Raw genomic sequence first — 72,089 nt, 5'->3', positions numbered from 1 at the left:
TATGGAGCAAATGTGCCCAGGCAGCGGTTTTTTTCCTCCGCATGGTCACACGATACTGCCTTAATTTTGTCTCTAGCCTATGACAGAGGCAAGCTTAGGTTATCCTTCACTTTTGGCTTTAAAGTTCATAAATTTCCAGCTATTGTGGTGCACAGATATAGGTATATAAAAGATTATTTATAACTATTACCTTGGAGGGAAATCCAGTGACTGGAAATGACTGGAAATATGACAAAAAAACATAGAGCAGAGATTAGCAATGACATACAAGGGAGTAGTTATTCTATCTATCAGTTCAAGGATAGGAAAGTAGCATTTCAACTCAGTGGTGGGGAAAGCCCATGAACTATCCGGTCAGTTGTTATTCTAAAACTGCAAAATAAAGAGGTTTCTTATTATGGGATGAAACTCGCTCATTCATCACTTGATTTATGTCATTTTTTTCCTCTTATATGCGTGCTTGGGAGAGAGGCCTTGAACTAGAAGATCCAGTTGTTTCATGATTTTTTTTAATGGAAAAATCCCTGTGAAAATATTTAGAATGGAACGCAGAAGCACAAGCCCCAGATCATGTAGACTATGATGGGTCAGTCTTGGCTATCATCCATCGACTACAAAATCTACTTTATTTTTTTGTGGGACTTTTAAATTATTTTTAACATCCTGAACTACGTTGACCTATCTTTCCCTACAGTGAATGTTTTTTGCCACACAGAAAAGCAAATTTCCTAAATGAAATCAGACCAGTTTACTGGGAAAGCAAAAGTGAGGGGAATTTCGCTTCTAGATTTGGATTTTGGTCAGCTATACATAAAGATAGGATCAATCTAGTCTAATAAAGGTCTCGGTTTTCTTCTTTTCATAGAAATTCTGGATGGTTCCAATTATGTTTAGTTCCAAAGTATTAGGATTGGGGAAATATCTTTTTCAAAACTTAAGTAATGTTCTGTTGGCACAAGAAGAGGACCCAGGTAGCACATGGAATGAATGGAGGAAGACAAAGGAGCATTGATATAATGGGAAAAAACAAAGATAGAATTTCATAATAGGTTAGAATTTCATATACAGGATCCTAATTAAAAAGAACTACAAGTTACTTGGGGAGTAATAAAATGGAGTCGATTCTAAGATCTTGGCTTATCAAGGAGTTTATTCCCGCAAAAGCTGCTGCTATCGTCTTGGTTTTTCCTTGGCAAAGAACTAGCTGAATTTGGGATGGGCTTAGTTGATTCTTAAGTGTCAGACCTCAAAGAGTCACAACTCCACACAATAATGCAAGGCACTTTAAGGTACTCCCTTACATTAATTAATTCCTTACTTGCTATGCTATGCTGACTGCCTTCTATCAATGAATCTTTGAAAAAGATTTGAAGATTAAAAATTGAGACTGGGTCAGTTGCCACACTGAAAATAAAAGAAGAGGTTATAGAAAAAAAAAATCAGATCTGGCAAAACGAAACTGATTTATGGCATAGCTAAAGACCATAAAAATTGCTTTAGGAACAGTAAAATGGTGACATTAATTAAGCCAAGTGCTTGATTTCATGCAGCTCTTCCTGAAAGGTTGTAATATAGTTCAATAGCTGTAGCATAAATGATGAAAAAAATATGCTACGGCTTTAAATGTGGCAGCATAGCAGCTCTCACAGAATTAGCTTCTGGGTATCCAAGCCTTGTAGCTTTATATATAAGAATTGTGACCAGCAATTATTTTATGGTTCTCATATATAAGATTATTAGACCCATGCTGCAGATCTGTCATATAGGACTGAGAGAGAGAAAATCTCACTTTGCTGACACTTGCAACTTGTCCAGATTTTCACAGCTGAGATTGAGTGGATTTATAGGGCTGCCTAACTCTCAAACGTCTCAAGGAAGTATACAAGGAAAATTTAAAATTCAATATAACAATAAAAGAAGAACCCAAGCATCAAAGAACAGTCCCAGAGAGCTAGATCTTTGTGGTGTTCCTAAAGGACTGTATTGTTGGAATCTTGTTCCAAAGGATAGGAATGACATCATAGGTACATTTCTCAACTCCCATAGGAGAACAGCCCTTCATTCAGGGGACTGTCTGGCAACTTATTGACCCTGTCATATCTTATAGGATGACCAGAGACAATTGGAGAGAGGAAGTGCTGCAAATAATCAGGCTTAAGGCACAAAAGGCGTTAAAGGTGACCATCAATACCTTGAACTATACTTGGGAACCAGCTGTCCTCCAGTGCAGCTCATATGTACAAGTGTCACATTACTAACCTTCAAAACAGGCAAGATTAAGAGGCGGGAGTAGCAGAAGTCTTAGGAATCTCTTTACTGTTTTAGGCATAATAATGAAATCTTGAATGCCTGTCAGTCTTTCTTTCTCATGCCATCTTTCCCAGGATTAAATTATATTTTTAGAAACACACACACACACACACCCTTAACAATTTGTTCATCCCTTCCCCATTTTTAGAGCCAAGTATATATCCCATCACATTCATTAACATACCAATATGTACCCATAACTACTCATATTCGTCACATTCTGAGCTATTTGTCACTTCCAAGATAGATCCACATGGAGTGCATTGTTACAGTCCAAACAACAGATTACTGAGGCAGAGGTGTTCCCCAATCCAGAAAAATGCGCAATTGATGCAAAAGGGCCCTTTTAGTCATGACTTCCACCTGCTCATCGAGCAAGAGTTGTAAATCTAGGAGAAACTCCAAATTGTGCACCAGCTCTGTCTGAGAAACTGATCCATCGAAAACTAAACCTGAACAAACCCTGTCATCTGAACCTGTGTTTGGTTCGTGGTTGCTACTAGAATGGTTTTTGTTTATAATAGAGTTTTTTAAGACTTAGTCATATTTGTGGTGATGTCACAGTAGTCTACTTAACTTTGCCATCCTCAAGGATTATCTGACTCCACTGGGATTATTCACCCTCCCCATGATCTAGGGGCTAATTCTTAAGAAAAGTGGAGTAGCATTCATTCATAATCAGCAAACCCAACTTCCTATCCCAGAAGTGTGTGTGGGTGAGTTGCCATTGTTCAGTGATGAGAAAACTACTTTGGCAGCCAAGAGTATTATGTCTGTGTGTTTACCAAGTATTAATTTAATAATGGAAAATCTGGAAATCTGATGTACTCTTAAAGAAGCCATAGACTTTAACTAAGCTAGGATCCCATTTTTGGTGTTCCTGAAAATAATGCTGCCAGAAGACAATTCTAAGTATGTTCAAAAAATCAGAAGTATCATAGCATCATTTGGAATTTATATAGCATGTTTTATGAAGTACAGCTCCATATTTTAAAGCAAAATGTATTAGTTGAAAAGATACTACCAGATTCTTTTTGATTTTTTTTTTGTTGCTGTGATAGACTAACACAACTCTCCTCCTTCAATGTCCAACTCCCTTTCCATGTTATCATTTATATCAGGGGTGTCAAATTCACATTGTCACAGTGGTGTCACATGACATATCAGGACTTTTTTCCCCTTCGCTAAACTGGGTGTGGACGTGGCCACATCCGGCCCATGGGCCAGGAGTTTGACAGCCCTGATTTATATGGTGAAGGGATCAATTTATTTTCATGTGTCTTTCACTTAAAGGTGCAGACATCTAATTTCCTTGTATAGGAAATAAGATGCAGATGCAATATGGCTATGATTTGGAAGAAGAAAACCATTGTACTGGTTAAGGTGCTGGACTAGAAACCAGGAGATTGTGAGTTCTAGGCCTGTCTTAGGCATGAAAATCAGCTGGTCCAATTACTGTCTCTCAGCCTAACCCATATAACAGGATTGTTGTAAAGAAAATTGGTAGGAGTCTTAGGTATGTTTGCTGCCTTGAGTTGACCACTTTTTTTATTAAAAAAGGTATAATAATAATAAATTAGGCACTACATTAACCTATCACATCTCCTTTACACGGACACTCTGAAGCTTTGTGGAAAAACATCTTCTGAAATAGAATTGCTGCTCAACACTGTCCATATATATGGTACATGTGTTCACTCCATTGCAATATCTTAGCTGTAAAATACTACTTGCAATGGAGTGGACAAATGTGCCAACCTCTTCACCAACTGTTCTGACCCAGGCTTCATCAAACGTACTGAAACACAAACTTGTTTCAAAAGCAAAACCTAATTTAATGCAACGCTGGGAATTACTTTCATTTCCAGCCAGAACTCATTATAGACAGTTCCCCAAGATAACCACACGCTTGTCAGTGCTGGGGAATGCTGCCAAAAACAGAAGTCTTCAAAGTAATTATAACAGAACCCACCCAAAGTATCAGAAAAAAACGACCAGAGCATGCAGAGTTTCACAAAGGACTTGGAATCTAATTGAACTGCTTTACTTCCTGCAAAGCTTTCGTCATTGGGGTCTGACTTTTGTCCCTTATGGGAGGGGCAATCACCTCCCAGCCTTACTCCTGAGTCACCCCTTCTACTTCGGCTGCTCTAGCCTTCTAGCAGTTCTGCGCACACGCGCACTGGGAACAGGCCCCCCTGTTTCCTCTGCTTCACTACTGCCAGAATCTAAAGACTCTGAAGGCAGCACCCAATTCCCAGATGGTCCTGGCCCCATCCCTGCATCGGATTCAGGTCCCTCGTCCAAGTCCAAACTCCCTGACTGGTCCCCTTTCTTCCTCACTATACAACTCCGCTGCCGGAGAACCACAACACCAACTGACAAATAGTGAAAACAGAGGGAATCAAGATGGTCTATGGAAAAAAAACATCAAGCGTATGGACAACATCAAGCACACTGATGTCAAGAAGTAAGTTAGAAGTGAATACACCATGAGAGTGAAAACGTTTGTCCAAACTCAGTGGTAGAAATACCATCAATGTGATTAATACCTGGACAACTCCAGACATTACAGCTGGAATAGAGAATTGGACTCGGCAGAATCAAAAGCCCTGGATAGGAAGACTAGAAGAATAATGACAATGAATAATGGCCTTCATCTAGACAGTGAAGTTGACATACACAACTTACCAAGGAGCATGGGAATAATGTGGAATGTTGTAAGTACAAAAGCAAAATCACAATCAGTCAATTGAAAAAGGCAACTTTACTTGGAACAGCTTACTTCCTCTGATATATTTTAACACCATCAAACAACGTCTGCCCATCCAAGATCGTTGGGAAGGACTCAGTAGGTGAATAAAAATGCCAAAATCAGCCTTAAATATTAGGCCGACTGCAACCACACATAATAAAGAAGTTAAGTCTTGCCCTAATATTTCAGTGAAGACTTGCCAGTGGAAGATTCTTCTCCAACGCATTCCCTGTTGGACTTTGCCAGAACAAAGGGAGATAAATCAGAAAAAAGTTGAAACCCTTTCGGTGTTTTATGGACATTTTTTATATTGTCTTTGAAGATTTGTTTTCTGGTATATTTACCTAGTAACATTTTTCTGCAAAATGCAGTTGCAACAACAGCCTTTTCAGAACATAAGATCCAGGACCTGTTAGACCAAACAGTCTTGGCTGGAGATGTTAAAAGCTGGGGTCTGATACATATGGAGAATGGCAGATTTGGGAAGTCTAGTTTAACTCTTAAGGAAAAATGCTACTTCTGCTGAAAGTTTTAACCCATTTTAGTTATTTCCCTGCCCAGAATTGCTGGAAGGTGTGAACTGAACTGCCTGATTTTATTTTGCTAGCTTTTATTCTCTTTATGGGGAGATTGGTCTAAAATCACATGTTTTCCTTCCTTTCTTGTTTATTTTATAACTAATAGAAATAGATCAGTACTGTACAGTGTCAGTACAATAGTACTGTAATGCATGCAGATATTTAAATCTGGTTAAGCGCCTGATAACAGTACCTAAAAACTCCACTTATGCATGTGAATACTCCAATGTTTTTATACCCAAAGCTCTTTCTGTCTTACCATTTCTTTTGCATAATTAAGCTCTATCCTAATTTTGGCACAGCTTTCTCCCAAACACCCTACTTTCAATATAACTTTGCTGAAAACAGGGCTTTCCTTTCCAGCCTGGGGTAATGGGTGCTAGCTGATTCCATTTACTGATGCTGTTCTCTGCTGGCAGATTGTGATAAATTTCTTGCCATTGTATCTTTAGAAATTAAGTAGTACTTAAAAGGCAAACCCAATGCCCACATTGTGTGACAGGTGCTAGGAAAGCTGCAACCTGCCTGTGGATCTAACACAATTGTACCAAGAGCTGCTTTAATCATGTGTTCTGATATTAAAAGCAGATCCAGCGTTTTTAAAGCCATGGTTCCCTGCAGTGTGTGACCTATATTTGAGGAGCTATTTTTCAATTTTAACTCTGTTTAAAACCATGTTATCAGGTTTGCCTGTTGTGTATCCTGCCCTTTTTGAGCAATTTTATATCTCATTTCTTAGGTACCTGTTTAATGCACTGTTGGGCTAGTAGGCAAATCGCCCACCTACTTAGCAGCTTCATCTATTATTGATAGCCAGTTGGGAACATGGTGGTTGTTTTGCATTTGAGACTGTTATTCCTCCCCACTGTGCTTCCTTAAACATCCTTGATTGCACTAAGCTAACTTATCTCCTATAAATACAGGCCAAGAAGAGACTCATGTTCTGAAGTGTGTACATGTTGATGGATCAAACAGCCGTGTGCTGTGCTATCACATACACCAGGCCAAAAATAAAACATTTTTTAAAAAAATTGTTTGTGCTACTTTTTCCAGTGAATACTTTTTAAAACATTGTAAAAGATTTTTAACCTTTTAAATGTTGTTTCCCCTCCCGAATTACCTTCCTGTCTGAGTGTTGAATGGTAGAGATGTTTCACAAAGGGAAAAAGCATATCTGTTGGCCAACATAGATACACACAGTATTAGAACATTTAGAGAAAAATGCATTTTCATGAATATAATTTACTTTATTTAGGATAAGAAAGCCTTCTATATCAGAGACAGAGATCTTCAATTAATATTGTATCACTTTGGCAAAAGACAGTCAATGTACTTCAGGAAACTGAAGGATATGTCTAAGTGACCATAATTTTACTTTGTTTTTGAGTACAGTATGGCTGGATCATATTATTGGTGTGGTAACATTCCAAGTTACATTGTGGGAAAATAAAAGATGGGTATTTCTTTTTCTTAACTCATTTAATATTAATCAATTTCATGTAGTGGTTTAAACTTTAAAGGCACTAGTTTAAAAGCCAGCTGGTGACTTTGGACCAGTCATTCTTTCTGAGCCCTAGGAAGAAGGCATGGTAAATCACTTATAAAAGTATTGTCAAAAAATTGTAGGGACTTTGTAAATAGTCATCAGGAGTTTTAAGGCCCCTCTCCTCATAAAAGTTAGTATGAGCAGCACCTAATGACTTTCATGCCATGCTGGCTTCATATTGTTTGAATCTTCAAGCATTATTGAAACAGTAGGTTATGTCTAGTGGTTAAGGCACCAGGCTAGAAACCAGGAGACTGCGAGTTCTTTTCCTTAGCCAGGAAAAACAGCTGAATGATCTGGGCCCAGTCATGCGCTCAGCTTTACTTACCTCACAGGGTTCTTGTGGAAAAAATAGGAGGTAGAAAGTAGATATGTTTGCTGCCTTGAGTTATTTGTAAAATCAATCAATCAATCCAGTTAAAGAGAAGTAAAAATCCTCATTAAGGATTTTTTGTGTGGCACTGTTGAATCTCAGATGAAACTCCCTCATCTGAGAGTACATTAGATTAAGTTCAAATCTAAGCAGAAGCGTCCACAGAATCCATGTTATCATCAGGATGAGAAAGCAACATCATGACATAAGCTCCACCCCTTTTATACCTACCTGAGATGCACTAATGGCAGGACGCTGCTTTCTTCATCCTTCACCTCAGGGATCCTGCGGTTCAAGAAGGCCTTTTCTTCAGTGACCCCAGAAATTATGGAAGAGAGGTTCAAATCTGACTTTCTTTTTTTTTCCAGTTAGTAATAGTTTTTTAAATTATTCCGTTTAAAAGACCTCTTGAATTAGGGTGGAATTAAGTGTCTTTAACTGGATTTTCTGGTGTCCCAAATTGTTAATCATATATTTTTTAAATGAAAATCCTTTCATTGTATTTTTGCCCATTTTGTGATTATGGAGTCTGGTTCTTTTATGTTTTCAGATGTTGGATGGCACCATAGTAGCAAAAAAATTACAAGTCATAGGACAATTTCTTCAAGAGCTGTTATTTCTTCAATATTTCCCTCCCTTCCTCCAAAAAAAGAACTGGTATAAAGTCTTTATTTTCTTTCAGTTTGGTGAAAGTACTAAAGAAAGTGCTGAATCAGAGTTCCCAGGAATATTTTCCCCTGAAATAAAGTATTGGTATTTACCTTAATGACATATTCACCCCACCCATTTGTCCTTTCCTCTGGGTTCAACTTGCTGATAGGAAATACGTTTTCACTGATTTTTTTTCACCCTTAATGTTTTTATTCTGCTGTTCCTTTTACATTGTATGATGCTGATTTAATATTGCTGTGTGTTTTTGCAGCCTTTTTTATAATTGTATTTCTGCTTACTATGCTTTTAGTTATTCTGCATAGACAGGCTAGAAATACTGTAGCTGAATAAATAAATACCAATTGCACTTCAGAGACCAAAGGAAGATAATTTGCTTCTTGGGCATGTCCCAAGCATGCCAAACTTCAAAATCTGTTTTTGCCTCTATTATTTTTTTCTCCCATATTTTAGTATGAGAAGAACTTACTCAGAAGTATACATTGACTGTCATGGGATTTTTAACTAAGACACCTGAGTCTTCCTCCCTTCTTAAGGGTTCTGGAGCCTTAACTGCTACAAATAGGATGATATCAAATTTGTTTAAAACCAGGGGTGTGAAACTGAAGGCCCACAGGCTGGATGCATCACATGTAGGCCACACCCAACCCTGCTCCGCAAAGGGGAAAAAAAATCACAGAGTGTCATGTGACGGCAATGTGATGCCGCGAGTTTGACACCCATGGTTTAAACTGTTCCACAGTCTTGCAAATCTTGAATGTAAAACTGCTACAAATAAGTTTGAGATTTGGAAGCTGTAGCCTCTTGATGCAGAACCTAATTCATTTACACACACACACACACACACACCAAAAAAACATGTTTAAAAACCCATCAGCCGCATTTTATTTATAAAATTGGAGAGGGAGGAGAAAAGAGACTCTATGGGCTTGAGAAGGGGGAAAAAAGCGAGCACAGATGGTGCAGAGAAGAAATTGTGAAAGTTAGATGGCTAATCAGGTAGATGAGGTAGAATTAAAGTGATGGGAAGTGTCAAAAGCCACAAAAAGAAAAACATTGTGCAAGAAGACATGTACAGGGCTGTGATTTATGTAACACATTTCTGGGAATAAAGCATTTAGGACTTTTTTTTTCTTTTACTGAAATGAAAATAGGGATAGTTCCCTTTTTACACAGCTCTCTTTTAGAAGGGATCATGGCACACATCTCCCTTCCCTGTGACATATTCACGGTCCTATAAATTCTCTCTCATCCCTATGTTACCTTGACTGTCACAGGCCAAGAAGACAAAGGAATTGGCTTGAGGACACTGAGTTGCTACACAAGTAATGATGTCATCCCTGAAATGACACAAATCCTGGCGATTTCTCTTTAAACAGGGTGGCTTATAAGGTAAATTGTCTTAAGCAAGACTCAAGGTTTGAATGTCAACTGGCAGAATAGGTGGGTGTGTTTTATCTGGGATGTAAAAGAAAATAACAATATGTTCAAAAAGGTGAAAGGGATCAGAGTGTAATTAATAAGACAGCATTTCCTCCTTGTTTTGCTGATCATTGTTTGCTGGAAGTGGGAGGACTTTTACAGCATCATTCTCCAAGGGGTGGCGGGGGGGAAATATCCTAATGTTGCAACAGTGATTTGCATTGCCCTTTTAATCCTGCTACTTGGATGACTGTCAAAAAAACAACACTCCAGATACAGCCAATTCATGCACTAGCCAAATTCTTCTTGGTGAGATGATGGAATTAGAAACTCAGACTTTCCATCCTAACCCATGCTATAAAAATTCATATTAAAATTACAACATTGTGAAAATTCTGCTTATTTTTGTCGACGTGGTCAATTTAAGGCAAGAAAACCATAAAAACCCACAGGGGGAAAATGGAAAATAATGTTAAAAAAAGAGTACAAGGCTTGGTAAGTAAGGAACTGACCCAGTAAGACCTCTTTCACTTACACCTAACCATGGCACAATATGTTCATACCTTATGACAATGGTGGCTAAACTTTTCGGGCTCCTCCAAAATTGTGTGCGTACTTGCACACTCATGCTCGTGTGCCAGCACCCAGAAGGCAATGCGCCCCCATGCCCCCTATGCAGGCGTGTGCAATCCCACCTCCACCCCCTGCCACCCCCTTACCTGCACTGCACCTCACAGCTGATTTTCGGCTTGAGGCCTTTTTCAGCATCCCAGAGACTTGAGGAAGGCTTCTGCAGGCTTTGCAGGCCAGAAACTAGCCCTGTTTCATCACTTCCGGTATTTTCAGTAAAACAGGAAGTGATGCAACGGGGCTGGTTTTCGGCCTGCAGAAGCCTTCCTCAAGCCTTTGGGAGGCCGAAAAAGGCCTCAAACCAGCCGAAAATCAGCTGTGAGGCACGCACATGCGCAGTGAGGTAAGTTTGCCTGCAGCTCGTGTGCCGGCACAAATTGATCTGCGTGCCACCTGTGGCCTGCATACCATAGGTTTGCCGTTACGGCCTTATGATGTTTTCATTGATTTTCTTATCTTGTGATGTTTCATTGATTTTCAGATACCCAAGGCAGCCTTAAGTTTTTATTAGCTAGACATCTGTGACAGTAGTGTTTTTCCTTTTACAGGTTAGTCCTCAGCTAATGACCACAGAATTTCCAGTGCTAAGCAAGATAGTTAAGTGAGTTCCGTCCAATTTTATGATTTTTTTTTTTTGCCATGGTTGTTAATGGAATCACTGGAGTTAAGTGAATCCCTTGATCGTTAAGTGAATCTGGCTTTCCCCATTGACTTTGTTTGTCAAAAGCCAGCTGGGAAGGTCATAAATGGTGATGACATGACCCCAGGAGGCTGCAACCATTGTAAATACATATTGGTTGGTGAGCCCTTCACTCTTGCTAATGTGACCATGGGATGCTGTGATGGTCCTAAGCGTAAGGACCAAGTATAAGTCACTTTTATCAGTGTCACTGTAAACCATTACTAAAGTAATGGTTGTCAAGTCAAAGACTATATTCCTGCACAGCTTTTGCCATTGTTATATTCTGATGGACTCCATCTACTGCTCTGTTGGTGGCATCGTCCCAACGAAGAGGTAGAAGCAGCCAAGAACTTATTGGTCCCTTGAGATTAACATAGATCAGAGGTCTCCAAACTTGGCAACTTTAAGACTTGTGGACTTCAACTCCCCGAATTCTCCAGCCAGCTGGAGAATTCGGGGAGTTGAAGTCCACAAGAAAGTTGCCAAGTTTGAGGACCCCTGACATAGATAGATCTTTCCAGTCTCTGGACACTGATTTCCTGGACCATACTGCTTTTGACAGCTGAGGAGTCCAACTCTCAAACCAGTCTTTCCTCCTGAACCTTACTTCTAAGCCACATTCTGTCATAGAAGCCTGCTTCTGAATTAGAGCAACCCAAATAGCAATTGAACAGATGTGTGGACTGCATCCAAACAGGAATCATTGCACCAGGGGTGGTATTCAGCCGGTTCTGTCCGGTTCTCCTGAACCGGTAGCAGAAAGTTTGAATAGTCTAGAGAACCGGCCCCATCTGTTCTCTGCCTCCTGAGTCCCAGCTGATCGGCTGGGTTTTCTTTTGTTGCCCTGCGCAGGAGAACGGAGCTGGAAAGCAGGTTAGTGTGGTGGGGAGGGAATGGGGATTTTGCAGTATCCTTCCCCTGCCACACCCACCAAGCCATGCCGACAATACCAGTAGTAAAAAAAATGTGAACCCCACCACTGCACTCCACCCAAAACAACAGAGAGACACTCGTTTGACTGTAGATTGCCTGTTATTCAGGCTTTTTTGTAGAACAGATTTAATGCTCTTTTGGAAAGACTGATCAACAATAGAAATGGGAAGGTTGTTGTATTTCAGGTCCTAATACTGGTATAGGTAAGGAGATGTCCAGGTCCTAGCTGTAAAGCATAGAGTCTTCACTTATTGTCAATTACATGTCAGTTGGTTTCCTTTTTCAGTGCATCCATGGCCATAGCCAGGAATGAATTCTGAGAGCGGACTAAAGCCATTGTTTAGCCATTTATCAAAACTCACTGCTTTCTCACCCTTCAACCCTTGTGATGATCAATGGAACACAAACCCAGAATAATCCACTGGTCTCTTTTCTCAATGCATCCTTCACTCCATAAGAATAGAGTAGAGTAGAGTAGAGTAGAGTAGAGTAGAGTAGAGTAGAGTAGAGTAGAGTAGAGTAGAGTAGAGTAGAATAGAATAGAATAGAATAGAATAGAATAGAATAGAATAGAATAGAATAGAATAGAATAGAATAGAATAGAATAGAATACTTTATTGGTCAAGTGTGATTGGACACACAAGGAATTTGTCTTAGTGTAAATATTGTCAGTATACATAAAAGAAAATACAAATTCGTCAAGAGTCAAGAACCATAAGGTACAACACTTAATGATAATTATAGGGTATGATAAGCAATCAAATCATACTAGGAAACAGTCAATAAAAATGTAAGAATACAAGCGACAAGGCTACAGATATACAGTCATAAGGGGGAGGAGATAGGTGAAAGGAAGGATGGGAGGATCAATAATAATAGTAGTGCAGACAGTAAATAGTTTGTCAGTGTTGAGGGGATTATTTGTTTAGCAGAGTGAGGGTATTTGAGAAAAAAACTGTTCTTGTGTCTAGTTGTTCTGGTGTGCAGTGCTCTATAGCATCATTTTGAGGGAAGGTGTTGAAACAGTTTATGTCTGGGATGTGAGGGGTAAGTAAAGGCAGACCCCTTAATGGCAATCATTGTACAGGCATGATGGCACTCAGCAGTGATGCTTGCATCCAAGGGAAACAGACACTGTGACAAATGTGAGTTCTGACTAATCTTGTTTGGAAAACATAAATGGTGTTGGGAGTCAGATTCAGGAGAGCATTTTCTTCTTAAAGTTGCAGCTGATCTGTCTGAAAATGCAAGCGTGATATAACTTTAGCTGTTTGATGTGATTGCTTAAGACGAAGGTGATATTTTATATATTTTCTAAGGCTTGCTGGCCTGTTTGTCATTACTAGCTACCAGGGCAAAGCAGAATAACAGAATTGGAAAGAACCTCAGAGTTCTTCTGGTCCAATTTCCTGCTCAAGCAGGAGACCTTACATGTGGTAGAGAATGTTGGACTTTATCAGTTAGTTGGTAACTGAAGAAGTAGTTCTGCTATCACCAGGCAGAATGGTTTAGCTCCAGCATCCACACATATTTATTACAGATCTGGATCCTCAAAACTTGGAGAAACTCATAGAATCCCATGATGAAACAGTGAAAATGGAACAATGAATGTTCAGTCAATAAGTGGTTGTGCCTCTGTCTTCTGTTTTCGGAATATATTACATGGGTCACCCTAGGGATCTCAGAAATTAAATTTTCTGGGATCGAATCTGGAAGTAGAGCAGATTTGCTTCTGAAGCTGGCAGCTACTGTTTCAGTGTTCCCCGCCAGCTTCAGTTACGGTCCATTTGACTGATTGAAAACAAAGGAGCACGCTCCAGCCTCATGTCTCTGAGTGAAATAATCCTTCTGCTCTATCAATTCACTGTGGTATGTGGAAGGAGATTGCTAAAGTAGAAATTAGAATTACAAATGAAGCTATAAAAATGTCTAAGCTCTTTTTTTAAAAGAAATCCTCCTGATGTTAAATCCTGATTATAATTGCACAAGAGTAATGCTTTCCATCCAATGTTTTTCAGAAATACGATTATATGCAAGGATCATATGTCCACTAAGATGAAGTTAGAACCTCCAAATGAAATCTAAATCATGGGGAGGAACTGTTTAAGGACCGGGATTTTAACTTGCTCTTCTTGGAATTTCAAGTAGCCTGTGGTAAAAATATTTTATTATTTATTAATATATTAATATATTCTGAAATATATTCTGAAACATGACTGGAATTTGACCTTTGGGTTGTTTCTTTTTCATTTTTCCCTCTTGCCAGTTCAATAAAACTCTGGTTCTTCCCTACCCCCATTTATTAAGTTCTCCACTGATTTCATCTTTTAAAAAACAAAATTGTTGGTAGATTGAAAAAGCACACAGAACTCTTCTCCTAACTGCTTAAAGTCCACCAAAGACCACCAGGAGGGAATATAGAGCTACACTGTTAAAAGGAGTAGACAGGTATGAAAGAGTGGCAGGATTCAATTTTTTTTACTACCGGTTCTGTGGGCCTGGCTTGGTGGGCGTGGCAGGGGAAGGATACTGTAAAATCTCTGGTCAGAGGTAGTATTTGCTTGTTCTCTGAACTACTCAAAATTTCTGCTACCGGTTCTCCAGAACTGGTCAGAACCTGCTGAATACCACCTCTGGTATGGAAGTTAAAATTTCTGTAAATTTTAAGGAGTGAGTCTATGATGGCATCATCTGTTCTGCATGATCTCAGGATATATTAGAAGTAGCAGATAGTTGCATTGTCTGCATACATGCCTACCCTGAAATACTGTTTTCGCCTTTGAATCTAAGGTGTTGTGTGACTCAGTGGAGCAAATTCAAAAGCTGAATCAAAAGCTGCTGCTTTTTCCATTTTCAAGGAACCTGAAGACATAGACATTACTGCTAATGTTTGCCCATAAATCTCAGTGGTATAAGTCCATTTCTACAACTGCCCTTTTGTCATGCTGCCTGCTAATATCAGCTGGGATTGGCGTGCTATTGGTCCCATCTGCTAAACAATTCACCTTGAGGCACCAGGAGGTGTGGCTTCTGTCTCTACATCTTCTGTCTGGTTCCTCCAGGATCTGAACACTCCCAATCCTGCTGTCCTTCAAGAGAGACTTAAAGTGAGTTAGGACATTATATGAACTGATCATTAAGAATGTAGCATTGGTGATTGATGTACTCCCTTCCACTGGCCCGATCATTTTTCTTTTACTTGCTGTCAGTATATTGTTTATTGTTTACTTGCTGACGATGTATTGTTTGGTATAGTTACCAAAGATTTTGTGGTCACAAAAATTGAAATAGTAAATAAGTAACAGTGAAAACAATGGCTAAAATTGAAAAGCCAAGAAGATGGTTTTGTCAGTGTCAAGAAGAATCCTGTAATCATATATAAAGTATTTAAAGACAGGAAGGCAGATAAGATCAAGAAATATAGGGATAGATTAAGAGGAAAAGCAGGGAGGAGAAATTTCAGAACTGACAGAGACAGCTTTGGTTTAATGATTCCAGCCCAAGGAAAGAAACTGGGTAAGAGGAATTTTAAATGAAGCTGCTATCTTCTTTGAAAAGAGCAGCTGAATAATTGAGAGTATGCAGATTCACAAGGGAAGAAAGAATTCTGTGTATCTTGATGGGATATTGATAAAGGCTTCCCATCAACTAGTTTGTTAACGGATGGTAGGTCAGTCAGTCAAGAAAGAAAATTTGTTCTTCTTAAAGATGTTTTCCGGGTGCAACTTACTATCCAGAGTTAAGATGGATAGATGGCAGACCCTATGTAGCATTCCATGGATGTTCATAGTCCTCCTACGCAGTGGTGGGATTCAAAAAATTTTTTACTACTGGTTCAGTCGGTGTGGCTTAGTGGGCGTGGCAGGGGAAGGATACTGTAAAATCTCCAGTCAGAGGTGGTATTTGCTGGTTCTCTGAACTACTCAAAACTTCTGCTACTGGTTCTCCAGAACTGATCAGAACCTGCTGAAAACCACCTCTGCTCCTGCAGCTTCCAATTTTGCTGACTACTCTTTCTAGATACTTCAAGTGCTGACATGGCTGCTGGTTATGTGAAATTCCCTGTTTCTATAAGTCCCACAATTCTACCAGTTCGCACCTATTCGCTAGAACCGGTTGTTAACATTCTGAGCAGTTTGGAGAACCCGTTGTTAGAAGAAATTACTGGCCAAATCCTGTAAGAAAGGCAGGAAGGAAACATTCTGGTGTTGCTTACAGAAACTGCCTCTCTGTTAACCCTTATTACATTCTTGGCAGGACTAGACTTCCTGTCTCAGGAATGTCTCTGGAGTTTTTTCCCCCTCCTTTGCTGGTACTTTGCTTGTGTGGAGTGACCATTCAAAGTTACAGTGGTACTGAAAAAAGTGACTTATGACCATTTTTCACACACTTACGACTGTTGCACACTTATGACTGTTCCACAGTCATTAGAGGCCAGGCGAGGGGATGTGTGCCTCGATGTGAGTGATATTGAGTTGGCCACGCCCAGCCAATAACATGACCACCAAGCCATGTCCACCCAGTCACATGACCACCAAGCCACAAACCAACACCTAAGCCACACCCACAGAACCGGTTGTTAAAAAATTTGAATCCCACCCCTGATGATCACGGCAATACAGAAACCAAATCATTTGATGCTAGGCTCTGAGTGGGCTCTGTGGTGAGAGAACAGAGGTTTTCATGAAACTGGAACCTTCCCAAGATCCGCCCACCCCAGAGCCTTCTCAGAACAGAAGACAAAGTATCTGCTATGACTTCTTCACTACGAAATCTCGACGGTGACCAGACCCACCCGCCAGTTGCACACCAGCAATAGGTCAAATAAAGCGTAAGAGTGAAGAAAGAGATTTTAACCATGTGACGTCAACAATCTCAATGGCATTAAGAAAACAAGGGGAAGAACAGTTATCTGAAGCACCCCTAAAAGTATTAGCTCTAATTTATTGTAAGGATACATTAGCAGAACTTTGCAAGCCTGAAAGTACATCTCTTTCCACCTCCCCTCACTCACAGAAACTAGGAAGGGTCCCTACTTTGACATTTGCCATGCCCCCCATTCTTTCTGCAGACATAGCTGCTGCTTCTCTGACAGTTTTTTTGTCTAGTCGGCAGCTCTTTCTCTTGGCTCCCAAGGCCATCCCCCCATATCATTACATGATCCTTTGACCTCCATTAAGTATCACATGCAACTCTAGAGCAGCGATCCCCAACCTTTCCGGCTTTGTGGACTGGCAGAGGGGAGAGGGGATGGTTCCACGTGAGTGGGAGATCAGCAGCGTGCACATGCAGTTCCATTTGTGAGTGTGGTGGGCATGTTCGCCAGCCGCTTGTGCAATTGAAGCTGTGTGCTTATAAGGGCTTGCCACTCATGCAAATAGAGCTGTGGTTGTGCGCTAGCCTGCCACTTCTGTAGCCCGGTTCCCAATGGGCCATGGCCCGATAGTGGGCCATGGCCCAGGTGTTGGGGACCCCTGCTCTAGAGACAAAAAAATTGTCAGGCACAGAGATTCTGTAATCTTACTTTTAGCCCCATCCCATAATTTTTTGATGAAGGTCCTTGGTGCTTTCTGAGCTTGGATGTTTTCTTGCTGATGTTTCATTATCCAGACTTAGTAACATTATCAGTGCTAGTGAATTTGGTAAAAATTGCTTTTTCATAAATACATTCCTGGATGCTTTTTTTCAAGCATTGTGCCTTCCTGCTCTGATAATTCCTGAAATTTCTGCTTAGCTATCTGTTCCTTTAGGATAGAGCTGTTCATTTCCATTTTATCAAATATAATTGAGTGAATGATCACTGATTAAAGTATTCATTAAATAAAGGATAGGAAGCATCAGAACAGGGTCTCAGGTGATTAATGCAGATGTTCTACCGTACAGTCTCTTGAATTTAAGTCCACCTTACTCTCTTCCTATCTTTTCCATGGTAAAATGAAAAATCACCCTATATTTCCCACAGTCGGTACGAAGTATTAGTTGCCTATTTACATTCTCAATATTTCTCACTTGGAAAAAAATCTATCCCGTAATAAAATTATTTTCATTTTCATGGTATCTGGAACTTCTAAGAGATTTTCTATCCTTCTATTCTTATTTGGGCCAGTCACTACATTTCAACAAAAATTATCTTTGAATAGTAATCACAAAGATAATTTTTAATGAAGAAGATGGAATAAAAACATACTGCTACATATTGTCTCCAGAATGCCTGTATTTTTCAAGCGTGGTACTCTACACTCATGTCGCCAAGGAAGCAGATGAAATGGAAAATAAGGAGATTTGTGGTGTTCACGTGAAGCTCTGGTGGCTCAGCTGGGCTATTTTTACTTCATCCTATGCTTGACTAAACTGGATAGCTAGTAAAGTTAGATTGCTCCCTTGCCACCTCATTTGCTCCTCTGATTATTCTCTCCCGAGCAACATCTAGTCTTTATAGAATGTGTTACCTGCTTCAGCAGATGTAGCAACTGTCCGCCCAATGAGGTTTTATAGAGAGTAAGCTAAGCAAACAGAGGGCCGTCTGTTATTCTGGGCTTCGTGGCTCAGATGTAGGCTATATCATTACAGTCCATTGCCATTCACCAACTGTTCTGTAAGTTAGATGGTGCTTTCTTTTCAAGTGAAAGAGTGGAAGTTCTGCCCCAACCTCTTTCAAGCACATAGCTTTCCAACTTTCTACTTATGGGGAAAACCTTTTCACAGTCCAGGCAAAGACAGATCTCTTATTTAAAGGTTAGTCACAGGTGAGTCTTCCTACCTGGCAAGTTCAGCTTTGAGATGGACACATGGATGGAATGACTGACTCTTCTCCCTGTGAATTTGTTACCATCTGTTATTCATCCACTGTAGTAAAACCAAAAAGCCAACATAAACACTTACATGTTTGTGGCTTGGGGATTCAGATGGAGATAATGAGTCACAAAGGATAGATTACAAAAGCATATCTCCCCAATCAGTTTTTCTCCCACTTAGGGGAAAGTTTCACCTTCCTGAAACTTCAAAACTGGCTCAGAGTGCATTTTAAAGTAATGAAACTGCTTGTTCAGGAAATAATATTTCTAACTCTGCTACGTGTCCTACTTCACGCTACCACCTTCCAATAAATCTGCACATATGCTTCTCAAGAACTTAAGTCACATTCCAGTTCTAGAAGGGCACTGGCCAAGGATGTGAAACTTCATCTGTAAAAGGGTATTTTTATCGTAATATGACATGACAGACCAGTAAGCTTCAATTGAAGGGGGAAACTAGAAATGATAAATGTTTGCTAATGAAGTGTATTTAATTTTACAACCCCCCAAGTTTATGAACATTAAATAAAGTTTCAAGACCTCTCAGGGTTACAAAAATAGAGCAACAGTATAAGATTCACAAATCATTCTATGGCACAGTTTGCTGATTCATGGCTTAATGAATACAGCGCCTGGGTAGAGAGGTACAAGAAGATGGCATGTAAAAATATTTGTAATAAATAAAATGTTATGCCAAAATTTGTCACAGCATCTCTCAGAGGTGCCAGAGAGATTTGACACCTGAAAAACTTTTATTGATATCAGTCGCACTAGGTAGATTTGAACAAGAAATGAAAGCTAAAGATACTTTTATTGACATGGGCAATAATAACAACACCTTGGAAGTCTGATTGTATTAGCCGTCTCTTTCTTCTCATAATCCAGTGAATCAGGGAAGTGACTTTTACCAAATTTTATCTCATTGTTCTGGCCTTATTAAACATTTCAGCCTCTTTTGCCTATGGAATTGTCCCAGAATAAGGAGGGTGTTCTGATCTAGCTCCCCAAACACAACAAACCCGCTGAAGTTAACTCAAAGATTCCTTTATTAGGAGCCCCAGCAAAAAGTTTCTCTCTCACCATAGGCTAACAAGTCTGTCTGGCAGGGAGATCAGTGGTAGGATTCAAATTTTTTTACTACCAGTTCTGTGGGCGTGGCTTGGTGGGCGTGGCAGGGGGAGGATATTGTAAAATCTCCAATCAAAGGTGGTATTTGCCAGTTCTCTGAACTACTCAAAAGTACCACTAACGGTTCTCCAGAACTGGTCAGAACCTGCTGAATACCACCTCTGAGGGAGATGAATAGTTGTCTGCCACGGGTGGGATCTGACCAATGTAACTACCAGTTCGGTGATTTACATTTTGCGTGCGCGTGCATGCTTTGCATGCATGCACACCTGATGCACACTGCGCACCTGTGCACGTGAAACATCATCAGCTTGCTGCCTAGACAGTTGAGCAGCGCTGTGCGCTGGTGCGCAGCGTTTGAAAAAGAACTTTTTCCTGTTTTTTCAACCGCAGCTGTGCCGCGCAAAGCAGCTGAGGTTGAAAAAGCAGGAAATAAAGGTCAGGTAAGAGCCCGGGCAGGCAGATGGGCCAAAACAGCAGCAGACATAGAACCGGTTCTATGTCTGCTGCTCTTCAGAGCTACTGGTTCTACAAAGCCAGACAGAACCAGTAGAATCTTACCCCTGGTCTGCCACATCTATTCATCTCCGCCCTCTGCCTTTTATCCCCAGAGCTATCAATGATGGCTCTTCTTTCCAAAGGATCATCCCATGGATTTCCATTGCTCTCCTCTCCTTTCTGCACATCCATGCATCAGGCACCGGACCCAGCTGTTCCTCTTCTTCCTTATCAGCCACCTCCAGACCTGAGGGCTGATGACTCTCCATCTAAGCACTGGCAGAAGGCCTATGCTCCACCTCTGTCTCTCTGCCAGTTCCATTTCCTCTTCCCCCTCAGAGTTCTCAGTTGCCTCAATGCTGACCCTGACTCCCACGCCACCTCCTTATCTGATTTGGCTGCGGGAGGGACCAGCGGCCAATCGGACACAACAGAGGGTCATCTTTTTTATTGTCTACAGTCAATCCCTCCCCGCCCCCAATTAAACAACAATGTGAGCTTTCCGATGGGATTGTATAAAATATTGAAGTTGAGAAGTTTGTTGAGGCCTCGTGTAAAGGGATGATTTCACAATATTTTCCATTTAAATTGTGTGTGTGTGTGTGTGTCTGCTCTATCATACAAGACTAACTAATAATTCAGGATGCCTGAAAAGTCTCTCAGTCCCTGCATGGGAGCTTTAAACCACAATTTACAGATTACAATGGCTGGATCCAGGCAATGCACCAAGGCAAAATCAAGCTAATTATATTGTGGTTTAGCGTGACGTGTAAACCCATCAAGTCTAAAAAACACTGTTTTATATAATCTTCAATCAACCAGGCTATGCTTTCTCTATATATAGCATCCATTCTCAGCTAAACTTAGCCCTGTTTCTTTCTGCTTTTAAGTTTGCTTCTCTTCCTTAAATTCCTTCTACTTTCAGTCTTCTACCCCACATTTCTCTAGAGAAATATAACAGGCGTGAAATAGAAATTGCTGACTCATTCTGGGAACCCAATCTTAAACCAAAGAAATATATTCCCCCTCCCCCATCTTTACAATAAAAGTCAAATAACAATATTCCATTTTCATATTTACAAGACAATTCCACTGATGATGTCAAAGATGTTTTCAATCATATAAAGCATACATTGCATGAGCCATTTTACTGATATATTAAGGAGATTACTCATAAAATAAGCACAAAAATAGCAAGCAGGAAGACATTTCAGATAGCAGCTGTACTCCCATCCTATTTCTAACTGTAGTATAGCTGCTTGTTAGTTTTGCAGTGAACAATTTGCTTGGCAGTTTTGGCAATCAACAAATGCATGCAAGAGAGAGGTGGAGACGTTCTGGAGAAGTTTGAGATGCTTCTCCTTCTCAAGAGCGTTAAATGAAAAAGAGGCACATTTCCCCTTGCTTTCTTCATAACTGGCAGGGAAATTTAGAGGGCTGGGGGTGGGGAGGAAAATTATTCTATTCCTCCAACCTGAAAACACTTTAATAGAAGTGTCCTTTAAGAGACTTTGGAAGGGACCTTGGAGGTCTTTGGGGCCAACCTTCTCCTCAAGCAGCAAACTCTATACCATTTCTGCAGTTCTGCCATTCCAGCAGTCAAGAAGCTAGAAACCTGCGTTTCTATCTGGACTACAAATTAGGGACTTCTTGTCTTTCACAACAAACATGAATTACAAGGTCCTACTTTTGCAACAGACTTGTAATTTCTGTTGGCTTATTTGTAATGCTGCTCAGACAGCCACTTTCATATTGTCGCCAGTGGGTCTTCCCATTTTTTTTTCTTAAATGGTGGTTTTAGCAATGAAATAAAGCAATATCTAGAACATTGCAGTCTATGCACAACTAACACATTAAAAGTTGTTTTTCCCCCAATCTGCACGAACAGCATTTACCTTTGCTCTGTAAAAACAGATGAGGCAGACTAACAGCACCACTGTTAATAAACTGCTCAGTTTGTTCATTCTCATAGGGCTTTACAAAGCCACGGGCTCACTCACTCAGTCTCTGCATGGACATAAGTGCATTGATTGACTAATTGATGGATGGACTAACAAATTGAGTTAGCTGTCCATGTGAGACAAGTGTTTTGGTTAACCTGAGAACATAAGCAGTGCCATACTGGATCAGAATCCTGGTTCATCTGATGTAGCAATCTTTTCTCGCTGTGGCCAAACTACTGTACCAGGAAATGGACGGTGGCCAAACAACTGCACAAGGAGATGAAGGCAATCCACTGCCTTCAAGGTTAATAGCCACCGATTTCCATGAATTGGTCCAACCCATTTTTGAAGCCAACCAAACCTGAAAACTGGCCTATGACCATCAATTCACTTCGGTCTGTTCTGGCACACATTCCACAAAATCAAGGTTGGTAAAACTTTTTGGCGCCAAGGGCAATAGATAGTTCATGTAAAGAGGTGCATATTGTAAATTCATGCACTCACATAGAATAAGCATGGTGTACATGCAGACATAGCCATACATAGACCTTCCTATCTTCCTCCTCTAAAAAAAAGCTACATTATCACACAGCCTGTTAAACTGCTAAGTGGTGGATGTCCAGAGCTATCATTAAAAGTAAACTATTATACTATTATAAAATAAAATGAGTATAACAATTTAGCATTATACAGTATTAGTATTTCAGTATAATGTTTTAGCTTTATGACAGTATAAAGCCATATAGCACGACTCTCTTCTCCAACAGAAGTGCATTTCCCTTTTAAATAGCTTACTAGGGATGCTACTATGATGAGTTGCTTTAGTGTTAATGGTATAATAACAAAATAATGTTACTGTGATACAGCACATAACATGATGATGAAACATCTGTTCATCAGCTTTTTAATGTGCTACAGAGTAGGGCTGCCAAGCTGGGGGAAAATAATAGGTGTGAGAATTAAGTTAAGTGATTCTGGGCTTTGAATAATCAACAATTCCCAAGTCAAGAAGAGCAGAGAAAAGGCAATTAACATGGGAAGGTGGGAGAAATGGTAGGAGTCGCTAGAATTAAAGGACAGTAGCTAGATAAAAGAGCTGCACTTACTTCCATGCAGATTGCTTTAATAGAGTCATCATAATAGGCAATCAAGATTGTGTCGTGTGTGTTGGGCAGCCATAAACCAAATACAAGCCTAGTGCCTAAATGGAGAATCTGGTGTGGCCTCTTGCAGTGTGGTTTAATTATATCCGTTTCCAGTTGGGTGCCAATCAATGGCTAACAAATTCTACAATGGTCTTCCAATAAGCCTGACAATAGTAATGTGACATAACCTGGTTCCTCATCTGTGAGAATGAGATTTGGAAATGAGCATAAATGTGACATCTGCTTTTGCATATTAGCAAATCATATTTGCACATTAGCAGTAGCCTTTTCTAGAAAAACCTAACTTAGATATGGTCCTGCAACGCTTCAGATTTGGTTATTTTGATATGCCACAGAGCTATCGTTAGTGATTATTCAAGACCTACTGGTAGTTCAAAATATTTTTATCAAGACAGGGCATTTTATTCTAATAGTAGTCAGTTTTATTATCTCACTCTAATCCTAAAGGTTTATTTTGGGCTACAATCCAAGCTTTTAAAGCCTTATTCCTATCTGAAGGTTATCTTAGTTTATTAAATTTTATCCACCAATTGTGATTATTTGAGAAGGATGTTCCAGGGTTCTATTCCTGGTTGAAATGAGATCAATAAGTACATCGGGTAAACTTTGGCTGTAGACACAGAACTCCTGCATTTTCTGAATCAGCTTAGACAAACTATCTGCAGGCAGCCCTGATACATTTTTAGTATGGAATAATTTACATCCTGACTGATTTTTTATTACATATGCAGGCTATTTTTTGCACGAATGTTCTTTTTTATTTTGATCTGATGCAGCTTTTCCCCCCATGTCGTTATTCCACTTACTGGTCCGGGGGCTGAACTTGGCTGAAAATCAGCAGAAAAATAAGCTTTATTGCTCAAGCTCAATAATTTTTGCTATAATATTCTTATTCTTATTTTGGTTTAATGTAACTTATTTTTTTCATTTCAGTATTCTACATGCTGGTTTGGGGGCTGAACACAACTGAAAAGCAGCATAAATATTAAAGCATTTGTCACCAGCCTTATGTATAACAAGGTAGTTTTGCCCAGGGGTTTTGGACCTATCTAAAGTATCTAACAATTATCTGTTTTAGTTTGAAGTTGTGTAGTTAAAATTGTGTGCATTGACTTTATGAGCTTAACTTAGTTGCTAAGTTGGATCTTGGACCATTTTATCTCAGCAAGAGAAATAATAAATATCTCTATGTTTCATATGGGAATTTTATTTAAAATGTAAATTGTGAGGGCCAAAAGAGAACAATAATGTTTACATGTTTATGATCTACCTGTTAGCTGAAAAGAATCCAGAGTTGTACCAGGACTGTTTCTTTACTTGCATTAGTACACAACATTCCCCAGCAACCTCTATTTTCTGCTGTGCCCTCAAGTTATTGCCTTCAATTAATCTCTAGTCCATGTCTGAGCCAGCCTTAAATCATCCTTAGTTGTACTGGTGATAAGGTAGTGGTTCCCCCCTATACTGAGACATATTTTGTTGTTGATATAATTCAATGCGCTACACCGCCATTTTATTTTGTTGGTTCTTCAGTCAGCTGATCATGGAGAGTCGGATCATTCTGGCACCTTTTGACATGTGCAGATAGATTTGTTTCCAGATCCATTCTGCTTTGGACAAAGTGAACCACTGTTTTCAAATCAGCCTTTTCTTCTCCTAAAGAGTTACATTTCTGAGTTGTTCCCCTGGTTCAAAGACCCCAAACAACAGCTGGTTGTAGGAACTGCATGGTGAAACAAAAGATAGTGAGTGAACCCTCTTTCTAACTGCTGTTTCTATAATGCAACTTTTCCCATGCCTGTCAATTGTCCTTCAAGCTGTTTTTGAAAGTGATTTTATCACTCTTCTGTAATAGCTGTAAAGCTGTGTCCCAAAGGAGCCCAATTATTACGCATAGTTGAGCTCCCTTTGAATGCATTTGTTTAACTCCCACAGATATGTCCATCTGTCCAAAGTCACTTTCTCTACCAATCCCAGCCCATACAACAGGTTTTCCATTCCAGAATGGAACACCTCTTAATGTTTACCTCTTTTTGGACTCTGTTAGAAAGTCATGCTTGTTTCTTCTTGGCTTTGGTTTGATTATTATTTCATGTGGTACATTTAAAGTAAGCTTTAATTACTGTGGTTTTAAATAGTTACATGATTCATCTCTGTTGACTTTTTCTTTCAGTTACTTTTTCATCAATATCTTATATTTGAGAAGTTTTCCTTTTAGAATCAAATGTAACTATGTTGCATCATATTGGTAGGATTGCATACATTTGCCAAATGTAACAGGAGGGGTAAGGATTAATTAATTAATCTCTTTTTGGTTTCCCAACAGTCATGTCTCATGTTATACTAACTACCCTGGGTGTATTGGATCCATACTCCTCCTGGTTGGTGAAAATTTCCAGGGAGAGCATATGGAAGGAATTATGCAATGGTAAATGTCTCCTTGAGAGAGGGGGTGGTTCACCATCTCCAAAACAAACCATCATGGAATCTATGGACAATTTTTGTCCAGGTTTTCAGTCTTCCTCTTTTTAGGCAAGGTTATTGAGGTGATCAGCCTTCAGTTTCAGAGAACCCTGGGGCAAATAGAATGCCTCAACCTTGTCCAGTTATATTCAAACCATGACATAATACCAAGACAGCTGTAGTCACATTTTTTAACCTGTTTTAAATTATGGGGTGGGCATGGTGCATCCATCCTGGCCCTCTTTGATCTCTCAAGAGCATTCAGTACTAACCATGATATTCTTTTGGAATGGTTTAGTGGTTTAGGAATGGGAGAACCATTTTATGATGGTTTTCCTCCTTCTTCCAGGCCAGTGCTAACTGGTGTTTGTGGGAGCCCACAGTCAGGCCCTAGGCCCCTGTTTTCAGTATCTACATGTAACTGCTGGAAAAGGTCATCCAGCATATAGGGCAAGCTATCATCAATATGCTGATGATAACTTTACATCTCTTTTTCTGGTTGTCCAGGTGAAGCTGTGAAGATTTTATACTGTCTGGAGATTGTGGGGGGTCTGAATGGGAAAGATCATATAGCAATGTGATGTTATTTTTCCTTGAAGATTTGATCAGTTTTTTCACTAGGGACCTAGTCTCTGGATCGAATAGGTGGCCTAGACCATTCATGTGCTTGTTTATAAACATCTTTCCAGCTCTATGACTCTGAAAAACAGAAAGCACTGAAACAATTGGTTTGATCAGTTGTTTAGTGGGCAATTAGTGTTAGGACTCAGATGAATATTATAAAACACTCCCTAGAAATCCCTCTAGAACTCAGCTGGGCAGCTTATGGACATCTTATTAGTAGCCCTGAGAAATCTCTGATTTGCTAAGGTCACAAATTACGTCATCTTTGTAATGCACTTTGTAATGTACTTTCCCCTCTTGGGACCACTGCTGTTGTTTGCATTCTCTACATTTCAGGAGCCAATTCTGCCAAACATTTCCCTCAGCCATTAAGGAAATCTATTATAAGCAATTGGTTCACTGAAATTAGATGATAGAGTATTTAGCAGATAATCACCAGCCATACTTAGAGAGCCAAACATAGCAAGCTTCAGATCTTTTAGGTTCATGCTCATGTCTTGTTTGCAATAGCGTGAAAAGACCTTACTAACCTTACTTTTAAGGATGTGCTACCATGACATTATCTATATATTACCCCTACATGCTACTGATGACCAGGCTGATGATGACTTTTGGCTGCTTAAGTCCTCTGTGGTCCATTTGGTTTTGGCTATGAGAGAGACCAGACATCTGGATTACACAGTCTATTTCTGTTCTTGTAAGAGTTGTTAATTGTATCACTCTTACGAAAGACCAAATATGGCTTTTCCAGAAGATTGAAATTCCTATATCCAAATCAAAAAAGTCCACCCAAATATTTGAATTGACAGATGAGAAGACAAAGATAGACATGGTAATTCCAGGCTTGGGGCCTTCAGCCAGTAAAATTTCCACCTCACCATTGTGAGTGATCACATCCTATCTTAGTTACCATTGGTAGACTCTCAGTTCTGTCAATTTCTTCCTTCTGAACAAAGCAATTACAATCAACAACTGACTTGGTTTTCTTGCAATTCTGCTGTTCAAATTGTAGATGAAAGATCGGATCTAATATACAATAGCCCTGCTGAAAGAAACCTGGTGTGTGGAGAATACAAATTATCACACTTCCTGATCTGTAGTTTTTCCATATGCAAGGATGTTGTTAATACTGTTTATTGTGATCAGATATATAATCAGAACATTATGACATATAGTTTCCTACATGTTTTTCTAAATAAATACACAAGCTTAGTTATGAGCATACAAATAGTGTTTTCCATGTCCTCTCTTTAAAGGTTTTGTACATAAAATAATAACCCCAAAATCAATATGGATGATATCCTGCAGCTTATTCTTTCTCAGGACCACAGGCATGCACGGCAATATGTTCTTGCTGATGTGGCAGCAAAATCATGTATATTGAAATAATATTACAAGTCTTAACTAGAAATAAAGTAAACATACTGGCCATATCCCATAGCTCATTTAACTTGAAAAAGACATCTTCAAGTCAAGCTTGACTCCTAGTAATTGCATTGATACGTCCATGTAATTTTCTCAGTAACTGGTGAAATTGTTTGTCATTGTTTTAGTTCAAGTTGGGCTTCGTTGTTGTTTTGACTGCCCACTCTAATATATAGATTGATACATTTTTGTATTATGGAAACACCAAAAAGGAATCAAGTGACCCAATCATCTAATTTTCAAGGAGTTAAATTTTACCTCAGACAGACTCATCCTTGAATAAACCAATTACAGCTAGCCAGTCAGCCACATTACAAGAATCCACATGGAACCAATAAAAGCAATGCCTTGCTGGTTCACACTTTGGCCCATCTAGTCCAGCCTACCAACTATAAAGGTAGTCAACTACTCTCCCATCAAATGGCCTTCAGAGGTAGTCACACCATCATCAAGCCATTGATCCTCATGACTTCCATTAATTGGTCCAACTCTGTTTTGAAGCCAGCAAAGCTGGTAATCAGCACCCCATCCTGTAACAGTGTATTCTAATATCTAAAGATGATATGCTATGTAAAACAAAAATCCTTGTATTTATTCTGGTGCTTCCAGGATTCAATTTCATTGGGTAACCTCTTGCTCTAGTCTTTTGGAAGAGGAAAATAGCACCTACCTGTTCATTTTATCCATACTATGCAGTATTTATGCTTATTTTAAGGCTTCTTGAAAAGCCTGAGACAACATACAAATTAAGAACCTTTCAAAACAGATATTTCTAGAAACTGGGGGGACATCATAGGTACTCTCCATTGCCCTTGCTTCCATGTGATACTAGAATTTGGGGCATAAAAACCTTTAACTAATAAATAACAGATTGTTTTTGTTTAATATATTTAGGCTACTAGAGCTTAGAAGCATGTTTTTTCCTAGAATTGTCCATTAGAGTTAAAGTAAGCATATATATCTCTCTTTTAGGGAATATTATGTGATAATTAATGGCCTGCATCCATTTCCTTGAATTTATTAACAGGGAAAGAAACCATTCATCAATGAGGCTGCACTGTTCACATGATGTTTACGAGTGCCTATTTTTCCATTAAAACAAAGTTCTAAATAATTCAGCTATTTTTATTTCCAAGAAAGAGAATTTCCTTGCACAAAAGCAGTTACCAAAATAATTATACTTCTTTCAGATGTTTCCTTCCATTATATTTTAAAAAAATATGATTCACTTTCCTGTAGTCTAAACCATGGGATAAGAGACTAAAAGAGAGACAAAAGGCAGATAGGAAATTCATCTAAGGTTCTACTGTTTCTTCAGAAAAATATTATCAGCTTAATGAAAAGTTAGGCAAACCTTGGGATTTAGAAGTAAGACCATTAAAATGAATTACCCTTACTTTTGTTCAAGGGCTAGAAGACTGCAGCCTAAAGCACTCCATATGAAAGAAATAATAATATTTATGAAACAGCCTTGCAACCACCAGCGTGACTGGTTCAAAATAATGTTTACTAGTCTATGACCTTGCACAAGCTTGTGCAGTATTTTTCCATCTTGTACTGTATGCTAAATGAGTCTCTGTTTAAAATCTTGCTTCAGAATGCTTTAAGCATTTGCTAAGTGAGGAGGTGAGGGTAGTTGAAGTATAACTCAGTCCAGCTGAGTTGGTCATAGTCCAGCATAAAAACCGATGAAGGGCCATAGATACCCTTCTCCTTTGCTTAATAAGCTTTGATTGTTTGTAGGTGTTACATGACCAAAATCCAAATCTTTGATATCCATACACACAAAAACCCTGTAGAAAACCCATCCTTGATTCCCTAAGAAACCTCCGAAATTATTCTTACTCTGTAATTTTAGAATGTCTCTACTAGGAAATCCATTTTCCTTCTTTCCTTCTTTATCCAGCACATTTGATTCCTTCTGAATTATAATCACAAATCCACAAAGGGACCATCATATGGCTCAGTTTTCTACTTCCTTTTCTTCTTCTCCTTTTAAACATGTGTATTGCTCTTATTACAGATGGGGGGACTGCATAATATGGCATATTTGAATACACTCTCAAACCAGAAATAAATGCAAATAGAACAACTCCCAGCAGCCTGCCTCCTGCTCCTCCTCCATTCATATTTGCAATTCCTTATCTTCATTTTGCTGGGTTACATTGCAGAGATTCTGTACTGCAGATAATCATATTGGATTCATTCTGTGCTAAGTCATAAACTAGGGTTATCTTATCAGATTGCATTGATTGCGTCCTTATTAAATGCTAAGCCCAATACAGAATGACTTAGCATTTTTGGGGCCTCCATCGAGTGTGGTTATCAGGAAGAGCTCCAGATAACAATGCTTTGAAATTGCCTCTGGCCAGAAAAATAAACTTTCAGGAATGTGCTATATTTTCTCTGGCGACATTGGCAGATTGGTTTTGATGGTAGCAGCTGGAAATCCAATGCATTTGCAGTAATTCATCTATTTTTATTGCTCCTGCTTCGTCCCAGTCTGCCCTCTCCTAACTCCACTTTACCTGAGGTCCCACATGGGTCCTGTTAGCTGGTAGAAATAAGCCCAACTGCCTCCCTGCAATCACACCCAGTACAAAGTCTGTCGTGAAATATTTATTCTTTGCAGAGCCTGACAACATCATGACATAGCAGATGCCTAGGTGAAGTCTATTTTAAGCTGCAAATCTCAAGTTATGAAATACAACATCTGCTGTACATACATAATTGGGCATGCTGCTGTAAGGGAAGAGAAATGTGGGCTGCATGATGTCTATCCATTCACGCAAACAGAGCTTCAAGATAGGGCTTTTCATCAAAAGAGGGATTATTCCCCCCCCCCTCTCCCCCACAAAGCAGGTTCCCTAGAAACAGGGTCAGAGCACCAACATCAGTTTGGTAATAATAAATAACAGGAGAGGGGGAACAGTGCCATTCAATGTGAGAAAAATGATCGTTTTCATCAGAGTCTGGGATGTTCCTGACCTTTGCCTTTTTTTTCCAGTTGAAGCTCTTAAAGGAATAAAAGTGGGCTTTACACCCAGAGGTGCTCTTCCTTGGGGCAAAATAAAATAAAACTCACCATTTTTGTTCTAAAAACGTTACCGCCCAACTGGGGTTCTTGAAATAATCAAATGAGGGAAGCTGCAGCCGTGTGTTCTTACTTGTTAACTAAATGTTCTAGATCAGGGGTCTCCAACCCCCAGTCTGTGGATGGGCACCGGTCCACGGCATGTCAGAAACAGGGTCACACAAACAAGCAAAGCCCCATTCATGGGATGCAGGCAGCACACGAAACCACGGCCCTTCTGGTCCACGTGAAATCCTCTCTCCACAGAACCAGTCCCCAAGATTGGGGGCCACTGTTCTAGATCCAATCCCAAAGGAATTCCCAGGAATTCCTATTAACAAAACAAGTCTTCCTGGGCAAAAGGTAACCAGTTACTTCTAATACCCATCTGCCATTTTTTTAAAAAAAATCTAGCACCTTGGACAAGTTGTCCAGTAACAGAACTAGCCATGTTAATCAAGGTTGCTTGGTCCAATCTGTGCAGGAAACAGATGTTTTGACCAGGAAGAAAGACCTTTGCCTCCTTAGTCTAAAATATGAAAAATGTATTCAGAAATCCTTGCCAGGACCAGTCTTACTATCAGGCAATGTGAAGGAGTTACTTTAAATTACACACTCTTTTCTCTAGTGTCCATTTGTACAAATTATTTTCTAAAAAACATAATCTTCAAAATATTGATGGGAAGACATTGAATTTCGCATCCAGTTGTCATTAGTTCAGCATTTCTGTTTTATACAGAGGATAAAATGGGATGGGGATATGATCCCATATGACCCACCAGATGCTGCTTCCAGCAGTTACAATCGTAAAGGAAGCTCGGACATCTGGAGGGCTGTGGGTTTTTCTATCTCTAGCCTACAAACGGAAATTATGTGAACCTGAATGATTTGGACAGAACAATTAGCAACATCATTTTATCTTAATTCGAAATCACTTTCCCCAGTTCAGTCCCCACCAGATGTGTTTGGGTTGCTGGAAATAGCAGAAGCTGCAACCTCAAAACAAGCAGGTTGGAGATGTTAAATACAACTATAAATTATCTTACAAGCTTTCCTTCAAGCAACATTTCAGAAAATAGTCCAATTTGATCATTGTTCTTAACCCTACTTTTACTTCAATTCATTGATTTGTCCAGATATATTGGAATATGCTAGAAGCTTCTATCAGGGATGGACTAAGGGTTTTACTGCTATACATATGCATGGTCTTCAGTTAAAATATGGACATGCATACATAGAACGATAAGGATCCAAAGACAGCACTGGATTCATACTGTGAAATGTTTTATCCATGTACACAACTCAATTTCTCCATGCTTCTTCCATGTCTCCTCTCCTTCTATTGCTGTTGTAAGAAAATGAATTTAACATCACACATAGAAATGGATGTAGCTAGTGCAAGAAGCTTGTGGTGTCTAAGGAGGACACTCCTCCTCCTGATCCCTGCCCTAGCTGAGCCTCCTCTGGGTTTGAGACAACAGGTCCGTATAAATTTTGGACCTCAGGAACCTGGGGTAAGAGTCTTTTTCCATAAGGCTGTGAATTTTCCCTTGGGCTTGGTCAAAACATGATGGTGATGGTTCTTCTAGATTCCTTCTTGTTGCTTCTCTTGTCTGGAAGTCTATGTTTACCTAAGGAGAGAAAAACATGAAAATAATGTAGATAAAATAATTATTTTCCTATTCCTTTCATTTGAATGTAGCAGTTATGTTACATAGTCAGAAACAAATACTTTGTTTTAATCTGAAAAATGAATCTAATATCAGGCTTGCTGACGTATTGATGACATTACAGAATATTGACCACTTGTATTACGATTTCTGTAAACAACAGCCTGTGTATGAAAATAATTATTATAATAATATTATTATGACCAATAATTAATAATCACAATTATTTCCTATCCTTCCCTTTCACCATCATTATGAAAAGGAAGGTTTGTCACAGTTGACTGTGGTTGTCACAATTGACTGTGAGCCAGTGATTATCTGTGATTATCACAAAATCTAACACACTTCACAGGGCTGTGTGGATAAAGTGATATGCAGAGAAGGCAAGCATATATCCTTGGATTTGTATTTTTTTTCAAATATTCAAATAATAATATGATTTCAAAGACATTTTATGTGTGGTGCAGTTTATTCAAATATGATTGAGACATCATCAGAGTGATCATGGTTTCTTCAGTTACCACAATAACACCACGGATCTCTAAGGATCCCCAGTCCTAAAGGTAATGCTGAAGTTTGATGAACCCAAGAGGAGCACCCGTGCTTCCGTCATATCTTGCCCCACTACCCATGCCTTGCATCTGCTAACCTCTCGTGGTGCTTGCACATCAACAAATTCTTCAAAAATCCGATGGGCCTTGGTAGCTAGTTTGGTAGTTGATCGTATCTTCTTGAATTCCTCGCATGCCAGCCAGAACTCCAGGTTTTCTTCACTGAATTCTGTCTTCAGAAAGGCACGAAATGCAGCCACTCCATCTGGGAAAAATATTTTAACATGGTTCAGAAATAAAGGGGGCTGCTATTTTCTATTGTGGCAGCCTTGCACGAATCAATGATTGCAGAGTAAAACAATAGAAATTAGCAATTTGACATGATTCAGTCCACATTGCTAATAATTGGGAGCATGGACATATCCACACTTAGTGCTTACTCCCTGAATTTTTACTTTTCCTCATGTACATATGAGGGTTTTTTAAAAAAAAAACTAAGTCCACTGGTGTACTATTTCATCATTTTTCACATCAATTGTGGTATGAGAGCAGCACTCTCAATTTCCTAAAAGCCCAATTATCTCTGAATTACTTGTGAACTGTAGTTGAAACCCTTGTATTTCAAGTGACTGGGAAAATGAAATTGCTAGGAAACTTTTTCAAACATACAAAGAGAAGTAGGAGAGAGAAAAAAACAATGGTTTAAACTTTAAAAGTTTCTGACAGATTTCAAACTGGCAGCCTTCCATTTACAAGACAAGAATTATGGCCATTTCAGTATTATGATAAATGTAATTATAAAAGATATTAAACATTATGAGTCAGTTGAAATAGTACTCTGCTTCTGTGGGGTAGTCTGGAGCAGTTTAGCCTGCAACAAGCCCATTGCCCAAAATGGTTCCTTGCCCATTCTGATGAGAGATCATGATAATCCTTAAGCACATTATTTGCAAACATTAAAAAATATTTATGGAAAAGCCAAGTATAGTGTTTGAGCATTCTGGAGAGAGAGGGAGATCTATCTGTGCTCTCTTGGGTGAAGGCATTGGGAAGGGGAAGTAGATCTTGGTGACTCCCACTTTTTTTACCATAGTTCACTGTAGGTTTCACTGCTATACTGGAACATGCATTTCCTTTCCAACCATTTCCACTATTCTAGGCATAGGCCAGAACCCTTCCCACCATTGTTTTAAAACCGGAACTTCAACATAGGCTTGGCAGGGGTTTCACCCTGAAGGTTTCTATTGAAGATGCTTGATGAGGCCAACACTACCAGTCAAGGGAATCCCACTAATGAGTCACTTCCTCTGTGTCTGTAGAGAAAGTGAATAGCAACATGCATCTGTTTAATCAAATCTTCCATTCAGGCTGTAGGTAGAGAATTAAATCAGAAATGGTAGAATACAACCCACGCTACCACTTCAAACATCCTGTTATGTCTTTCTGAAGAATGATTGGAATCTGAAGGATTATTTATAAAGTATTTCTAATTCCCATTGTGTGTAAAAAGAAGCACCTTTATTCCAATCCTTAAACTGACAAGGGAGAGAGGCAGAGGGAGGGAGGGAGGGGGAGAGAGGGGGGAGGGAGGGAGATAGACAGGCAGACAGACAGACAGACTTGCTCCTGGCTACAGGTAGTGATGTTAGTGTCTTTACCTCTTTAGTGCTTGGTAACTGATATTTTGAGCAATAGAGAAATAGGCCTTTAATAACAGTGTTTGCATTTCCTGTTCAGCAGGTGCTACAAAATTTGGTCTCTCAAAATATTACAGTCACTGATTTTCTATTAAAATCAATTAGTTGTAATTCAACTGAATCCTCCCAGAGACACTAAACCTATATTTGGACTGTAAAACTGTGGGTTATAAGGGGGGTTTCTGCAAACATCAAAACATATCCACCAGTGATGGGATTCAAAAATTTTTACTATCGGTTCTGTGTGCGTGGCTTGGTGGGTGTGGCAGGGGAAGGATACTGTAAAATCTCCAGTCAGAGGTGGTATTTGCTGGTTCTCTGAACTACTCAAAATTTCCACTATCGGTTCTCCAGAGCTGGTCAGAACCTGCTGAATACCACTTCTGATATCCACCCAGAAAGCAGAGAGTCTGATTGTTGCTATTATTACACAGAAGAGGCAGTAAATCCTATCATTCTTTATCTGAAATTACATAATTTATTACTTCAGAAGCTGAGATTGGCTTATTTGTTGCTCAGTGCATTGTGCTAGGCCAGCCAATGTGCTTAGCCAATGATTCAGTATATTAGGCGAATATAGTACGTTCAGTTAGCCATAACATTCATTTTATTTGTTATTTTATATATTCGTTGAATTTAGATCCCACCTTTTCTCTCTAAGTGCAAGTAGCCTATCTGGAGTCTTCTGTAGTTTTATCCCTTAATAACAGTTTTGTGAGATGGGTTGGGCTGAGTGAAAATAACTGGTTCAGAGTCATTGAGTGAGCTCCATGATCAAATGGAAACTTGTACCTTGATCTTCCTGGTCTAAATCCCAATACCATAGCCATCACTTTGGCTCTGCTATAAGTAAATACAGCAAGAAAGAATCAATCCTAGGTCTTCTTGAGGCATGTGGGATGAGTTGCCGCCAATAAAAGGGGCCATTTCAGGCACTTACAAAACCAGTATGTTCTGAAGGTATTGGTTTCGTAAGTGCCTGAAGTGGCCCCTTTAACAGAATAGAATAGAATTCTTTATTGGCCAAGTGTGATTGGACACGCCAGGAATTTGTTTTGGTGCAAATGCTCTCAGTGTACATAAAAGAAAAGATACAGTCGTCAAGAGTCAAGAATCATAAGGTACAACACTTTATAATAGTCATAGGGTACAATAAGCAATCAAATCATACTAGGAAACAGTCAATATGAATTGTAAGAATACGAGTGACAAAGTTACAGTCATACAGTCACAAGTGGGAGGAGATGGGTGATAAGGAGTGATGAGAAGATTAATAGTAATAGTAGTGCAGACTTTGTAAATAGTTGGACAGTGTTGGGGGAATTATTTGTCTAGCAGAGTGATGGCGTTCAAGGAAAAACTTCTTGTGTCTAGTTGTTCTGGTGTGCAGTGGTCTATAGCATCGTTTTGAGGGAAGGAGTTGAAACAGTTTATGTCCGGGATGTGGGGGGTCTGTAAATATTTTCACAGCCCTCTTTTTGATTTGTGCAGTATACAGGTCCTCGATTGAAGGTAGGTTGGTAGTAATTGTTTTTTCTGCAGTCCTAATTATCCTCTGAAGTCTGTGTCTGTCCTGTTGGGTTGCAGAACCAAACCAGACAGTTATAGAGGTGCAGGTGACAGACTCAATAATTCCTCTGTAGAACTGGATCAGCAGCTTCTTGGGCAATTTGAGCTTTCTGAGTTGGTGCAAAAATCATTCTCAAAGGAGAAGAAAACTTTAGAAAAAGTTGAGAAAAAGTAGCAAAGGATTGCATATGAATGGCCTTTAAACATTTCCCTCCCCCCCAAAAAGTAAAGCATCACAAGATTCCCAGAGTTCAATTACATCTCAAGGGCAAATGTGACAGTACTACTCCCACTGGGAGCTTTTTCCCCCCCTTAAACAACAATGTGTCATGGCAGATAATTCCCTTGGGAAACAATTGGAGAATTTCCCAATTTCCTAAAGTACTTTAAAGGCATTTGCCAGCCTCTAACTTTGACAGAGCATTTCAAAATCCCATTTATCTCCTGCCCAAACTATTCATTCTTTTTTTAAAACATCCCAAGACAATTAGAAAAACTAATGGTGCCGGGTGAAAGTCAGACTGCTACATTCCTGGTTCCTTATTAAAGTCAAAATGTTGTTCTCCTGTGATTGCCAGAATCTGGAGTGTTAGAAACATGTTAGGTAACTACAGATAATCCTTGACTTGAAACAGTTTTGTTTAGTAACCATTCAAAGTTACAACGTCACCATTTTTCACACTTACAACCATTGCAGCAGCTCCATGGTCATATGATCAAAATTCAGATGCTTAGCAACTGATTCCTATTTTTGACGGTTGCATTGTCCCAGGGTCATGTGACCTTCTGACAACAAAGTCAATGGGTTAAAAGATTCACTTAACAATCATGTCACTAACTGAACAGCTGCAGTGATTCACTTAACAACAGTGGCAAGAAAGGTCATAAAATGGGGCAAAACTCACATAACAAATGTCTTTCTTAGCAACATAAATTTTGGGCTCAATTGTGGTCATAAGTTGAGGATTATCTGTACTTGTAACCTCAGGGAAGCAATATTTAATTTGATCTGTACAAAAAGAAGGCCTAGTGGTGAGGGCACCAGGCTAGAAACCAGAAGGTGGCAAGTTCTAGTTCTGCCTTAGGCATGAAAGATGACTGGATGATTCTGCGCCAGTCACCATCTTTCAGTCCAACTCACCTCATAGGGTTGTTTTTGTGGAGAAAATAGGAGGATGAAGGAGTGTTAGATATGTTTGCCACCTTTAGTTATTTATAAAAATAATAATAGTGGAATATAAATAAATGAAATAAATCGTATTTTTTTTAAAAAAAACACCTTCAGTATTTTCCATGGACGTAAAATAATGCTAACCATATTTCAAAAATACTATTAGAATTTCAAAACAATACTATGATCCTTCCGGTAGTCAGCAATAGAGTTAAAATCGCCAATCAGAATAATATTACCATTTTCGAATTCTGTTATTTTTTGATGGAGATGTTTAAAAAATTTACCTTGATCATCATTTGGGGCATAGATTACTACCAGTAAGAGTGTAATGCCATTAATCGAGATTTGTACTACCAGCGTTCTTCCTTCAGGGTCCGCCCAGATTAACTTCGCTTTTAAGTCATCTCTCACATAGATTGCGATGCCTTTCTTTTTGTGTTTATCTGCTGGTGCTGTAAATAATTTTCCCAGTTTCGGACACTCTAGGAATTTCTCCTCACTTTTCCTAACGTGTGTTTCTTGTATGCAAATTATATCAACATTTTGTTTTATTAGTTTGGTTAGAGTCCTTTTCCTTTTAGCTCTTGAATTTAGGCCGTTTATATTAATGGAAAGAATTTTCTTTCCTTCGTCCATTTACTTAAGTCTGCCTCGCTTTTTGTCTCGTAACTCTACGGCTCTCTTCTTGTGGTTGATATGGAGTTGTTTCTTCTCTTTCTCGATGTATGTTGTCTTTCCCTTGAATTTGGACAAATCCTTCTTCTTTGTTCCTATGGCGGTTACGATCCTCCTGCATATTTCTTTGGATTTTCTCCCTAGTGAGTTGATCCTCCGTGGTTGTTAGCTGTTCTAGGAAGTTTTGTGCTTGTTCAATTGAGTCTATTTTAATTTTTCTTCCCTTCCACGATATTAGCATCCCTTCTGGGATTAGCCATTTAAATGAGATTTCGTTTTTATTTAAGTAATTAGCTAAAAATTTATATTCTTGCCTCATGGCCCTCACTTTACTTGGAATCTGCTTAAGAATTATAATCTCTTTGCCCTTATATAATATTCTCTCATCTCTGGCCTTTCTATATATTAGGTCTCTCATGCATCTTCTTGAAAAACGGATATGGATCTCCCTTGGGCAATTGTGACGCCTTGCATAGCTGGTATTCACCCTATAGATTTCATCAAATTCCTTGAGTAATTCATCTTTCTCTTTTTCTACTAGTTCAGCCAACAAACCTGCCATTAATTGTTCTAATTCTTCATTTTTGGATTCCTCCACATTTTTTTATGGAACTAAACAAGATAACATTGAATTTCATTTGGCAGGGGAAAAAAGCTAGGATTAACGTAAAAGCCCTACAAGATTTGAAAAGCAGAGGAGGGTTAGCCTTGCCAAACTGGGAAATATACCATACGGCAGCCACCTTACTATGGATAAAGGATTGGGTAAACCTAACCAACAAAAGAACACTAGTATTAGAAGGCCACGATATGCAGAAAGGATGGCATGCCTTTCTGTGGGAAACAGGGAAACCCAGGCAATCATATTTCCATAGGCATCTTATTAGGGACGCTTTATTAACTAATTGGAAAAAAGTACGTAAAAAACTTTATCTAAAAATACCGATTTGGCTGTCTCCAATGGAAGCGATAGTACACCCTAATAATTTGGATATAACCAAAATGATTAAGTATGAAAATTTATTAGACCTACAAGGAAAGTTAAAAACACGACAAGAATTACAAGAACGAGGATTTATAATTGATCAGTGGGTGTACCTTCAAATTCATAGTAAATACAAACAAGACATTAAAGAATTTGGAATCTACAATAAATTACAGACTCTAGACAAAATTCTATTAGGACCAAGTAAAAAAAAATATATCTAAATTTTACAAATATTTATTAGAAACAGAACTGGAACAAGAAATTGTCAAGGGAAATATGATTGCGTGGAGCAGAAATGTGGGTGGAGCATTACCCTAGCAGAATGGGAAAAGATCTGGAACAGGAACATTAAGATCACGAAATCAGCAGCTTATAAAGAAAACTTATATAAAATGTTTTATAGATGGCACCTGCCTCCTTCGAGATTGGCCAAGATGCACCCCAACACGAGCCCCAAGTGTTGGAAATGTCAAAACATAGAAGGTACCTTCTTCCACATGTGGTGGTCATGCAAGGAAACCCAGAAGTATTGGCAAAAAATTAGGCACTGGCTAGAGGAAATAACCATGGAACAGATTGAGTACAAACCGGAGTCCTTCCTTCTAGGAATTTTTGATAAACGAATATCCAAAAAATCAAAGTATATTACAATCCATATCTTAACCGCGGCCAGACTGGCATTTGCCCAGTGCTGGAAACTACCTTCCATCCCCACTGAACTTATGGTCATTCAGAAAATTTTACAATGTGCAGAAATGGACAATCTAACCCAAGCATTAAAAAATAAAGAATCTTCAATTTATTCTAGCAATTGGAATCCTTTGTATATTTGGCTTAATCAAAGATAGTTCACCGCTAAGAAGACTAAGGCCGACGATAGCTTTGAAGAAGAAAAGACCTTACTGACAGTCACAAAATATGGTTTTATTATAATTGTCTTTCCTACCTTTGTTTTCCCCACTTTTCCCCCCTTCTCTTCCCTTTCCCTCTTTCCTCTCTCAAACTTTCCTTTCTTTCCCTCTTGGCTTACGCCAAGACTGGTGCGTCTCTTTGTTGTATATAATTTATAGCTGTGTTGTTGTCTTTTTTTTAAAAAAAGTAAAATTAATAAAGTTTATTTAAAAAAAAAAAAGAATTTCAAAACAATAAAGAGCAGGGGTTTAGTGACAAAATGAAGATAAGACTAAATTAATTTATCACATGAGAGAGAATTGCATACTGACAGATTCCGAACTGTGGAGATACAGTTCTACAGAGGAATTATTGAGTCTGTCATCTGCACCTCTATAACTGTCTGGTTTGGTTCTGCAACCCAACAAGAGAGACACAGACTTCAGAGGATAATTAGGACTGCAGAAAAACAATTACTACCAACCTACCTTCAATCAAGGACCTGTATACTGCACTAATCAAAAAGAGGGCTGTGAAAATATTTACAGACCCCTCACATCCCAGACATAAACTGTTTCAACTCCTTCCCTCAAAACGACTACGCAAGCACTACACACCAGAACAACTAGACACAAGAACAGTTTTTTCCCCAAAAGCCATCACTCTGCTAAACAAATAATTCCCTCAACACTGTCCAACTATTTACAAAGTCTGCACTACTATTACTATTAATCTTCTCATCGCTCCTTATCACCCATCCCCTCCCACTTGTGACGGTATGATTGTAACCTTGTCGCTTGTATCCTTACGGTTTATGACTGTTTCCTAGTATGATTTGATTGCTTATTGTACCCTATGATTCATTAAGTGTTGTACCTTATGATACTTGACTCTTGACGAATGTACCTTTTATGTACACTGAGAAGCATTTGCACAAGGAAGATTCCTTGTGTGTCCAATCACACTTGACTAATAAAGAAATCTATTCTATTCTATTTCTAATTATGTGTGTATATTTGTATATGTGTTTATATACAGTATATACATATGCATTTCATCAAACAGATTTAAAAGAAAAAAAGAATTTTGTTGCCCAGCATTATGAGAAGGTATTGTAATTGTAATTATTCGTGATAGTTGATGCTATAATAATTAATGATCACAATTACAATATTTTCTCATAATGTTTCATGTTTTGTTTCCTCCTCCTTTTTTTTTTTCTGGCGCTCTGCTGTCCAGTGGCATCCTTACATAATTTGGGGTTTTTCAGCTTGACAGCTTGCCAGAGGACGTGAGGAGTTGAGCAAAGGCTGAAAAAAAGAGGAATACTTTCCCATGTTTGATAGACTGGGGGAAAAAAACTCTGCTTCAGAAGGCGGCTTGGAGACATCAGAGGGCAGAATAAGCAGCTGGAAGGAGAGCCAACACGGACCCCTGGCTGACTTCCCATCCTCAGTTTATTCTGGGATTATATAAAGAAAACATCTTAAGAAAAAGGAGCTTCACTCCTGGGAACTTGTTTCATTATTCTCTTTTTTTTCTCGCAGCTTTTGAAAGCTCATCTCTCTCTCTTTTCTTTTCTTTTCTTTTCTTTTCTTTTCTTTTTTCTATTCCTAATCTTCTGCCTGCTGGGTCTTGTTCCTGCTCAGACTGCATACATGCCTTCATCTAATTGAAGGATTCTGTAGGAAGGGTTCTCATTAACATGCAAGAAGCCATCAGTGGACTATGAATGCATGTAAAGCCTGGTTATTTCGTGGAGTGATGAAAATCATGTCATCTGTTCCATATCATAACAATTTGTGGGAAGCCACACACACCCCTCCTAGAAGAATGAAATATTTTGGGAAATATTAAAAGGCAGAATATTATATTTCCCTAAATGAGAAATGGAGAACATGTTTTTTTAGAGGGAGAGAGCAGCCCCCACCTTTTCTTAATAGCCCACAGCAGATGTCAGCACTTAAGAGATAAAGAGCTTATAGAGAACTAGATAGCTCTATTCATAAGCAAATACCCTCACCCAAGAGCCAAAACAGGACCAAAGCCATTAAGCCACAATTGGAATTATTGCATCACCCTCAGAGCAGTCTAAACTTCAACCAAACTTAGCTCAGACAAACACCTGGGATTTGTAGTTTGCGTATAGAGCCAGCTATGACCCCTACATGACTCCTGCATGCCCCATGGGAGTCTGACAACAGCCAATAGAATACATGTTCTTGTACAAGAACAGGAAGCTCAAGTGCAAAGCCCAAGAGAAGGTATAATAACTCCTCACTCCCAACCATTTTGGTCAGCTGCACCAGACCCATGTGTTTGGTGGTTCTGTTCATCATTAAACCCTCTTTCCAATCAGCCTCCATGTTTCCAGTGTCTTTCTCCCAGCTTGGAACTGAACCAGATGGATATTTCTTCCCACAATTTATTATAATTGCAACTGAATAGCAGAGCTGAATGTCTTCTTAGAGGTCTTCTAGTCCAAGCCCTTCCTCAAGCCAGAAACCTTATACCATTTAACATATAACAATCATTAGATAGAAACAAGGAACAGTGGAGAATTGAACGAATGGGTTTGGATGGTTGCTATACCTTTTCTTTGATGCTGGGCCAGAATAACCAGTCCCATGATTTTTGTAAACCTCAGGAGGCAATAGTGACTTAAAACTTTGGATTAACCTTTGGACTGATGATCAAATCTCAAGTATACTAAAATTAGCAGAAACAGGATGTAGCCAGGTTCCCACACAAAATATCTCTCTCTCTCTCTCTCTCTCCCTCCCCCCCTCCCCCCCCATTCACTTGTTGAGATTTGCAAAGGACAGAAATGGTCACCATGTATTTATTGTAAGACAAACACTCTTAACATTTGCCCACTGTGCTGGAGAAAATAAATCTAACAAAATGGAGGTTGCATCCTTTTTCCTCCCTATCTTTTGGACAACCTCAGGACCAAATCCAGCTTCTTATTTTTGTATAATTCCATCGGGCACAAATTAACCCACCCTACCTTTCAAAGGCCCTGCAATCCTATCTAAATCAAAGGACAGAAACCTTGCTCATAGTACTAAGCAGCCTCTACAAGGGAATTGCAAGGTAGAAAAGCCATCCTCAATCAGGGAAACTTTCCTGCTGATTTCAACATTTTCTCTCTCTCTGTTAGCATGAACTCCTGCAACTCTGCTATCCTTTTGCCTAGCAAAAGGATAGCAGATACACAGGTACACAGACAAGTTCCTCCCTGACTGCCTCAAACTGACCAACAAATCAAATCCCTCGGACTTCCTGCCTTGTCGCTTTCAACTTCGGTAAAAAGCTTTGCTTTCCATTTATTTTGTTGTAAAAGAGGCACCCAATGAGCGTTGCAATAAATATGGTTCCTTAGAATTGTGCTCAATCCTTCTGAATTTTCTGTAATATTCACCTTCTTGAAATGAGCCAAATACTCCCCCCTGCTTTTTTTTTAAACTGAGAAATGGTTTGATGAATGTGTTGGCATGATATTCTGCTTGATGAAGTACTGTAACATCTATTTCGTGCCTTAACAATTACTATTGCAACTTTTTATCGATTCATTCAAAAATGAAACATTCTTTTTACTTGCCTGTCTTTCCCAGACGATCTCCTTTATTCCCATTCATCTCCCTTGTATATAAGGAATGGCAAGAATAAAGGAATTGATGGAATCTGTATGAATGGCATAAGTGAAGGAAGAGGAAATTGTTTTCAAGAGGCAAAAAAAAAAAAAACAACCCTCTTTCTGCTAAAGTGACTTCTTTAGCAAAAAGCTGAAAATACCATTTAAGAAAGCTGGAAATACTGAACTGCAGAATTCTTTCATGAAAGATGAAAGCAGAGGGTATCTACAAAAGAACAGCACTTTAGCTGGGGAACATTTTAGCTGGGGTGGGAACATTACTTGCCCTCATGGCTCTCAGCGGAGATGATGGTGATGATTGAAACTAATCAAGGAGAGAACCAACCTAGAACTAAGGAGAAATTTCCTGTTAGTGAGAACAATATTAATCAGTGGAACAACTTGCCTCCAGAAGTTGTGGATGTTCCAATACTGGATGTCCATTTGTCTGAAGTGATAAAAGGTTTCCTGTTTGAGCAAGGGGGTTGCCTAGAAGATCTCCAAGATCCCTTCCAACTCTGTTATTCTGTTCCGTAGACCGGAGTTTCTCAACCAAGGCAGCTTGGAGGTGTGTGGACTTCAACTTCTGTAATTCCAAAGAACTTGAAGTCCACGGGTCTTCATGGTTGGCTGGTGAATTCTAGAGCTGAAGTCCACATATCTTCAAAATGCCACGGTTGAGAAACACTTGGTGCGGACTGTGCAGCTGTCACTCCATTAGCAGATTAAAGTCGACAACGTCCCTCACATAAACACATATTTAAAGTAGGACACCTGATTCTGTCTCCGGGGTAGTGAGCTTTCTTGCCAGTCTAAACAGCAGTCAGTGAAATAAGAGGAAGTTGCAAGGTGACTTTCATGAAAAAAATCCAAGCATTCCGGGAAGAAAAAGGCAGCGGTGGTACAATTAGAGCACATACTTCCATCCAGTCCTTTATATGCTGAGGATAATTTTTTGAAATCATGAAACTTTTCTATTCCCAAAGGGTTTAGAACTCTGGAACTGTATATGACTGAAACAGAGCAATGGATCGGTGACCTTGTTGCCCACACTCCCATATACAAGAAGCTTATTTCTTTCACCCCAGAATGCTGAGGGGGGCTTTATATCCTCACATTGGCCTTAATATCCTAGTCTTGTCATTTCAGGACCTTTTCTTCTCAGCTATTGGAGCTGAGCTAAAAGAAATTTATTTGAGGCTGAAAAAGCAAAGGCAACTTAGCTACTCATTCCTATAGGCCTGGTTTTGATTTAAAAATGAAGTCTCTCCCCCCCACCCCACCCTATCTGTAAAAGGGGCAAGACAACTGATTTTTTTAAAAAATTGGTATTTTTGTCCTTTATCTACGCTCAGAAATAAACCTTTAAATGTGATTTGGCATTGTTAGCTAGCCAGTTATTTAAAACTAAAATAACAACCAAAGCCCTGCGGTTGGTATTTGACCCTATCTTTTTTAGAGTGTTTTCGTTTTTTTAAACCTGGCAACCACATAAAAAAAGTTTTAAAATTTTTGGTTCAGAAGAACTGGAAGGCTAGTAGGAATGTCCAACATTGCCAAGTTGAACAGGAAGGATGAGAAACGGGAAAATCTCCCTGCAGCAAAGCCAGACAATTCCAATAGGAATTTTTCTCTATGTCAGTAAGTTGTCATCAGGCTGTGGATTTGAGGATAGACTCATCCAACTATGACCCAGAAAAAACACAGCTAGCCTTGAAGAGATGTAGCATGAGCTATTCTGTTATTTTATGCCTATCCCAGCAACTTGTCGAAAGAAATCTTCATTTGTTTGGCCAAATACTGTATATTCTCCTCAACCGGTCAAGGGAAACAAAATTGTTCTCTCTCTCTGCCATTTCAGCTCTCCTCCCTTCCTATCTAGGAGCAATTCCCTTTCTATTTTCCTCCCACTTTTGAGACTTAGCATCTAAAATAAGAGACTTCACATCACTGGTATGGCCACAGGGGAGATAACAGCTCACAGCAAAGGAGACGAGATTCACTGTGACAAATTCATCTCAATGTCAGAAATATGAGATAACTAATGTATATGAAATGGTCTTTATTAGTCAACTGCTGCAGATAGAGCTTTATTATTATTTCAAACCTAATAATCTTTACTCAGGCTGTGCAAAGAAGAGTCCAGACCAGCAATTTCCTCTTGGAACTGCTATTCTTTCATATTTTACAAACTAGAGTACCCAGATGATAAATATTTTGTGCTGTTCTCCCATATTTTTTTCAGATTTTTTTTTAAATAATGAAACATAACTGTAGTACAGGCAGTAATCTGCTTAAATGGCACAAAACTTTTGAAGCTTTTAAACATCTGTGACCTTTAATTAAAATTGTTCTATTTATGAATGTAACCCATTTCCTATTGAGCACAGGTAGACAATTAGCACAGAATAGCTAATTATGTGTCAATGTAATCACCAGGAATCAAACTTCATTTTATCATTAAAAAAAAAGCTATTTATAGCTCCAACATCTATTTCTGTTCTGACATGGAAAACAGGCTTTGTTACTGATGTCCATTCATCATCACTGTTTCTTCAGGCAATTGTTTACAGCAGAATAGTATTCCTTTATAAAAAGAAGAGGAAAATGATAATCCTACTTCCTGTAGGAAAACAAATGGTCATTTTAATAATACACAGAAATACTGTCCATTAATTAGAGCAAATATATCAATAACCCCTACTTATGCTCAACAGGAAACACTAAGCAGGCTGAACTTGGTAGTAGAGGTTTTTTTTAATTAACATAACTTGAGAACTTTTACTGAGTGTGATCTACATATGAGTAAATGTTGTAGTAGGATGTTGTCCAGGGCTGAATGATATAAAATCATTGTACATGTAGGAACCAGTTTGATATAATGCCAGGCCAGAAAACAGGAGAACATATGTTCCAGTTCCATCTTAGGCATAAAGTCCTTTACGTGACTTGGACCAGTTATTCTCTCTCAGCCTTCGGAAGATGAAGGAAACTACTCTTAAAAATCTTGCCAAGAAAACTGTATGGGCTGACTGAAAACTGTATGGGCACACACAAAATAGTCCATGACTGGAAGCTTTCTTTATTCTATTTCCAGTTAATTGAGGAAAAGCTGAGGCATTATTAAAATAAGCTGGAAGAGAAACAACCCAAATGGCACTTTCCTGAACTGTCATTGGCAGTTTATCAAAACATCAAATGGTAAAGAAGTAATAATGTTTGAAATGGAGTTCCAGTGGGTTGTTTCTATTTAGAGGAAGTCTAATGTTGCAATTTTTAATAATAGAAACACTAGCATAGGAAATGCTGGTGTATCTTTCAGTTTTGTCTGACCTCTTGTGTTCAAGAGGGATTTTCTATTTAATATGTAGGCACTCATTTTTCAATGTATTTTTGGAATGCAAACATTTACCAAACAGATGCAAAAGTATTCCAGAGCTTGGTAAAATCTCAAGAAATTGTCTCTCATTGGAGTTTTTCCCTCCAAGTTCTAAAGTTTTAAATTTAACAGGACTCTTTTTATTCAGTTCAACCTAATGGGATGTGTGTGTGTTTATACATATACATATTATTTATAATTAGAAAGGTGAAAAAAGCTTAGGACTTGCCTGTCCATTTGTTTCTCCAAGAGCAGGATGACTCTCCAAAAATGTAACGGAACAAGATCAAATGTGATGTTGAGAGACACACCATCAGCAATTATGGAGATCAGGGTAGATCAGTTTGGAAGCTGCAGCATCAGTTACTACCGGTGGAAGAAAGCTGCCTCATCTTGGTTTCAAGAAAAGAGTGAACCAAGAGAAGATGGTACAATAGAAAAAAATAACACTGAGAAGAACTCCTTATCTCTTACTTTACTTCAGTCTTCTCCCCATATGACATGTTCAAGTAGACTTAAGCAAAATGATTGACAAAAGAGGAGAGAGATATCCAAGGTAAGTAAAAAGATGGTTGTTATAACTCAGGCAAAATTATCTAGAAGAGTCTTAGAGGAGATTGCAGATCAGGGGTGGGATTCTATTGGTGGGGACCGGTTTGGACAAACCCTTTCCTCCGAAGATCAGCTGCAGCGAACCAGTTCACTGCGACAAGCATGTGGGCCCACCCACCCGCCCTGCTCTTTCCTGTGCTTTATTTCCTTTTTTTAGAGCTCAGCTGATTTGCGGCAGAGCAGTTTGCTGCGCCCCAGCTGTTTTATTCACAGGGACTGCAGTAGAAGGTAATTATTAGAGCTTTTTAAAATGTGGAACACGTGTGACAGAGCATGTGCAAAGCACATGTGTGTGTGCAAAGCACGCGATCACCGAACCGGTTGTTATACTGGTTGAATCCCACCCCTGTTGTAGATGACATATGTGAGCTTTTAGGAAACATGGAGGAACGGGTGCATGGCAGCAGGCAGTGTAATAGGATCGAAGAAAGGTAAACTGAAAACATAGCTATTCTCAGACCTTGGAACCAGAGTAGTAGTTGCAGCCCTGTTTATTTTAGTGTTATTTACAGTATGACTTTGGGACATTTATGACTTGCCTCTTTTGTTCTTACATTTTTATGTAAGCCACCTAGAATGATCTAAAATTGTGTGGCTTCTAAATGAATGAATGAAGAAATCAATGTTATTCCTATCAAAAGGGAAAATGAGTGTCCACACAGCTACAGCCTAGCCATCTTCCACCTGGCAATGATCTGCAACAAATTATTAAGCAGTTAGAATGCCCTGCTTGGCAGAAGGCTGAAAGTAAGTTATCCTAAAACTCATCCCTTTTGATAAAGTGACAAATTTAATTGACCATGGGAATGCGGTGTGGTGGACATAGATTACCTTGGCGTCAGCAAGTTATTGGATGAAATTGCCCATAAGATGACAAAACTTGGGCTTGATTGTGATATTATTTGATGGATATAGGACTGGTTGCACCATCATACCCAAATAATATATTGTCCATCGGTAAGTGGAAGGAAGTGTGGAGTGGTATATGACAGCTCTGTGTTCTTTGACAAAATATTTATATATGACTGGACATGAATGAGGATCTGGTTATCAAACTCACAATTGATGCAAAGATCATGAAAGTGATAGTTAACAGAGATGAAAGTAAGTTTCAGACTGATTTTGACAAGCTATAAACCTGGGCAAAATCCAGTAAGATGAATTCAAAATACATGTGGAAAAGATTTGAGCGTCTTGGTATATCACATGCTGAACATGAGCCAATGTTATGATGCAGCTGTAAAAAACCTTAAATACAATTTTGAACCTCATCAACAGAAGTACCATTTCAGGGTCAAGAGAAAGTATTGATGCTTTATATTCGGTGACCACATCTAGAATATTGTGTTCAATTCTGGGAATTGCATTTTAGGAAGGACATTGATAAACATGATCAGAGGAAGAAAACCAAGATGATAAGGGGACTGAAAGAAAAGGCTCATTTGTTTATTTATTAAGGCATCAGGCTAGAAAATGGGAGACCGTGAGTTCCAGTCCTACCTTAGCTATAAAGCCGGGTGGACTTGGGCCAGTCACTCTGTCTCAGCCCAAATCAAGTGGTGGTATTCTACTCAGGGGTGGGATTCTACCAGTTTGCACCTATTCTCTAGAACTGGTTGTTAACATTCTAAGCAGTTCAGAGAACCGGTTCTTAGAAGAAATTACTGGCCTAATCCTGTAAGGAAGGCAGGAAGGAAACATTCTGGTGTTGTTTACAGAAACTGCCTCTCCATTAACCCTTATTACATTCTTGGCAGGACTAGACTTCCTGTTTCTGGAACTTCTCTGGAGGTTTTTCTCCCTCCTTTGCTGGTACTTTGCTTGTGTGAAGTAACCATTCAAAGTTACAATGGCACTGAAAAAGTGACTTATGACCATTTTTCACACTTACGACTGTTGCAGCATCCCCACGGTCACAAGAGGCCAGGCGAGGAGATGCGTGCCTTGATGTGAGTGATGTTGAGTTGGCCATGCCCAGCCAGTCACACGACCACCAAGCCATGCCCACCAATTAAGCCACGCCCACAGAACCGATGGTAAAAAAATTGAATCCCACCCCTGATTCTACCGGTTCGGCCCGGTTCTGCCGAGTCGGTAGCAGCGATGAGCAGCAGAGACCAAACAGGTTCTCTCCACCCCTCTGCTGTTGGGCCCGCCTGGGCTCCCATGCTCACCTTTATCCTCTGAATTTGAAGTGCAGCTGCTTTGAGTGGCACAGCAGAGTGTCGCGCAGCAGCTGCTGGAGCAACTGGGAGAGGGCTGGTTTGCAGGAGGTGAGTTAGAACGCCTCTGCACAAAGTGTGCATTTGCTGCATGCACTACACGCAAAGTGTGTGCATGCACACAAAGCGCACCCACCAAGCCACGCCCACTGAACCGGTGGTAAAAATATTTGAATCCCACCACTGCCCAACTCACTTCCCAGGGGTGGTTATTGTGGGGAAAACAGGATATATTGTGCGGGATAGATTTACTGCCTTATTTGTAAAAATAATAAAGGCAGAATACAAATTAAAAAAATACTGCTATTTTATTAGTGACTCTCTTCTTTAAATTTTTATGGATAGTGTTTTTTGTAATTTTCAAAGGCTGATTGGTTCTCAACAGTTCTTGTGACAATCCTTAGTTGAAATAAAGGAGGGACTTGATAATAGGAAACTGACAAGAAACTGAATCAGAAGATTGATTCTCTAATTCAGTTATTATCAGCTCAAATAGGGGGTTTTATGAAGTGAGCTCTCCCTGTCTGATCACATAAAATCCTTTAAATATGATGAGGCTTCCTTCACTTCTGCAGTGATGCTCCTCTTTTCAAAAATAAAAATAAAAAATAAAATTGCTTCTGGGTTGAGCATTCCTTCCAGCCAACTCTCCTCTTCTATTTTCCAGCTTCATAGAAACCGATCTTCTGAATTGTCTCTGGGGTGATAATGGCCTCATTAAAAGTGAGTAAACTGGGATTTGATCAAATAAATTGTTGGTGTTCCTGGCCCTCCCAGACCTGTAGTCTTTGATATTGTTTAACCTGTTAGAATCAGGTATGCATCTGAGAATACACCTGAACTCACTTTACAAGTGTGCAGCTGCACCCAGCTCAAGTTAGATTGGTAATCCAGCTGCCTCTATCTTCAATAAACTCAGTTCTGGCTATAATAACACATGCCTTAGTTACAAGTAGATGGGACTAATTCAGCATGTTCTTGTAGACAGTAAGGAGGATGACCTTGACAGAGATGTGCAAAAGCTGTTGAGTAGGCAAAAGGTGCTAAAACATTTTTTTTAAGTCCACAATGTCCAGATAACTTTTGGAAGCAGCTCAGACAGGCATCTCCCAATTCCACAGGAGAAGGAAAGGGAGGTGCAGCACAATGAGACTTGCAAGATTCACGTCAACCCAATCAAGTGGACCAGACAATGAAATCAACTCTACAGATATACTAAAACCCCTTTACTGATAGTGGATATAGTAACGGAATCTTGCAAAACTTATTGTGCTACACTTCTTCCTCCTTATATTTCTGTGAATTAGGGAGGTGTCTGTCTGAGTTGTTTCCAAATGTTTTCTGGCTTTCAATTTACTTTGCAAGAATACATGGTCTAGTCAAATTGATATGAACACAACCCGACCACTTTTCCTACACAAAAACCCTCTTCTATGCTTTTCATATGTGCAATGACAAAGTATATCTATTATTTATTATTCAGATCATTGACATACCATGATTTCCCCTTCTCACAAAATTAGTCAAAGCCATTTATAAGATCTAAAAAGCATAAAAACCATAATCTATCATTAACACTATTTTCAACAAGTTTAAAGCAAAATATAAAGTAAGCAGCTAATTAGTATATATATCCTTCATGTTACTCATTGACTGCTTACTTTATTTTATGATTACTTTAAGCTTGTTGAAAATCGTTTTAATATATAGATGTATGATGACTGCTTAGACAAGTCTCTGCAGTCTTCTTGACAAAGTTTTTGGAAGGAGTTTGCCATTACCTGCTTCCTAGGTCTGAGAGAAATGATTTCCAGCTGACTTTGTGCCTAAGGTGAAACCAGAATTCACATTCCTTGGTGCCTTAACTACTATAACAAACATTACATATTTCAAATATTTCTTTAACAATCTAACTACGGTTGGCTAAAATGTGTGACAGGTTCATAAAAAATTACAACCATGTGTTTAATATCAGCACATACATTGATATCAACAGAAATATGTCAGCTTACCAAAATAATATTTTCATGACTACCACTGGGATAATAGATTGGTTAGAAATGACACAAAGCAAGTTGATTATATGGCTTCACAGATTCAAATAAAATTATATGGAAATGGCAGATTGTAGGTTTTTCTTGCTGAACATAAATTATATTGTGCGCCATCTGAAATAAGTAGCTTTTCATACCAAACAATGCTGTGGGCGGAAATCAGCAGCCTACCTTAGAGATCTGAATGCCCAATTTCCACTCATTTTAATTAACTTATTAGATACCTCTGAAAAATCTTAAAGCTCACTGTTTAGTTAGGAATATAAAGAGGGAACAAGACCATGATGTGAGGGGACCAATATTTAGAATGTGGGATTACTGTTGAAAAATAGCATCTGTCTCTTTTAGGTCTCCAATGTTTTATTTTCAGCAAAAATTGTTGCATGACATGCTATTATACTGTAAAGTTTTTCAAACCTTGACAACTATATTCAGGAGAAAGAAGGATTGATTAAAAACTCCTAGGAGGTTTTATTTATTATGTCTGACCAAATAAGAAGGTGATATCTCAAAGAGAGATTTGCAGTATAGATGGGTTGGTTTGGGGTCGGTATAGATAGTATAGGTAGGTTGGGGCCAGAATTCACTCTTGCATCTTTTAAAGACAGCTGGAAATCAATATATTAGGCCTTCATTTTGCCAATTCAGAAATACTGGAATAAAGAGTGTGCTGCCACAGAGAAGGTGAGGCTGGAGCTCTGTTAGTTCTGGTTTCAGAATAGTTCCTCTTCCAAAACAACTAAACCACAATAACTCAGCCATAGTCAGCTCATCTGATCAGGGTGTGGCGAAAAAAGAAAGACCATCCTGGTATAGTGACAAAAAGTGCTGGTTTATACTGGGAACACCCAGGTTCCAATGCACCTTCAACCATGGAAACTCATCTAATCATTTTATGTGAATCTCTCTTTCTCTTCGCACAGGAAAAAAAGTTGGAAATACATTCTATAAAGGGACTCAAGTTACTGCCTGTTCAATTGTCCATCAGTAGGATAACTCTCCCCAAAATTAAGAGTAGTGGACAAAATGTGATGTTGGTGGAAATACACTTGGTAGAAGATTGAAAATGGAAGGTTGAGAGTTGCAAAGAGAAGACATCTGTTTTTTTAAAAAAATCCCCCAATAAGGTAGGGGAGTCAGAATATCCCCAACTTCTCAATTTTAATCTGCATTCTTCCTCCTCCTCCTCCTTCCCAAACACATAACCACTAACACTTGCTATAATCAAGACTTTGGAAAAAATTCTATAAGCTGCAATCTACTTCCTTTCCCTATCTCGTTCATGTAAAAACTAGGGCTAGGGAAATGCACGTAGCACATCATATATAAATATGATTTCCCTATCTTTTATCTTTTCATTCCTGATTTGGAATTTCTATCACAGTATTATAGCTGTAATGGCTGTAAACTGGGGGTGGGGGGGCAATAACTATGGCTGATAGGAGCGGCAATCTAGAAACAGTTGAAATGAAGTTGGCCACCTCTGCTTTAAAAAAAAAAAATCTGAAATACATTTTGTCACTTGAGAATAATAGCAACTGAAGTTGGAAAAAAAAAGTTACATTTATTTCCTCCTGGACTTGTCAGAATCAATTTAAAACTCACCCATGTAAAGAAAATCCCCATGGTATCCAATCCACCACAGAGTTTAAGAGAACTGAATCCCTCTCCTGCTGCATGTATAATTACTCAGTAATTCTTTATTAATAAACTATAGGCACATTTTTAAGCTGAAGGCAAATAGTTCAGTGTAAAGGACAGACTTTTCCACTTACATTTATGAGTCAGGAGAACATCAAAAGAATCTGCCCATCTGGTAGCTTCTTCTGTGGACAGTCTTCTATGGGGGAAAAGGGAAAGTCAAGAGCTACAAAAAATGTCCAAAAATAATTTATTAAAATTCTATAAATTTGATGTGTCCATATTATGTATCTGAAATAATTTGGATAATATTACAGATCAATTAATAGCTTATTCTGCTGTATCAGGAATGGGAAGAAAATAAACAGTAGAGTCACAAAGTTCCAGACTCCCAATTGTTGAACCACAAGAGATGCCCAACTGTTTATAAATGATAAAAGAGTGAATTTCGTGGTGAATTAATTTTGATCTCAGTTCTGAATAAATTCTTGAACTAAACATGGTTTGTTAGGCTATCTCTTCATGAGAAAGTTTTAATGTCTTTGTAGGACATCAGTGGGAAAATGGCCTTGGAAGCATTCAGTCTCTAATAGTAAGAATCCATTGAGACTGTATTATTTCGTTTAGTTTTATAAGGGCCCGTGGTGAAAAAAAGTTTGAGAACCACTGTTTTATGACATTTTGTATTATGCTATAAACTGTTTTGTGATCATTTTTATGTCATATGTTTTATAAAATCTGCCAAATTTCAATTCCACGGGGATCATGGGTCCTGGATTTTGGATGCATTCTGCAAATTAACCCATTTGAAGTAATAAAGCTATAATTGCTATTAAATTGTTTATCAGAATCTCCATACCATTCCCCTTGTAGATATTGGGGCTGTGTGGAGTTGGGGGAGGGGACAATGATGATACATGCATTATGACATCAGTATGAAAATAACAACTTAGATAATCCTATTTATGCAAGTACTTAATTGTAGCACTCACATGAGAGCATTCTTACACACATCTTATCATTACCCTTATGCCCTTCTTCTTGCCAGTTATTGCATTTCTCCTTATCTTGGTAAATTCCTTCACCTTGCCAATTGTCTTGTTAAAAATGGTATACAGGAAGCCAGGATTGCTATAGTAACAAGAAATCTGTAAATATTATTTTTATCCTCACTCATGAAAATCATTAAAGATTCATATTTTTAAAGATTCCTCCTGTGTCTCCTGAAAACGGTCAACCAGTAGGTCTTTGGCAAAAGGTGTGGGGGGGCAGAAAGTGATCGCTCACTGAAAACAAAGGCCCCAACTTACTTCAAAGCCCGAGTTGGTTTGTCCGGAAGGATGGCTGTGAAGTCGCTGCATGAGTCTGACTTCTGAGACAGACAGCCCAGGCGAGTCCTCATCCCTCTGTTTCTGCAGTCGGTCATACACGATAGGGGAGCAAATGGGAGAGAAGGAAAAGGGATAACAATTAACACGAGTGCAAAAGAACACAAGAAGGATCTGTGCTTCTGCAGTCATTGGGTCCATGATTTATCTCCGTATTCTCTGTTCAATACTGGCTGGCCAGATGCTTCCTAAAAGCCCACAAGAAGAGCAAGGAAGTCATGCTATGCTGGCTGCAGAATTCTGGGAGTTTTGAAGTCCGCACATCTTAAAGTTGCAAAGTTTGGAGACCTCTGATCTTGAGGGACATCCGTTGTATGACACCTTAAGCTGCAAAGCTGATAGATATGTTTTACATGTGCTTCACAAAAGCATGTTTACAGTGGTTTTTACTTTAAGCTCTTAGACTTCATCCCTAATGCTTGCTGCAGGTTTTTGATTTTTTATACTATTTCTATTTCTTTTAAAAAAAATTCTGCTTATCTATTTGATCTTTTTATTGTGTATTTTTATAACTGCTTTAAATCTCTGTGGTTTGGGTAAGAGCAAGAGAGAGAGTGATGCATGCACATATATAGCTTTCATGAATAAACCAACCAACTAACCAGAAATTCCACTTAACTACCAGCTTTGTTAACCTAACACTTTCAAAAGGCACCACTTTTCGTCTCCTGGCAACAAATTCCATACATTAGTGACTGAGTAAAAGGATTTTCTTTTTGTCTTTTCTAATTTATTTTACTGCCAATCAATTTCACTGAGATATAATGCTGCAGGGATGGGCTAAAACAGGTCTTAAAAACAATTTCAGGAAGATAGCCTTATAAGTAGGAAGATATATTTGGTGTCTTCTTTCCCATCTGAGAATATGTGGACTATATAGGAAGCCAACCCAGGCACCAAACAAAGCTAATTAGGGTTGGTAAGCTGGCTATGTTTTATAGCTTTGACTTGTCTCCTTCTATTTATAAAACTTGATATATCACTCATTAAAGATAAAGATTTCCCCTGCGTCCAGCTCCTCTAAACCAAGGGAGCCAGCATTCTTGGAAGACATTTCCATGGTCATGTGGCCAGCATGGCTATATGCCGGGCACATGGAATGCTGTTACCTTCCCACCAAAGTGGAAATTTATCTACTCACATTTGCATGCTAGGTTGGCAGGAGGTGGGGCAAGTAATAGGAACTCCCCTCAGATAGACTGCTGAGGAACTAACTATAATGAAGGCAAATATAGCAATTTCTATGTGCTGGTGAGAGCAGAAAGTCCCCTCTTATTGTAGAGACTCTTCTGACTTTTCTAATACTTGAATTGACCAGTAGAAAAGAGCAAAGGCTTGTTCTCCGTTGCTACTCAGAGCAGATGAAATAGACCTGAACTACAGCAAGATAAATTTCAGCTGAATGACAGTAATGCTTTTTAAAATAAGAATATTGGAGAATAGAATGTGGCAATCAAACAAATGAAGCTACGTATCATCTGTTACAGATGGTCTGCCTCTGGTTATCTCTCAAATTTCTTGGCCTAAAAAAAAAAAAAACCTCCAAGCTACTATCACATTTTTCTAGGAAATAACTTAATAGGGGAAGTCAAGCCTACTTGCAAATCATACTTCTGCATGTGTATGTCTGCACTGAACATAGTATCTGCATACACCTCTCTGTACTGTAGCCTACAGGAAACAGAACCCCAATACTATTACTTCCAATAGAGATTTTCTTAAAGAAAGCATTGAAAGAGAGGGAAGGGAAGTGTGCCTTGTATTATACATTGTAAAGAATGCAAAGCATTAAAGAAAACTGGATACAGGGGAAACCAGTTGCTGCCTATTCTAACTTTTCAAAAAGCTGTATGGCTTTTATTAGCCTTGTGTTACATAAATTCTATTGACCAGGAAAACCCTCCTATAGCGGGTGGGTTCAACTTTCATTTTTAAAAACCAACATGGGAGAGAAAATGTTTTATCAGGCTTCTATAAAGTCTAAAACAAAACTTATATTTCAAACTGGTGTTTGAGGACTGAAATGTTAGTAATCCATGGATTATGAGCAATGGATCCAAAGCAGCTCGTTTATGGAAGCCAAGAGATTTATGTAATCGTGACTTTAAAAAACCATGACTTAAAAATGAGGCCAAAATAATTTGAGATTGAATGTATGTCCCGCCAGTATCCCCAAAGCTTGTAGAGAAACGCTAGAAAGAATAAGTGACAGCTCAAGAGAAAACACAGAGACCTACTTTGTATCTCTATTTTAGCTCATAACCAATTAAAATTTTATCAGTGTTCTTTTAAATTATTTTAAAAACCTTAAATGTGCCTTTTTTTTACATCTGGGAGATCCCCCTTGAAGCAGATGGAGCGCCCAAAGCTCTACAATCCAAATTAATTTTCATTTTCAACCCACCCACCCCCGCTCAGTTTTCAGAAATGAATCAACCTTAGAAATAACTCTAAGCAACCCCAGAGAGCAAGATAAGGTTGGAAAGTTTGAGGTTTCTTTTCACTTTCCTCTTTCAGGGGAACCATGCCCACAGTGCTTAAAGTTGAATGGTTGTGATGTGACTATTGATTGCATCTTTATTGAGGCTGAAAGACAGGGTCATAAATGGCCTGTTTTAACAAATGTGACCCAGCCACAGTTCAAGCAGAGGAAGAAAGTGAGAAGAGGCCAAATGGCTTGGTTCCACTTCTCTCATAAAATCCTCAGCTCTTTGTCTTCATAAAATCAAATTTGGTCATCAAATGCAAATGTGAAGAGTGAATAAGGGATCATCTCCATTTATCTCCATGAAACTGAATGTCAAAATATATACTGGTTAAAAAAATATAAATCTGTGCATCTGTCACTGTCTTTTATGCTCCAGAATAACTGGGTAAGGGTTGCATGAAAGGGATCACAATGCAGGGAAACCCAAAGGGAATTTCACACACACACACACGGACACACACACAGACCTCAATATTTCCTCCCCTTATAGACAGTAAAAAAAATGTACATAAAAACCTTCTGGAGCGCAGATCCTATATCAAGGATAGGGAAACTACGAAAACAAAAACAGTGTACAAGTAAACTTGGTTCAGTTCCAGTTGTTCCAGTTGTATGTGGAACATGTGTATAATGTTCCAGTTGTATGTGGTTGAGCATAGCTTCTCAGAAACTCTTCACTTTGTGCTGGACAAAGAAGGGGAAGTTCATATAGGCTACTTTTCCAGGAAACTGGGGCTTTTGTTGTTGAGGAATTCTCATACATTTTTCAACGATCCGCTCAAAAGACCTTGGAAACTGTAGCCTCAAACTGTATCAGCTCTGAAAGATGCCAGATCTCTACAGACCTTTATCTCCTTTCTCTTGACACTCTCCTAGCCTCAAAGGATCTTTTTCTGTTAATTTCATTCTAAAACAGCCTACAAGAGCTTTGTATCACTGCACAGTTAAATATAAAATGACATTTCTCTATGCCATATGGGAAGCTTCTGCAGAAAGCTTTGGCACTGTCTCTGAGATAATTTCACTGTGCCCACATCTCCCTTCTGTTATAAGCATTCTTGGCTAGTTTCTATTTATTGAATATTTTAATGTAATTTTAGAGCAAATCTAAGTGTTGCTGAATAAACTATCTGGCTGGAGCCATACAGCCTGCTCCATAGCATTTAACTCCTTCAAAACAGCAGAAATAGCTTTAGCATTATTTCCAGCACTTGCACCTGTATTTCATCAAATCAGATGAACTAAATCTGTCAAATAAATGTACAGAATACTCACATTCCTTTGTTTAACTAAAGAATTTCAAAATGATAATTATTTCTTCTCCATCATGAAGGCCTATTGTTAGGGTTGTGATACATTTTGAAAGTGACTTAGTTGGCCTTCCATCCAATAATATTCGTTCAACAATTAATTTACATTTAAATACATTTGCACATTGTCAGGTTGCAATACTGAAAAATTTATAAGGTGTTTTAAAAATTGTAAGGAAAAAACTATGACATCAATTTCATATCACCAAAATGGCTTCATAAAGCAGGAATAAGTGAATGTTTAACTCAAAGCAGCATCAGTTAAAATCCATTTTCATCCATGAAAAGTGCAGCTTTAGTCTACCCAGGTATTAGCTTTTAAGAATTCAGCTCTCTGCATTGTCTGCAGATAGATGACAAGTCTGTTCTTTTCTTGCTGGCAAAAAGTATCCTTCAAACTAATACAAGCATTGGCATAATTGCACACCAAGTAACAAATAACAGAATCAGAAGAACCCTCCCAAGCACATTATACTGCATTTACCAGCCAAAAAGATGGGTAAGTTCTAATTCAGTTGTCATCACGGTATGATCTGTTCATTTAACAAAAAAAACAGATGTGTCAATTAATTAATTATATACATAGCCTGCCTTTTCTTTAATAAACTATTTCTGCTTAAAGAACTCTATGAAGTAGGCTAATCTGGGTGAGTGAATCAGGTTTTGAACCCGAATTTCCTTAGTCCTACTTTGGCATAGTGATGACCCAAGGAGGGCATACCCTTTATACAAAGAACTGCATAATATCCTAGTCTAAAGAGGTCACCAAAGGACAAGGTTGCACTAAAGCCGGCTAGTCAGAAAAACAAATGCTGCAAGTGACTCTTATGGAAATGTACCTAATAGAGATTTATTCAAATCCTTGGGTTGCCCTGAATTGGATGACTTCAATATAAAGTTCTCCACCCACCACTTTTGTAGGTAAAGTACTGGAGGAAGCTCAGAATCACTTATTTAAAGCAATTGACATGCAGTACTACAATGCTGGTTAAATTTCTTTGGGGACACAGCAAGGAAACGAAGGAGGCAATGATAGTATGTAGAGAGCTGAGCAAAAATGCAGGAAGCCTCATCTTGGATGGTTATAATATCCAAGGCAGAGAAACAGGAGATCAAAATGTGTGAAGTGGAAAGGGAAAAGAACAGCTGGGGGACAGAGAGAATATTCCCATGAATTTACGACTTCATTTCCAAAAGCGAATGATAGTTGAGCTGGCCCTACTTGAGAAGTTCTGTTACGTAATGAAATACCACATCACCGAGGTCAAATTTGTCTTGATGTACTAACATTCCATTATATTTACAGAAACACTTCTCCCACCTGCAGTCTAAAATGTTCTGCTGTTTTCCCAGCCTATGAAGGTTTTACCCTTTTTCTTTTCTCTCTGTGGATAATCCAGAGTTGAATGTAGGGCAGGGAGTGGGGAGTAGAAAAACACAATCTTTGAAAGTTGACCTTTGGAGTGTCATGTCAAATTCCACAAATGTGGAACTTGTGTGAATGAGTGACAATTGGGTAACTATGCTCGAGAAAGATAAAAATAATCCAAATAGGTGTTTTTCTTAACTGTTGCAGTTGTGTCCACAGCAGTTTTACTATATTGTGTTTATACAATTCCCTTCTAAGGATGGCCAGCAATATATATTCCAGTCAGAATTCAAAACCCCAGGGAAGAAAGACTTCTGTGGCTTTTGATTATTGAAAACAATGATCCTCAGCCAGTGATAAAACATTCCACAAGTGGAATTCAGTAATATGGCGGGACACAATTCAGTTATTAAAAATTTGAATGAAGTCTTTAAAATTATTGCAAAAACCCCTCCAGATTTGGTGTTCTTCTTTGAGCAGTGAGTATATAATCTGAAACTGGGGAAGCTCTTGATGTCTCCCTGGTCATGGTAAGATCGCCTCCTGATTTCCATGGAATTTTCTAGCGCCATTATCCACTGCAGAGAGGCTGGATCCATTAGATGGTCTGCCTCCAGTGTCCGATGGACCCAGATGAGTTTTAGAAAGAGTTAGAGCTTTGGTCTGCTGTATGGTCTATCCAAGCCTTGGTTGCTACTTGGAGTAAGATTGGATCACCTCCATGCAACCTCCCCACCCTTGAGGAGTCTGTCACTTCCCATGACTCACAAAGGAGTAGAGGGAGACAAAATGAAAAATGTCTAGACCACCATTAGCACTTAACAAAAGATGAACTCAGCCAAACATAGGTTAAAGCTATTATTAAGGCCTATCTTGCAGTGATAAGAGTACAAAGCCTCAAGACATTTCAATCCTTACTGTGTCCATATGTTGCTGCCCTGCAACCCTCTTTTGGGTGAGAAAGGTAAAGGGGGGGTTGGTGATCCTCTTGCAGGGGCATACAGAGGAATTTACTCAGTATTTATTGGACAAGTTAGTTGGATTTGTTTATAGTTGGATGTCAACCTTGTTGCAGGTCCAGAGGACATGCTTAGGAAGGAGTCTTGACCAATTACTAGTACCTGGGAACAGTTTGAACTTGTTGGATATGAGAAAGTAGACAGGGCCCTTAGGACTGTGAGTTCATTCACCTCCTCTTTAGATCTATACCCCTCCTATCCTGCTAAAGTGACCCGGGGTATAATGTGAGTGGGTCTAATGGTGGTTAATGAGAGGATTGTTCCTCTACCTCTTAAATGCCTTGGTTTTCCCTTTTACAAGAAACTGTCACTGGAACCCATCATACTGGATAATATCCATCCAATATCTAACCTCCCCTTTGGGGGAAGGTGATTAAGAAGGCGGTTGCTAAGCAGGTTCAGAGGACCTTGGAAGAAGTGGATTATTTGGAACCTTTTCAGTAAGGATTCAGAGCCAAGTAAGGGATGGAAATAGCATTAGTTGCACTTTTGGATGATCTGTGGCTGCGGCAGGTTGTGAGTTCTGCATTCATCCTTGCCCCACTTGATCTCTCTAGGGCTTTCAATACCATCAGCCATGGAATCCTTCTGTATTGTCTCAGAGGATTAAGACTGGGCAGCTCATACTCTACTGGTTCACCTCCTTTCTGTGGGGGTGGATTCTAGACAGTGATGACCGGGGAGAAGCCCCACCTTTGGCCCTCCTATATAGAGGAGGGCCATAGAGTTCAATGTTTTCTCTCCTTCTATTTAACATCCACATGAAACACTGGGTGGGTTCATCCATTGCCTTGGGGTGAGGTATCAGCCAATGATACCCAATTGTATCTCTCCTCCCCTGATGAATTAAGTGATGTCATGAATGTCTTATCCCGTTATCTTTGAGGTTCTCTCCCTGTGCCTTGCAGTTTGTCTATTTTTAATTGTTTATATTATAATTTTTAATAATGGTTTTTAATCTTTTTATAATGACTCTTTTATATATTTGTTGTTTTATTTATTGTATGCTGCCCAGAATAATTTGTTGTGAGATGGGTAGCTATATAAAGTTGATGAATAAGTAACAACAATTTTTTTGTAAGCACATTGGGATATTTTTTTTAAATGGGGCATTTTTTAATCTTGCTGAGACCCAAAGTCTTTGAGTGGTTGCTGAAATTCAAGATACAAAATGCCAACAATTATAGGTTTAAAATCAGTAACAAAATTACAAAGGAAGCTAATAAGTCTTACCTCGGTAAATACAGCTTTCCATTGGAGGTAAGCATGGAATTTCGTTGTAGTTGTCTACAGAATTGCTTCCACAGAAGGTGCTAGTTTTGCTATTTTTCTGTCAATAAAGTTTAAGCTATGGGAAGGTAGGTTACAAGAGAACGAAACTAGTGAACGGAAGAAGAAGTCTCAATTAAGGGTCAGACTGATTTAAGAAGGGCAAGCTACGTTTCTTTACACCAAGGCTGGAGTTCTTCTAAAAAATGCTAAAGAAAAGTTGGCACTGAACGGACCAGTCAAAGAAAGAATGGGAGGAGCGGGACTGGATGTGGTGTTAAAGTTATTAAAAGCTAAAATGATTTCAAATATTCACATGCAGATTTTTCAAGCAAGGAGTAAAACTGAGCATGTATAGAGACAACAAGGCAATATATTGCGTGTGAACGTTGACGAAGACATTTGTCAAAAGGCACTAAAGGAAATGCAATTGCTGAAAGAATAACCTGGAAGTAAACTGATGAGAGTCACAGTAGTAGCTGCTGGCAGAGGGTGCAATTGTGTGTTATCTTTGCAAATTCAGATTTCCAAACCTGTGCTGACAAAAGAAGGAAAGATAGAGGCCTCAGACTTCCATTCTCCTCTTTCTTGCAAATATCCTCATTGTTTGTAAGAACAGTTTGTTTCCAGCTGATCCTGAAGTAGAAATAACCTCCCTGGCAGAGAAGGAGGCACTTCAGTGGGTCATTTGCATAGTTAAACAGACAGGTGGAAAAAGCTTAATGCTACCCACACCTGCTTATTTTCTCCAAGACTTTTTCTAGTGCAATTGAGTCTATTTCAGGTTCCTCGATGCTATTGAGAAGGATAGCACATCCTTGCTCAACCTGGGTGATCTGATGCATGAATATTAATTTGTCACATTCTCTGCACTGGAAAGGATAAGCTAAAGAATTTTACATATCCAGGCTGGAAGAGGCTGGGGCTACATACTGACTTGGTTTGGTCCCGAAAGTCTACTTCCACCATCTCTCTCTTTAGTTCTCATCCAGTAGGTCCATCCTAAAGACCTTTAGTGGCCTGAAGCAAGGGAGATTGTTCCTCCTTCCTGTTCTATGTACAAAATGCAACCCATTTGGCAACGGAATCTTATTTCAACATTAGCACCCTCCACTATGTCTGAGAACAATTTAAAAATATATATATATAAGAGTCAACTGCAAAGCACACCCAGTTCTGTGTTCCTACACTGCCCGTGTCAAATCTCTGCCTCTCAGGCAACATTTACCACTTCAGATGTCCCCTCTGACACAAGAGGCCTCCTGGTCACAACCTGGTCTTTCTTAAGAGGTTATAGGTAAGTCAAGTGGGATGGAATCATCAACCAGATGTACATGAAGATTCTTTTGTATTTTATAATGTTGAATAATGCTTGACATCAAATCCTATCTATCCAAAATTTAAATACAGTCCCAAGCGCAGAACTCTTGCTTTTCTTTGTATGTACTCAGAAAAAAATGTCTTAGTTTGTTTTTGGGTTTAAAAAAAAAACAAATTAAGAATTGGGCTAATGTTGCAGACAGGAATGGCAGACTTGAGATTCTGGGGGGGAGGGAAATGGAAGAGCATTGCAGACATTTTTTAAAGGAGAATAAATAGTATCTCTCATCTGCAGTCTCTTATCTGTAGCCGAGGGCCAATAATAAAGAAGGCAGATACAGAGACAATTTAAGATAAAAGAAATCCCTAGCTTAAATCTCACCTTGGGTTCAAATCCACCAGCAACTTTAGACAAGCTGTGCTTCCTGTAAAAGCAACACAGGGTATCTATCATTGGCCTATCTTTGAGAGTTAGCTTGTTGAGGATTATTGGTAGAGCACGTGTGAAGTGCTTCAAAATGGCCCAAGAAGCACACTAATGAGTTGTTGTGAATGGAACAATATATTGTCTTGTTAGTTGTACCCAATTTAGAATGGATGCAGTTACTCTGTATTTTTAGCAACTCTGCTAGAACGATCCCATAATCTGCCTCCCTTGCTACTCCAAGAGGAAAACAAAGGGTTTTTTTTTTTTTTTTAAAGATGGGCAGCAAAGAAATAATGAGATGGGTTTTCAAGGCAATCAAAAAAAAAAATCTAACATGGGTTCCCAGCGGTTAATTCCAACATCCATTAAAAATCTGATTAAATTAAAATACACACATGCACACACAGAAGCTCATTCCATCTAACCTAATGGGGCAGAGAGCATTACTGGCCAGCAAATGGATTTCTTTAAATCCCCATCCCAACTCCCTGGCTTCATTTCTCTTTAGCTGAAATGAATCATTGCAATTTTGGAAGACCCTTTGAAAGCCTTCGTTAACGCAAACCCAGCTCACCCCCCCCCCGCCCCACCTTAAGCCATTTGGAGCATCCAATGCTGCTTCCTGGATTCCACTGTCAGTGAGAAAAACTGGCCTGACTCTTCTGCCTCCTTTTGTGCTCCAATGCCTGAGCAAGAATTTGACCTTCCCTGCCACGCTGGGTTTGGGTTTGGGGTGGGGGGGTGGCTGGGGAGAGAGACAGTCTTGCTCTTCTCTCTGCAGTATCAGCTTGCAAACATCTCAAACTTTTGCTGAGGTGTCATTTGGTCTCATTTCACCAGTTGGGGGATGGAGGGTGGGGGGAACCTCTTCTGATGCTTCATACCATCCGTATTAATTTCCATTCATCTTTTTCTCTGCTAAACCGTGCCCTATTCGCCAGGATAGGTGAACCATCTCTAGATTTTGTATTATTTCCTCCCCCCCCCTTTTTTTTTTTCTTTTTCTCTCTCCAGCTCCGCCCGGATTCTAGAGGGATTTTAATCTTTTTTTCTGATTTCTCGTTGTAGTAAACAGAATAGATGCAGGGAGAAACCTTTCCAGTGGATTCCAGGTACAGATTTTGAGGACAGTGGAATGAAAAAGAGAGGGAGAATTGCCGGTATTTTCCCATTGAACAAGACCAAGTTGTTAACATTTAAGTCACCCTCCATATTAAAATTCAGTAGGAATTACTCTGTACGGAAAGAAGCATGAAGAATAAAATGATGTAGCAAACATTCCTGCAGAGGGGGGAAAAAAAAATAAAGATAGAAGAACCTATCAAAGGCTGATATATAAGGGAGAGCAAACAATTCAATAGAGATCAGCATCTCAGACAGACAAATAAACCAACGAAGAGGAAAAGATACTCACTGCTTTTGACCTGTCCTGCTCCGGAGATCTTTGCCAAGCGTGTGATCAGACAGGCTCTAGGAAGAGAACAGAGCAATCTCTTAAGCAGGGGCAAAAGCCACAGAGAGAGAGACAGACACACCTCCCAGTTTCCCCCCTCCCAGTATTCCCCCTGAGTAATAGCTCAGCTGAAAGCTCTGATCATCCCGTCTCCATATCACATCCCACAAAACCCCCTAAAGCAATCTAACTGAGCGGGCTTGAGGTCCGGCACTGCAGAGCCAGCTCACATGTTTCCTGGGTGGGATTTGAGAAGTGTCCACCTGATCAGAGCTTTTGGAAGCATCTTCTTTCATCTTGCTCTTTTCTTCTCCACCTGATGGCAAATCTCTTTTGATTCTGCTAAAGGAAGGCTTTGCTCGGAGTATTCAATAAATGCCTGGCTGGCAAACATTTGCGGACTGAAGCGGATTCAAAGAGAAGTTCTCTTCTCCCGTAAGCATTCCAGGCAATTGTTTACCCCAGTCATTAGAATAAAGCATCTCCTTGCAGTGTTTAATGTAAGTCCTTGGTGGATTTAGGGTAAGAGGGGAGATCCATGCAGATTCTAGGCTGGAGCTCAGCAAAGAAGAATAACATCACAGCACCAAAGCCAGGAAAGTCAAATTGCCTCTATTAAATCACAACGAAGGTTTCTCATTGGGTGCAGCTATGTGATCAATGCATAGCCAGTTCTTTATAAAAGGTAAACTAAAGAGAAATGTGTGAATTCCTCCCCAAATTCAGCTTGGTGTTATCTCACATTTCCTCATGCTTCCTCTCGCCTGAATCTCATCATCGGTCCAAATCTCCTGCCAGCTTATGTGCACCTATTTCTCTTCCTTTAAAAAAAAAAAAGAGACTGAAAAGAGTTTTGCTGATGACTCTTTGCAGTAAGTGAATTTCCCAAGGTTTAGCCTTTTTACAAGCCTTTTGGGTTGGCTACCCTACCCACAGTTTGCTTGGTTATTCATTATTTATTTTTGCAATTTCCATTAACTCGGTTCCGAGCAGGCTCTGAAAATAATGCAAAAGTTAAAGGGGTTAAAAAGAAAGAAAAACCCTCAAAACTAATGACAATCCAAGCTTGATGAAACATTTGTTATAGTTAGGTCAAATATTTTATTAGATGATAAAAGGATGTCTTTGCACTGAAGGACTAGCTCTCTTTGACAGTAGATCAACACTCTGATGTACTGCCTGCCAGATTCTATTAACTTCTATGCCAACGTTCTGTGATAAAGCCAGTCTGGTCTAGTGGTGAAGGCACCAGGCTAGACGCCAGGAAACTGGGTTTGAGTCCTGCCTTAGGCATGAAAGCCAACGGAGTGGCTTACGACCAGGCACTCTCTCTCTCTCAGCCCAATTCACGTCACAGGGTTGTTGTGAGGAAATTAGGAGGAGGAGGAAGAGGAAGTATTGTGTACGTTCACAGCCTTAATTTATTTATTAAAATAATAAATGTGGGATATAATAAATACAAATAAATAAATAATGCCCATGACATGCTCTTCAATTCTAAATCTGCCATGAGTCCAATGAAGTTGCATACAGTACCTTCATCTTAGTTAGAACTATAATTGAAGCTTTCTCCTGAAGTCTAGATTGAACAAGCAAGAGCAGAAGGTCAAGATTTGAATGGCAAACATTTTGGTCCTTGAAGAGGAATCATTCAAGTCACTGACACAAAAGTCCTACAGGTAGTACCATAAAACTTCAGATTGGCTTAAACCTCAAATAATTCTCCTAGTTAATATTTTTCAAGTCAAGACTGAATAGCGGCCTCATCCCTCCATTCTGCTGACCAATTGGCAGTGTTGATTCCCTTCTGACTTGCACTGTGCCCAAAGCAAACACTGAGATGTAGCTATTCAGGGTTAAACTTGACTCAAAAATCAATTTTTTTCCTTTAGAGTAATAATACAAGCCTTGAAGCCACAAACAATGTTGTTTTAGATATCTAAGTTCTGAATCAAACCAGATTTTTGCATGCTTGGTTGCTTGGTAACATGTGAATTTACTAACAATCTGGATTTTTTGTTGTGAATATTATTTATTTACTTTGTTTGTTTGTTTACTAAAACATTTAAGGGACAAAATAAATGAGTACATAAAAGAGAGAAGAAAGTAAAAAAGGACATCGTGGATGGAAAATAAAATATCAGTAAACCAAGAGAAAATTTACAATTATCATAAAACTTAACATTCCTTAATTAAACAATTGAATTATTGATTCAATTACATAATATATAAAACTAGACTATGACAACAATCGTCAATAATAATCAGTGTGGTTATTGATACAATGGATATCGTATCGGACAATATGATTACAGTTTATCAGCGAGTCAATATTTTCTACCTGTTTAAATGATGAGATTGTATATATAGAGTAGATTGATAATGCTTTTGTAAGCGTCCCCAGGTATAATCCAAATTCTCCTTGGTCTTTCTTTCTGGTGTGATTTCAAAGGCTAAATCAGGGGTCCCCAACCCCAACCCCAGGCTGCAGGTCAATGTCAATCCGTAGCCCACCAGGAACCAAGATCTGGGGAGCGCATGAAACCACACCGTTTGGTCCACAGAACAATCACCCTCCACAGAACCGGTCCCTGGTGCTCAAAAAGTTGAGGGCTGCTGTGCTAGATACAAACACACAAGCCATCCCAACTAACATCTTGTAATACCCATCCAGCAAGTTGGATCAAGGTTCTTGAAGCATTGTGTTTTACCGTTATCCTCATTATCACATCATGCAGGCACATCACAAAAATACTTCCAGGAATTATACAAAGTGTTCTACCTGGCTGACACTGCCATGCCCCCAAAAAAAAAATACAACACAGATACTTTAGGAAACAAATCAACTCAGGTAAGAGTTTCATCAGGCACCTTGTTGTAAGAGCAATAATAATAGTTTTATTTAGTATATGTTTGTATAAAATGTGACTTATAAAAGGCAAACTTATATGCAGGCTTACATAGTATTGAGTTATTTGTTCCTTTGTGTCTAAATCATCTTTCTATAAAAAGTCAGCAGTATGTGAATGTAATATAGACAGAATAAAGCACAATGATATTGATTGGTCCCTGCTAGCCTTCTACAAAGTGTTGAAAATCTGATTATTTGCCCAGGCAAGGGATTTGTGAAGTTAGTGAAGCATGGCTGGGTTGATACTATATTGCTTTTACCCTTGGCTACCATTTTTTTTATGAACTGTATGTTCTGAATTGCATGTTTGAATGGTTTTATATTATTGTTTTGGTTAAAAATTTGCCTTTCAGTGTCACTGTAATAAGATGGACAGCCGTTGTAAATTTACTTAATAAATACTTATTAGCAAAATTGATTCCCCAAAGTTTGTACTCCTGACAGTGGTGGGATTCAATTTATTTTACTACTGGTTCTGTGGGCATGGCTTGGTGGGCATGGCAGGGGAAGGATACTGTGAAATCTCCAGTCAGAGGTGGTATTTGCCGGTTCTCCGCACTACTCAAAATTTCTACTACCAGCTCTCCAGAACTGGTCAGAACCTGCTGAATACCACCTCTGACTGCTGATGGCAATCATGAGAAGACGAAAGCTGTATTTTGTCATTTTCTAATGGGAGAGGACATATTTCTTTTTTTCGCAGATGTTCCCATACTCCTCACTGGTAACCCCTTTCTTTTAAGGGTTCCCTGATAAGATTTGATGATAGACTGGCATCAGTTAGGCTTATCTTTCTGATCTTCCAGACATTATGTACATCGTAGAAATTTTGAGCCTTCTATCTAAGTAAACAGAAGAGAAGGGGTTTTGGATCTTACTGCCTAAATTCAAGAAACAGAAAGAATACAAGTTTTCTTCCACACATTCATACATTACTCAGTTTCCTGGTAGACAGCAAAAAATAAATAACTCCTTCATCCTGTTTGTTATGGGGATAGTAACAGCATTCTTCCAATCCTGAGACACAAATGCAACCTTCACACACATTAAATACATTTTACAACCAGTCCAGTAAACAAACCATACCTATATTTTAACATTTACAGTTAGGATTCCTACATCTGCAGTTTTGCTAATTTTCAGCAATCCCCCAGAATTTATATCTGTTCATCAATTGTTCCTCAGACACAACCACTTATAGCATTTATTTCAATACCCTTCTTTGACATATCATCATTCTCGTGCAAATCTCTTAAATCTCTTAAATTTTACTTCAGTTTTATCCCAAATAATTTCATCGCTTTTGTCTTTAGTTCATTTTGCTGGGTATTTTATCCATTCCAAAATCACCCTGCATTTTCTACAGCTCTTAGAGGCTTTGATCTCATGCCTTCATGCTCTTTCTGACTATATTCCTTTGATTATCATTTTTTTCTCACAAGCATTGAACATTATTTTGCTATCAGCCTCATTTTTGCAGCATTCTCTGATATACATTTTTCATAGCATATTTGACTTTATCATTCCATTTAGCAGTTTCATGTATTTTCTATTTTAAAAACTCCAAAAACTTCAGGGATATCCCCCCCCTCACACATACACACGCACACACTATCCATTCATTTTGTTCAAGCAGTTTCCAGATTTTCTTTCCATTCGTTCGAATGGCAGATAATTTGCTCCTTTTTATATAGAACTTGTGCTTTCTCTTCCTGCAGTTGTTCTACTTTCATTCTTTTTCTGTCACCTTCATTTTCCGTATTTTTTGTATCCTTCACTAATTGCCTCTATTTTTCATAATTGAAATCAAACCAGTCAATTAGATTAATATTAATTACATTCCTTGGCATATTTATAGAATCATGCTTTAATTATGTATTCAGAATGTACTTTTTTAATGATTAAAATTCTTGTTCATTTTGGGGACTCTGGATGTCCCAATTATGCTTTTGCACTCATCTCATCCATCTACCCATGTCACCTGCAGATTTCTGGTTCATCATCACCACTCATTGGGGCATAGACTGAAACTCTCTCCAGTCTATGGATTACTCCTTTCATATGTTACCTAAATGACACTAATTATTTTGTTCTGACATACATTTCTAGTCCTTCCATTTTTCACTGAACCGGTACATGTATTCATCAACCCAGTTTCATAATATCAGAGCATCTTCAGTAATATTTTTATACCCTTCTTCTTCTATTTCACAATCCATTAATCTTCCTTCCTTGCTTGCTTCCCTTCCGTTTTTGCTCTTTGCCATTGACTTCTCTATCATTTCATGTCACAATCCGCCATGTGGACTCGTACATTCATCATTGATTTGGTCAAGTGAGCCTGTCCCATTATACTCAAACATACTCATGCTACTCTAGGCAACCTAAGGAACCTAGGTAACCCAGACAGAGGTTAAAATTAAAGCAAGGCAGAAGTGATGGGATTTTGATGGAGGAAAAAAGCTTTTTTTAAAAAGCCACACATACCATTGTTATCTATGCAATTCAGAACACTCAATTTCACCCATTAAATTCCTGGGGATTGTGGGGAAGGTGAGTTAGGCTGATTTGATGCAAGGCCGCTAGTTATACAAGGCTGTCCCAAGAACCAGTGTCACCTCAGGCTGTTACTTTTCTTTTTTGTAGTCAGTGAAAGCCTGTCTCAACTGAACAGCCAGCAAAAGCCCTCTGTCCTTTTGGCCCTAGAAGCCTGGCCACTCCTTAGTGGAGCAAGTGTGACAGAGGTATCACCATCACCTACGATAAGCTAGCACCAAAATTTATCCAGGGTGCCTTACCAAAGAAAGCCTGGCAAAGGGCTGATATCTCAAGAGAGACTGGACATCACTTCACTTCAAAAATTTTAGCAAAGGGTTCTCTGCATTGTTGCTGGGTGGGTGTGGCCTAGTTGGCCTCCTGCACCACAGCGGGGGGGGCGGGTTTGCCCTCCCCGGCCTCTGGGGGCTTTCCTTGAGCCTCTGGGAGGGTGAAAACTGCCTCCCCAGGCTCCAGAGGCTCTCTGGAAGCTGGAAACAGGCCCATTTCCGGCCTTCCTGAACTTCTGGGAGGCCCTCCCCAAGCCTCCATACGTGCCCTGCACTTACCTGCATCCAAAACAGGCCATGTGGGGACTCCTGGGCGGGGTGGGGCCAGCCAGGCATGGGGTTTGGGGGTTCTCCGAACTGCGTAGAATCTTATCTAGGGGCTCTCCCGACCCCCTGCAAACCCCCAGCAACCCACCCCTGCTTCAGTTCCAATGCAGTGGATTGAACCAGCTAGATAATACCTCAGCTGCGGAGTCATATTTTGGCAGAAAGAGATGAAAAACGGCAGAAGTCAGAGATGGGCCTTGTGCTTATGATA

At 39.1% G+C, this 72,089-nt stretch overlaps 1 protein-coding gene across 2 annotated transcripts; it reads right to left on the bottom strand.

Moving 5' to 3' along the window:
* Nucleotides 1–24,614: 24,614 nt before the first annotated feature.
* RGS8 (regulator of G protein signaling 8) lies at nucleotides 24,615–66,407 on the bottom strand. 2 transcript variants are annotated; one of them, XM_026703208.2, is made up of 7 exons: nucleotides 66,046–66,407; nucleotides 65,777–65,832; nucleotides 55,083–55,184; nucleotides 53,907–53,971; nucleotides 33,332–33,498; nucleotides 27,601–32,643; nucleotides 24,615–25,493 (listed from the first exon to the last, which is right to left on the bottom strand). In XM_026703208.2, exons 1-6 carry the CDS (start codon nucleotides 66,109–66,111, stop codon nucleotides 32,461–32,463), a joined length of 639 nt encoding a protein of 212 aa, XP_026558993.2. In that variant the 5' UTR covers nucleotides 66,112–66,407; the 3' UTR covers nucleotides 24,615–25,493; nucleotides 27,601–32,460. The 2 variants fall into 2 exon arrangements, with proteins under 2 accessions (XP_026558993.2, XP_087786571.1); XM_087930445.1 differs by having other exon boundaries at nucleotides 66,079–66,403.
* Nucleotides 66,408–72,089: the final 5,682 nt, after the last annotated feature.

This window comes from Pseudonaja textilis, chromosome 3, assembly GCF_049901715.1.
Source record: "Pseudonaja textilis isolate UNSWEBS1 chromosome 3, rPseTex1.2, whole genome shotgun sequence".
Lineage (NCBI taxonomy): Eukaryota > Metazoa > Chordata > Lepidosauria > Squamata > Elapidae > Pseudonaja > Pseudonaja textilis.
This window is presented reverse-complemented; position numbering and strand designations above follow the sequence as displayed.

Bases quoted from the DNA above. Each gene is read 5' to 3' on its own strand.
- RGS8 (XM_026703208.2), bottom strand. From the start codon at position 66,111: ATGAAAGAAGATGCTTCCAAAAGCTCTGATCAGGTGGACACTTCTCAA. The intron at 65,833-66,045 runs GTGAGCTGGCTC...TTCTCTTCCTAG, and splicing joins AAATCCCACCCAGGAAACAT to AGCCTGTCTGATCACACGCT. The intron at 33,499-53,906 runs GTAAGTGGAAAA...TATTTTTCCCAG, and splicing joins TGTTCTCCTGACTCATAAAT to ATGGAGTGGCTGCATTTCGT.